General features: G+C 32.8%; 4 protein-coding genes and 2 pseudogenes across 6 annotated transcripts; 2 read left to right on the forward strand and 4 right to left on the reverse strand.

Moving 5' to 3' along the window:
• Positions 1-13009: 13009 nt before the first annotated feature.
• Positions 13010-16869, reverse strand: LOC11440108 (probable carboxylesterase SOBER1-like). The gene is made up of 7 exons (XM_003610452.4): positions 16738-16869; positions 16321-16630; positions 15365-15417; positions 14277-14400; positions 14073-14194; positions 13377-13484; positions 13010-13287 (listed from the first exon to the last, which is right to left on the reverse strand). Exons 2-7 carry the CDS (start codon positions 16469-16471, stop codon positions 13198-13200), a joined length of 648 nt encoding a protein of 215 aa, XP_003610500.1. The 5' UTR covers positions 16472-16630; positions 16738-16869; the 3' UTR covers positions 13010-13197.
• Positions 16870-21308: 4439 nt separating this feature from the next.
• Positions 21309-25574, forward strand: LOC11440109 (integrator complex subunit 3). Of its 3 annotated transcripts, none has more exons than XR_005645847.1 (3): positions 21309-22915; positions 24529-24729; positions 24883-25574. XR_005645847.1 is itself a non-coding variant. In XM_039833464.1 (2 exons), exons 1-2 carry the CDS (start codon positions 21502-21504, stop codon positions 24948-24950), a joined length of 1482 nt encoding a protein of 493 aa, XP_039689398.1. In that variant the 5' UTR covers positions 21309-21501; the 3' UTR covers positions 24951-25573. The 3 variants fall into 3 exon arrangements, 1 of the variants encoding a protein (XP_039689398.1); XR_003011668.2 differs by having other exon boundaries at positions 24529-24786; positions 24883-25573; XM_039833464.1 differs by lacking the exon at positions 24529-24729 and having other exon boundaries at positions 24883-25573.
• Positions 25575-31870: 6296 nt separating this feature from the next.
• On the reverse strand, positions 31871-33300 carry LOC11446425 (uncharacterized). Its single transcript, XM_003610457.4, has 2 exons — positions 32721-33300; positions 31871-32493 (listed from the first exon to the last, which is right to left on the reverse strand). The coding sequence occupies exons 1-2, from the start codon at positions 33118-33120 to the stop codon at positions 32030-32032; spliced, it is 864 nt and encodes a 287-aa protein (XP_003610505.3). The 5' UTR covers positions 33121-33300; the 3' UTR covers positions 31871-32029.
• A 2377-nt stretch (positions 33301-35677) lies between these two features.
• Positions 35678-36378, reverse strand: LOC11446427 (importin subunit alpha-2-like; annotated as a pseudogene).
• Positions 36379-39147: 2769 nt separating this feature from the next.
• On the reverse strand, positions 39148-40727 carry LOC11437894 (uncharacterized). Its single transcript, XM_003610460.4, has 2 exons — positions 40099-40727; positions 39148-39795 (listed from the first exon to the last, which is right to left on the reverse strand). The coding sequence occupies exons 1-2, from the start codon at positions 40550-40552 to the stop codon at positions 39332-39334; spliced, it is 918 nt and encodes a 305-aa protein (XP_003610508.1). The 5' UTR covers positions 40553-40727; the 3' UTR covers positions 39148-39331.
• Positions 40728-43220: 2493 nt separating this feature from the next.
• On the forward strand, positions 43221-47861 carry LOC11438638 (importin subunit alpha-2-like; annotated as a pseudogene).
• Positions 47862-52834: the final 4973 nt, after the last annotated feature.

Genomic DNA, 52834 nt, shown 5'->3' on the forward strand with positions numbered 1-52834 from the left:
CTAACAAAACAACAACATGTTAAACCCCTTTTTATAATCATACAACCCATTATTAGAGAAAGCTAGTCCCACCCTTACCTTAGATAGGTTGAATTCGGACTCTACAAGTTTGCTCCTCTTCTCTTCTCTTCTTTGACTTCTCACTTTCTCCCTTTTCTCCCAAAAAAAGCAGTTTGCACGTATTCTAATTTTCTAACTCTGACTCTCCTCTTTATATAAATCATTAACCTACTTATTTTTCCCTTATTTCCAATTTAGCCCCCCAAGCCTCAATATTTTCTAATTAATTATATTTCTCCACTAAATAATAAAATATGGGCTAATAATATATTTCTCCACTAAATAATAAAATAGGGGCTACTAATAAATATCATACACAACAAAAATATCACTTATCAAAATAAATCGATTAAATTATAAAAAGACTCTAAACTCTATCAAATAAATAAATAATAAAATAGGGCATTACAGTATCTCCACGAAAAGACAATACAAATAGCTAAATTTTGACTTCTAACAATTTTTTGTACCAATGTGATAGAAGAATGTTGTTCACACATAATGTTTGGCTGAAAAACATCAGTAATTTACCAATATAACCCCATTGGTAGTTAATTGTTGATGGATTTTTAACCGGCGGCAAATAACTGCCGACAAACATTTTCGTCTTTTACTTGTGCTTTTCAGCCAAACATAAAGTGTCAACAACAATCTTCAACGTGATATGAGGTAATCAAAAAGGTGGTTTTTTCGAGCAGCAATCATTCGAGATACGAAGTGGATTGTATGCAACTATTTTAACGCTCAAGTGAGTAAGAGAATAAGAGTGAGAGATATTGAAAGGAAACAAATTGTGTATTTTGTCTTATGATGAAAGGTGCCTTTTGTAGGCATAGATGTGGACTATGAAGTTGTGGGACAATTGATTAGAAGGTGTTACAGATGACTCGTGTCTGTTACATGTCATTTGGGTGTTACAAGACTGAATGATATTGTGCTCGTGATTTTCGGATATCAAACCATTAATTGATTTGAATCGTCAATCTTTGAAATTTCGATTTTTATTCGTGGGAAGGGAAAAAATGAGTAAAAACCCTTAAGACTCTGGATTCGGGGGTTGGTTACGCGAAGGGAAGGTGCTAGCACCCTAAGCGTCTATGGTATTCCATAGGAACCTCTTACCTAGATTATCTTGTGCTAAATTCATTTGCTTACTTGGAAAATTATTACCTAAAAATCTAAGTGAAAGAATGGAGGGAGAGGAAGTATGTTTTTGGTTATTTTTATTTGATTTCGAAGGATTGACTCCCTTGCCTACATACCCTTAAAGAAAGGGATCAAAACCAATGTAGTTCACCTCAAAAATTTCTTTGGTTGGTTAGGTTGATTTTAAGATTTTTGAAAATGGGTTTTAAGAAGAGAAAAAGGCCTCAAGGCATGATGATAGCGATTTTCGCAAGTGTACGAAATCGTGCAAGTAGTAAAATTAAAACGGTAAGAACGAGTGTCGAACTCGAGGATCGCGTTATACTGTCGAATAGTATTTATAACTTAATTGAACAAAAAGGTACTGAATTTGTTTGATTGCGATAATGAAAATTAAGTAAAGTAAAATTGGATTGAACTATAATAATAAGATTGTCAGGGATGAGTTTCACTAGATGACCATCTTGAGTTAACAACTTGAATATGACCATTGAATAGACTTGTCGTATCATTACCGAATTCTCTAATTTAGTCTTGCCCTAATTCCTTAGTGACAAAATCATTAATCCTAAAATAATCCCTAATTCCTTAGTGAATTTAAGATTAGAATTAAGCATGATTGAACAAGAATTCGTAATTGGTTTCAAGGGTTTCCATCTATTCCTAGATTACAAAGGCAAGAATTTCTCATCTCAAAGCGTTTATAAATTCAACTTCCGTTTCACAGTATAAACCGTAAATATATTTAAAGGCGGCCAAGCAATAAAAGCATTAAGAACATAGATAAGAAAAATGATTCAATAAACTTCATCAATAATCAAAATAAAGTCATATGACAAAAGTTGTCATCTAGATAATCTCATCCCTAATAATTGAGAATCTAGCTACTCATGATGTTTGTCAAAAGTTAAAAGAGAATTGAGAATTACACATTAAACTACCGTTGATTGATGATCAAAGCCAGTTAAATCACCCTCCAATTGGTCTCCCAATGGTGCAGCCGTAACCCTTGTGTTTTTGGTTCTCCTCTCGGTTTCCAACCCTCGTATTCTTCTTTTTCCTCTGGCTTTTATACCCGCTTTCTCAAATACCATGCTCCTCCAAGTGTGCATATTTTTTTAGGCTTTTTCTCTTGTTTCTCGTTGACCTTTCTTTGCTGCATCAGTTTGTGAAAGTGGGTCCTTGTACATTGAGTTATTTTTCTTTGTGGCAAATGCATACAATTTTGGGGTCAGGCGACAACATGAGTAAAAAGATAAGAAGGCCAATTACACATCATATGTGCTACCAATGCAAAACACAATTGACTTCAATACAAAGCTAGTAGAGAAAATGGTTATGCACTTGTTGAAAATTTTGTCTCGTGTTGAACATTGCTCATCGGTCTCTCATGCTTCAAAACTTCGATTACGTGCTTGAATTAACCATTCATGACTGTTCGAAACTAAGTTCACGTTATCAACTCAACCTGTCAAAAATAAATAGAGACACAAACTCCACGAATTTGTTAGGTTAGAGAGAATTAAAACAAGAATTACCAACACAGTTAGATATTTTCAAAATCCTCTTTTTTGCTCAATTTGACTATAAAAGCACTCTGAATTAATTCAACTTAACTGAAAATTACTTAAAATTGACCGTAAAAATACTAACTAATGAGACATTATCACATGAGATAAAGGAAACAAGTGAGGTTGATTGATTTTAAAGTTTAAAAATGGTTGAAGTTGAATTAAGATTGATTGAGAATTTGATTAAGAAAATAAAGGGAAAATGTTGTTAAGAAAATGATTTTTGAATTTGACATATTTAGGTTTTTTTGATAAAAAGGTTTTTTTCTAAACTAACGGTAAGCTAACGTAACGACGTACAAGAAATAAATGTGAAGTGTCGGTGCTTGTGTTGCCTACATTATTACATCAATTCCTAAATACAACCCTAAGGCCTTTATGCCAAAATAAAATGCAAGAAATAAATTTACATCAATTCCCTATTTATACACACTAAGTCAATGACAAAATAAAATGATGAGAAAATTAAATGTGCATGCTATGATTCAAAATAAAGATTAAATCGTTAGTAAGCATAAGAAAAATTGTGATGAATGAGACTTAAGAAGTAATAAGCAATAAATTAAGAATAGACATATGAAAATAACAAGTAACAATTAAAATCATCATATAAAGACACAATAAAGCAACAATTGAAAGCAAGTGAAGAAATGAACAAAAGATTAAAAGAAAGGCTTAATTGCACTTTTGGACCTCTATCTTTTCAAAAGTTGCGGTTATGGACCCCTAACTAATTTAAATACAAAACAGCCCCCTATGTTTTGATTCTTTGGCAGTTTTGGACCCCCAGTCCATTGTTGACTCGGTCAACGCTGACGTGGCACCCTAAGTGAGGTGCCACATGTCAATTTTATTTTTATTTTTTTGCCTTGGGGGTCCAAAACTGCTAAAGAATCAAAACATAAGGGGCTGTTTTGTATTTAAATTAGTTAGGGGTCCATAACCGCAACTTTCGGAAAGATAGGGGTCCAAAAGTGCAATTAAGCCTAAAAGAAACAAGTAGGATGAATTTTTGAAAATTAGAGAAAATTAAGATGATAAGAACAATATTTTTGGAATTTTTAAAAGCATTAAAATGTCAAAAAAAAGTGTAAAAAGTATTTAAAATGATAAAGAACAATTAAAAGAAAGAAATTGGCTCAGCATGATACAATCTGGACCGTTGGATGAATCCAAAGGTCCAGATCTAAATCCCAAGATCTCATCACAGCCACAGGATCTAAGATCCAACGGTTTAAAATAAAGAACACAGTGAACAACGGTAGGGATAACGCATACAACCTAAACACAGGTGCATCATCGGCCGTCAGATCAAAACTCTAACGGCCTAGCCTGAGGCTTAATGGTAAGAGAATTGTTGTTCCCACATTTGGTTTGGCTATGCCACACGAGTAATTTACCCAAATGCCCTTCGGCAGTTAACTGCCGAATTATGAAACCGGCTGCAGTTAACTGCCGAGGAAAACTTCGGTAGTAAACTACCGAAGAAACTGAAAACTTCGGCAGTTAACTGCCGAGGAAATCTCACACCTGAATTTTTTTTTTTTTTTTGACAAAATCCATAAATTGTCATTAATATCAATTTTTTTTTTTTTGACAAAAACCATAAATTGTCTTTAATAATATTTATTGATTTTGAATGTTTCAATCATTATTTTGGTACGTTTTAAACAATTGGAGTATTATACTTATGTCTATATATCTTAATAAGAATAACATTTAAATTAGTGTAAAAATTAAGCATTTGAATATTGTTTTGCACATTACTTAAATACAAATAACAATAAAAAAATCGTTAAAATAATTGTGCACAACGATTTTTTTTAAGGTATAATATGTTGTTATATTTTCTACATTAAAATAATTGTGTACAAAGATTTTTTATTTATTTAAGTAATTTGCAAAACAATATTCAAATACTTAATTTTTACACTTATTGAAATGTTTTTTGAGGACTTAAATGTTAAGCCTAAAACAAAGAAAAAGGAAATAAAAGAAGAAAATTTCGTGAAAGTTCTTTGGAAATAAAATAGGCAAAAAAAGAAGAAGATCAAATGAGTAATACAATTAAAATAATTGTGAATATTTCCGTAAAAAGGAAGTAAAATAAGAAAATTCCGAGAAAGTTCTTTGGAAATAAAATATTCACTATTGTTGAAGATCAAAGCAGTTATAACAAAAAAAAAAAGATTTAAAATAAATAAGGAAGGCAAATCAATAAAATTAAAAACGAATTATTAAGAAAAATCAATCAAAAATGATAAAGACCGCGGAATATTCTCAAAGAATAAAAAAAAAAAAAAAACAGATTTGAGGTTTCCTCGGCAATTAACTGCCGAAGTTTTCAGTTTCCTCACTACCGAAGTTTTCCTCGGCAGTTAACTGCAGCCGGTTTCATAATTCGGCAGTTAACTGCCGAAGGGCATTTGGGTAAATTACTCGTGTGGCATAGCCAAACCAAATGTGGGAACAGCAATTCTCTAATGGTAAACCGCATCATACAAGCACACAGGATACAGAGGGAGTATAAATTGATGGAGACAGCAAAAAACAAACACAATTCCAAATCACTTCTCTCTCTAAGTTTAACTTAGAGAGAGAAGCTCTCAACTCTTTCTAAAATCAGACCGCCGGAGAAGACAAAGAGAGGTGGCCGGAGCTCCTCCGGCGCGGTTGTCGGACATAGCGCCGTCGTGCCAGAGCTATTTTATGACTTGTTTTTTTTTGAATTTTTTTTACTCCAAACTGCTCCTCTTTCTCTTCTCTATACGAATCTACACTCAATTTTTTGAAAACAGCTCACATAAACCCTAGATCTAGAAAAAATCTTACTCAACAAAAACCCTTTGTAAACATTACTTCATCACCAAATACGAACACAGAACGGAATAGATCGAAGAAAACGCGTTACCTCAGTGTTCAGATCGGAGAAAAAGAGATTCGAAACGGAAAACTTCAAATTAGCTTCGATCTAGTTCGTTCCAAATCAGATCAGCTCGTTTCTTCTTTGTTCACGAACAGAATACTTCGATCTGGATCTTTTACGAACACTTCTTTATCTTACTGCTTGATTTTCGCTGCTTTTTGTGTTGTTGTTCTTGAGTCCGAAATCTTTTGATCTTATTAGAAAAGGTACGGTTCAAAATCGAAGTAAAAAAAATGTGTTGTTGTGGATGAATCGAGTGTTTATGTATAATTCATGATTTGGATGATTGTTGGTGATAGTATTGAAATTGTTTGATGGATTTGGTTTTGTGATTCTGGAAATTTTGTTTATGAGTTGTTGGTGATGAACTTCATGTGTTCATCTTTTTTTGTGGTTTTTTGATCTGAAATTATGGAGAGAATGAGTTTTTGGTGTTTGTGTAATGATAGCTGCTGATTGATGGGAATTTTCTCTTTGACGCATTCTGACTCTGATTGGCCACGTAAATGACTTTTAAAGCATTAAAATAAAATAAAATGCTAAAAACTAAAATAAAAGATGTAAAATTAAAGTAAAAGTAATAAAAAAAAAATAACACTAATAAAATAACACACTTAAAAAATTGTCCCATTCGGAAACCAAATGAGTTACTTCAAAGTAACTTGCCTGAAGACGCGACTTTTAAAATATGATTAGATCTTTTAAAATGACTTGACTGTTATAATTAAAAAGACTATAAAATACGTTATAAAAATGCAGATGAAGTGATTTTAATTGTTGTAAAACTGCAAGCGGGTACTTAAATGCAAGATAAAGGTTTTTAAATGATTAAAGACGAAAAACACGAGTTTTTAAATGGTATAAAAACGAATAAAAGAGAAAGTGAACTATTTTAAAATATGGACAAAAAAGATTTTAAACGGTCCAAATTTGGGGTATGACAGATACTTACTAGTCGTTGGGGGTGTTGATTTGGTTTAGAAGAGAAGTTGTGAAGAGAGAAATAAGTAAAGAGAGAAAGGGATGAGAAATATAGTAGATTTGATAGGTTGTTTGGTACAAGAGAGAAAAAAAAGAAATATAGAAGAAAGAAGTGTGTTTAATTTTTAAAAAGACCAAAATATCTTTATACTAAGAACTTTGTGACATTTAAAAGTAAGGGCAAACTTGGGATAACAAAGACTAAAAACTTCTCTCTCCTATTTCTTCACTACTTTGGGGAGAAGATAAAAGTGGTGGGTCCTACAGTTTTTTAATCTCTCGTCTCTATTTCTGTGCATTCCAAACAAGAGAAAAGTATCATCTCTTCCCTCTTTCTCTCTTCTCTCTTTCTGTCTTCCTTATTTCTCTTCAACCAAACATAGTGTAAGAGATTGAATGCCTCTAAACTTGGTCCAATAGCGTGTAAAATACTTGTGGAACGGGAACACTCTTTAAGCTAAAAAAAATTCAAGACATTTTTGTGGAAAAAATTGTTAAAAACTCTCATTTTAACATTTTTCTTAACACTCCTTTCTTGTTAGTTGAAACTCATGAATTACACTTTATCACGTAGAACTCATTTCTAAAATGTGATACCCTCAAACCCTCAGCAACCCTATAAAAACGGATTCCACTTGTGTACCATTAAGGTACCAATGGTATATATCATTGATCAATTATAGTGTGTCACCTACCAATGTTACTTTATTTGATATACTTTTTTAAAGGATGTGCCACGTGACACATTCTAATTGGGCAATGGAATATACCATTATGGTACGCAAGTGCTATCCATAAAAACATAGTTCAGTAAAAGAAATGAGTTCAAGCCATAAAATTCGCAGACTTATCAGTCTGTAACACTAACGCTGTGTTTGGTTGTGAGAGAAAGGGAAGAGAGAAAGATGTGAGAAATAGAGTAGATTTGAGGTATCGTTTGGTAAAGGAGAGAGAGAAGAGAAATAGAGAAGAGAGAAGAAGTGTTGATTATTTTTTAAAGTACAAGAATGTCCTTGAAAAAATCTTCTCATCAAATTATTCTTTTTTATTTTAATTCAATTAATTAATTGAAATGCCTCAATTATTAAAATAATTTTTTTTTGATGTAAGCGGTGTTGGGCTACATCACATATTAAAGGGCAGAAAAGTAAAATTACTAAAATGAGCAACTTACCAAAATGAGAGAAGAAAAAACATGTGGGCCCTACCACACATTTGTCTCTCTTCTCTCTTTCTTGCATGTGCCAAACAAGAGAATTTGCTAGTTTCTCTGCTATTTCTCTCTTTCATATTTCTCTCTTCAGCATTTCTCATCTACCAAACAAAGCATAAAACTAAATACTCATAGGAGATATTCATAAAGCTATACTGATAAAACAAACGAGTTACTGAATGCATATCTGATTTGATATAACAAGACATGGAATGGGAACTACAATTTCTTTAGTACATCACAGGAATGTGATTAATGCACAAAAAATAAAGGAATCATAAATGGAAAAAAGGTAAAGCAAAATTAACCCAAAATATAAGGTTCGGTAGCAGGAAAAAAAAATCCATCTGATTTTGTAATTTTTGTGTAGGAACTTGGAAATTGATTCACCGTCCCCAAATCCTTTCTCCAATAAAACTCAAAATCTTTCTCACTGACCCTATTTTCTCTTCGTTTTCAACTTCTTTACTTCCTTCACTAACATGGACAACACCAACAATATTACTACCACCACTACTCTCCGTTACCGATTCCAACTCGAAGCGATTTGACTCAGAAGCTCTATTGCTATTGTTAGAAGAACCTTTCTTATTTTTCTTCTCCTTCATTCTATTGGCATTTTGAGAGAGAAAATCTTCAAAATCATCGATGATTGATTCTATGAATGAGTTGGTGATTGGGTGAAGTGTTCCAACGAACCCAGTAACTCATATAGCAACGGAAACAGTTGCAATGGAAGAGAGGAAGATGTTCACCGTCGACGAAACTCTTAGTTTTCCGGCGAGAGTTTCCGTTAATCGAAGAAGAAGAGCATGAAATGAGGTAAGCTAAGACTTCTTTGTCCTCCGGTGAGAGAGCAACGGTGAGAGTGAGGATTGTTGCTGGAAGGAAGGATAGTTTGTTGTCTGATACTGTTGGCGGCGATGGATGAACCGTTCCCTTTCGGTACAGTTTTTTCATTTTTTATTTTGTTTTTATGTTTCGGAGTTTAGAGTGTTGAAGAAAATGAAGAGGAAGAGAAAATAAAAGGAAGAGAAGGTTGAGTTGAGTTGATTATTAGGTTTAGGGGGATGTTAGTCTGTGGTGCGGGCCTTGGTGAGATTCTGCACCTCAAAACTCAACTTGTGATTTGTGCAGTGATGGGTGGGTCCCACTTTGTCGTTTTTGTGGGGTTACAAACACATGTTACACGCGGACTCACATCAACGCGCCGCTACACACCCGCTCTCACTATAACGGTTGTGACTACCCCGGTTCGATTAGGGTTTTGTTTACGTGGGATGCATGCTAGGGTTGTCATTGTCCAGACAATACTTACTTTGATTGATAACGATCAATACTTAAGTATTAGGGTTAACTACTTTGATAACCATCAATACTTGTTATTGATGAGTTTTGGATGAAATTAAATTATATTCTAGTAATTTTATTTTAATTATTATATTTAATTTAGTAGCTTTATAATCATCATGCTTAATTAGCTCTCTTACAACTTGATTCTACCCAAAAATATTTCTTGGCTGAAATATGCAATCTGTCCCTGTAATTTGGACGTGTTTTGATTTTCGTCCTTGTAAAAAAAAAAATTTAAAAACATTTCTGCAAAAAAATTTTTGTTTAAAAAGGTCCCTGGCCCCACTTTTTTCCTGACATGGGATGGCTTTGGCACGTGGCAGTTGCTAACTGTGCAACTTTTGCCACGTGGCAGTCCACGTCATTAATTTTATTTTTTTTTTAAATCTGAAAATTATTTTTTAAAATTAAAAAATCATAAAAAAATTCCAATTTTTTTTTTTTGAAATATGAAGAAAAAAATTGGAAATTAGTGTTTTTAAAATCTAGAAATAAATTTTTGAAAAATTAAATTAAAAATTATTTAATTTTCAGTTTTTTTTTATGATTTTTAAATTTAAAGAAAATGAATTTCCAGAATTTTGAAAAAAAATATATTTTTTTAACTAAAAATTGAAAATTTAATTTTCAGATTTTTTTTATGATTTTTAATTTAAAAAAATGAATTTTCAGAATTTTGAAGAAAAACAAATTAATTAAAAATCAAAAAATTTAATTTTTCAGTTCTTTTTTCCGAATTTTTTATTTTTATATTTATTTTCAGATTTTTTAATTTAAAAAATGAATTTTTAGAATTTTGAAAAAAAAATAAACAAAAATTAATTATGTGGCATGCCACGTGGCAAAAGTTGCACAATCAGCAACTGCCACGTGGCCAAAACCATGCCACTTTAACTGAATAGTGGGGTCAGGGACCTTTTTAAAACAAAAAACATTTTACAAGGATGTTTTTAAATTTTCTTTTTTTTTACAAGGACGAAAATGAAAACGCGTCCAAATTACAGGGACGGATTGCATATTTAAGCCATATTTCTTTTACAATTTGCAAATTTAAAGTAGGTATTTTTTTTTATCTTAAAGTTACACCAATTTTTTTACTTCCAAATCGAAATTCACGTGACTATGAAAACTTTTCTGTGTGATATTTATAATTCTATTTCTATCATACAATTTGTCTAAGAAAACACTCTCATTATATTAATAGTAATTTTTGAAATATCAAAAAATTTGACGAAATCATCATGCCACTAAAATTTTCTTGAAATTATAAGATTTAGATTTTGTTAAAATTATTATGACAGACCGTGATTCCAGCAAACTTATGTCAATTATTCAAACATAATGTGTTTGGTTTGTAAATCAGTAAGTACTGGACGACAGAACAGTACAAGATAGAACAGTACAACACAAGGCAGAACAATGCAAAACAAATTTTTTATGGCATTGAGTAATTTTTTGTTTTATACGATTTTTGAGGGACAAAATGTTATTTTGGTATTTTAGACAACTTGTACGTGGGATAAAAAGTTGTGCTGTGGTTTGGTGAGGGACTAAAATATGAGTTTTTGTCCTGTCCCTTGCCTCCAGTTTATCATGTACCTGAAACAGTTTTACAAATCAAATACTGGACAACTAGAGTTGTTCTGTCCTGTTCTTCATTTTTTTAGCAAATCAAACGCATGTAAGATTAGCTTTCTCTTACTAATAAGTAATAGGGAAATGCTAACCGGTGCCTCGGGGCACTGGTTAAGGATAATAAAAAGGAAAATTATATGTTAATTATTGCATTAAAAATTGTTTAATTAATCCATAAGTAAGTCAACAAAACTTCCTTTTATGGTAAAAAAAAAAAAAAAATTTGTATGCTTAACTCGTGTCCCAGGAATACCGGTTAGCATGACCCTAAGTAATAATCATTAAAAAAACCGCATGATAATGATCATATATAAAATCCAGTTAAAAAGATTTCTCCTAATAATCATTCAATACCGAACACCGTCAAAAGAATTTGAAATGTGTCACCATTATCTAATGTTCCACTAAGAAATCAATTTTGCCAATGTTATGGTAAAAATAAGAGTTTAATCAAATGTAATGTAAATCCTATGCTGAAGGAGAAAAATGGTCATAGGATGCTTGTAAGTTGTAACATATGGCCATAATTGGTACATGTGAGGTACTTTATCTGTCTTCAAATCCCAAAGGTGAGCCCCCCCGCCCAAAACATACAATTGGGCAATTGGCCGGTGGCTATAATCAATGAAACTCAATTGGCTTTGCTCGAAACAAAAGAGAAGATGACATGCCAAAGAAGATAACAGAAACTCATTATGGACAACAACGTCTGTGTTTGAGTAAATATTTGGTAAATGTGATTCGGAAGTAAATAATTTTAGTTGTTTACATGATTTAAAAACAAGTTCAATGTAAAAGGTAGTAGTGTAAATTTTTCAACACAGTGCAAAAATAATTATTTTTATCACTATTTAATTGAAGTTTCAGTAAAATCACGTTTTATAACAGGCAAAGTCAATTAAGATACAATCAATATAACGTGAAACCAATAACATAATAAAAGTAGAATTTTTTTAATAAAAAAGGAAAATAGAGTAGTATTTTGAGTTCTATAGAAGGGTGTGAGAGAAGTGAAAATCAAATTATGGATGCTTACTCACCTATTATATATGAAATATTAGAAAACTTGGTCAGTTAATGTATAAAACTTGGTTATGGACGATTAATATCAAGGGGCTTAAAAATAGCGTGTGTTCAATAGTCTTGGTGCATATTTCAATTACTTTTGTGAGAGCTAAAAGTCGTTTTAGAAACATAATATTGATTTCAGTTAAACCTTGACTCCAGTGATTTTCGGAAGATGATTTGATCCAAACAACTACGATATATTAACAAAACTTGGTGTTGTTATATATGCACCAATTATAACATGAGACAAAGGTTAAATTTCTCAGTTAAATTCAAATTTAAAATAGTATTATTTGATGCACAGTCCATGTCTTGAATTGCATTTAGAGAACACTTAAAACAGCACAAAAGGAAATGCACAAAGTTTTCCACTATAATTAATTAATTAATTGGGACATGAATTGGTTCCATAGGAAAGAAGACGCAAAAAATGTGCTGCATAAGTGTAAATAACTACTATTGAAATGAAGAGATCATTTGGCATGGCCACCGTATTCGGTGAGTAAACATTATATTCTTCTTTCAGTGTGGGGTTGCCACTAGAGCTCAAAAGAGAAATTGGTATCAAGGATCACATTATTGCTGCCATTTTTACCACATGGCATCACATTTTTTGGTGAATTTGAGTGAGATGTTCGCCCCCAACTCACCTTTAAAGTTAGGAAAGTTCCAACTGCATATATTTATGCTAAATTTCAGCTCAAAAGTATCGATCCTTAGTCATGAGTGACCTTTACCTAAGAATCAATAAATAATAATTAAACAAAAAGCAGAAATCTCTAGGGGTAAAGTAAATTATTCCATATACCGATGCAGACAAAAAGCAAAGAGAAATGATATTTGTACAACCAATTTCTAACAACTTTTTGACAACTTTCTCTCTCATACTCACATTACATTCTTATTATCTCTCTACCTTTTACTCTCTCTATTGATTTTGACCAATCAAAATAGAGAAAAACGAAGTTGTCATGAAAGTTGTTTAGAAAAGGTGTACAAATATCACTACTCAAAAGCAAAACTATACCAAGGAGTAGTGTTTTTGAGACCAAGAAAAGAAAAAGAAAAGGAGGTGTATATTTTTTTCCCACAATGATATGAGATCAAGAATTTCAATCCTATTAAATATTGTGAACAACAAAGTGAAAATAGAGAAAGTCATACACAGAGGTCAGCGGAAGTACAACAAGTACAAGCATATATTCAAATTATTGAGTTGCAATGTAAGAGATACAGATTGAAAATTAGGAGGAACTCTGTAGGCGTGCTTTGATCCAAGACTCAAGATGCTTTAGCTCCTCATTGTTTATCGAGTGGGCAAGACCAGGATAAGCCTAATAATACCAAATGTCAATATTGATATGGACAGAATTGTAGGGGTCATTGAAAAAATAACCAAATTATAGGGAATTTGGAATTTCACCTTAAACTCGCAACTAACACCAATTTTTTCAAGGAAAGGAGGGGCTGCTTGTCCTGCCTCGAACAATACTGTTTTGTCAGACAGCCCATGGGACCATAGTATGGGTGTCTGTATAACATTGTGTACATACCAGGTCAACAAAAAATTTAGATGGCAACAACAAACCAGAAAATTCAATAAATCAAATACTATCATAACCAGCTATATAAATTAGTGTCTTGACAAATGGAAAATACCCTATCGAATAATTTATTCTAGTGCAAGGCTCATGGCTCATATCGAAAGTGATCCTAAATTGAAAATATTATCGACATAAACAATTAAAACTGATAAGTGTAATCTTTCCAAGGACAATTGTATACCGGCAACAGCAATAGGCCGACCCTGATGAAAGAAAACCAGTTGAACTGGAATGCTTTACTGTGGACGAAAATAGAAATCCAAACATTATTGAAGGCACACATATGGTTTTCTCTATTGGGTCGGTGTACTTTTGATGGGGTGGAACATATAGCAAATAAATATGCTGTTTCAAAAGACAGAGAAAAGACCAAACTAAATATTTCTTCCACATAAACATTTGATGCAGAGGCAATCAGAGAAAATGGATACGAGAAAGCTTAACAACGAAAAGAAAAATGAGAAGACATAAATTGAGATGAAACGTAATATAATAATATTTCTGAAGATAAGTACCCGCTTAGCTTCAGGTGTAATTTGTTCTATAACAGATGAATTAAACGGAACCCAACCACTGAAAACAGCACCTCCACCTAAAGTTTTAGGGTACAACAGAACACTAGCCAATGTCAAGGCACCTACAAAACAATGTCACCATTTATCAGCAGCTTGCTCATACATCCATTTTTCTATTAAGGACACGGGAAGTAAAAGAGAGACCTCCTTGACTGAACCCACAGATAAATATATTGTTAGGGTTTGTGCCAGCAGCTATTTCCTTGTCTATTGTAGCATGAACATTTTGAACGGCTTTGAGCAAACTACTCTCGTCGTTTGGAGAATTCTGAAAAATATAAGCAGAACGCTTTACAACATCAATTGATAAGATCAACATCATCATCCTGAAGAGGATAAAAGTAATTGCACAAGCCAAATTGCTCAACAGGTACAGTGAGTTTTAAAGTAAATATTTGAACTAAAAACAGAGAGAGGAACCCTTAAGCTTGTTATATGACATTTACAAGTAATGGTATATATGATGCTTGCAAATATTTATCCGAGAAAATTGATCATACCAATAAGCATCAAAGTTTTGGTCTAGGGGGCGCACCATCTATAAGAGAACGGTGCAAATTCTGAGATACCAATATTAAAATTCTAAAAAGTATATATAACAAAGGCGCAGTTATATTTCACATGAGAAAGATGAAAAGAATTGTAAGAAATCAGTTATAGTCAGTACAATGTGGAATTAGAAGCAAACAATTATTGAGGTTGTCACAGAAAAACACTCAGCAGATGTTACTGTTCTTAATAATTCTTAATAAGTTAGTTAACAGTTAAGAGGAGTCATCACTACTATGCGTTAAACAAACTTCCCATTGTCAAGCGGATGGTTGAACCATGTCCACACCCACGATAAATGTACAGGGTGTTGATTTAAAATGAATCACATTTACTGTCAGGTGGACATTTGAAACCTGCCAGTCTCCTTTTGACTTTTGTAACCCAAAATTAAACAATAATTCAACTGAAATTAATATACATGCTCCAATTTGTATTCTTACTACATTTTGCATGGCAGAAATGTGGAAAATGGAGATATGAAAGCCTCAAGCATACTAAAATAAGGATCACTATAGTTTTCTATTTTGTTCATTATATTCCCTTCATGATTAATTGTACAGTATTAATAGAGAGAGAGAGAGAGAGAGAGAGAGAGAGAGAGAGAGAGAGAAAGAGAGAGAGAGCACTTCTACAAGTAATAATAATCAACAATTAAAGAGAGAAAAGAAAGCTAGACTTACAGCAGTCACGGGAATCTCATGAATGTCAAACCATGAAGGCATTACAGAACCATCTACAAAGAATAAACAAAATCAAAATAATATCATTTTCTAAAGTCAGGAAGCTTATTGCACGCCGAATAGATTGCCCATAAATGGCATCTCAAGTGATGTTAATATCTCATTTGTAATTTGGTTACCAAGCAGAAAACTCAAGTATAGACATAGGTGGAATAGGAGGACAGATCATATATTAATAGGAAGCATTTTTAGCATAAATAAAACCAACTACCAAGGACCATCACTCAGAATCAGAAATTGTTTTAAAGATGCCTAATTAGTACCATGAGCATGTGTGTGGTACGCTAAGGATGAGTCTGGTGGAACTGGTTGTGTGAGTAAAGAGCGAAAAGTTGCAACATAATTTTGTAAAATTAGGTAAATATTTGGACATCTATTGTGGTTGAGAACTAGAGACTTGACTTGTAATCATATCATATAATCTCTATTCATATGATATGAAAGACGTAAGGTCATATTTTAATAAACAACTTAATTAAGTGCATATAGCATAAGCGCGTATCACATAAGTGTTTATATATAAGTTACTTTTGTAACAAAAGACAAAATAAAGTCAAACCATTACCATATAAGCTATATTAAGATGTTTTCATAAACTATCATGTATAGAGCCTAAGGAAATAAGCCGAAAACAATTTAAAACATGTCGTAACCTTTTTCCTTAAGCTCTACCAAACAGTCTCAAATGTGCTTTTGGCAGGAGATAAGTTCGATTAAGTCAATTCAAAAAGACCCTAGATAATTTTCCCAGAAGGGGATCCATAACAGAACAGCTTCAATTTTGTGACCGATCTAAGAACAATAAGTTAAATGAAACTAAACCTATGTAACAATGACACGGACACCTGACACGACACTGGAAGCTCAACATCCATAATAATTAAGAAAATACATACAGTTGCAGGTGACCGGAGCGTGAGGAGCAGAAGGAAAAAACCATTTGGTACTTCTGAATTGAGGAGAAGTGAATAAGGTTTTGATAGGTTCATTGGCAGGACCAGAATCACCAAGACCGTGCAACCACAGAACAAAACTTCGAGCCGCCATTGGTTTTTCTGTTACTACAGAAGAAGAATTATTATGAAACGTGGTTTTGGGGAACACAATTAGAAACGCAAATGCACTGCTTAATGTGATTGTTAACAGTAGAATTGGCTTAATGACGTTTATAACGTTCCAAGCCGTGGCGGAATTCCAAACAAGTCACTGAAACAATAAAGGAAAAGGAAAGTGCTTGTGAATTAGTTCTAAATTAGATTAGATAGATCTGAAGCAAATTGAAAAGACAAAAAAGAATGGTTAGATAAACTTACGGCGGGGGGGGGCCTGACGGAGCGTATAACGAATCTGGTTTTCCGGCAGGGTCTAAGGTTGTTGAAATTATGCTATTGGTTATAACTAAGAATATTTTCGTTTTGAAGGAATTAAAACTAAAATAAAAATATTTTTTTCACTGTTTCAAAAATAAATTTATTTTTCATGTTTATTGAAAAAATGTACTTAAATGTAACCTTTTTTTTTTTATCTCATGTAAAATAAAAATTTAAATGCATTTTTAAAAGTGTCTTTTTTTAGATGACTTAAAAGTGTCTTTATGTTTTTTTTACAAAAATAAACGATATTCATTCATTCAAATTGATAGAGTGCATCGATACAATACAAATCTAAAATCACTAAAAACAAAAAGGATAAATTTGTGATCAAATTCACATCATCCATGTTAATAGCATAAAACGGCAAAGTATTTATGCCTACAAATATGATTATATTCAAGTTACCGGAATACTCATACTCATGTCTCCGGATCTGCAACGTTGACGACGCTAAAATCATTGATTGGATCTGCGCTTGCTCAAAGCTAATCTTTCAAGCGGAATCAAATAAACACCGTACTAAGATGAGAAATAAAAAACACACTGCACAACGATGAGAAATCAAAACAAACAAAGTTGTGTAGAGACGACAAAATCACAATAAGAAACAAAAGAAAACTCGGAGGGATGATTTTTGGATCAAAGTTGACCCTTAATCACCCCTACGACAAGAAGGGGAAGATGAAGAAAGATGTGACAGTTAGGGTTTCAGAAGGATAGAAGAGAGAGAAAGAGAGAAAAGTGTCTTTATGTTGTAACAAAAATAAAGTGTCTTTATGAAAAAATTGGGATTTGGATCATCTACTTGGTTTTCTCTCTTGCCATTATCTCAGTCACTTATCTATGCTTTTCTCTCTCTTTTCAAAACTACAATTTTTATTTTTTATGAAGTCTCATACGAGGGATGACTAAATAATAAAAGCAAGAGAGAATCGAAAAAAAAAAAATTGTATGAAAATAAAGTGATCTCATATAAATTAAATTTATCTTAATTGAATGATTTTTTTAATTTTTTATAATTGAATGATATTTTAGGATAAACATAATCAATAAAGTGAAAGTAAGTTATATACTTATATGTGATTATATTTGAGATAAAATTATAATTAGATTCAACATCATAACATTCGTTGTTAAATAATCTCACATCAGTTCTCGTGAGTTTAGCTTGCTTGGTAAGAACAATACATAATGTATATAAGGTTAAGTTTTAAACCCCAAAAACCATAAAAATAAGGTTTAAATGTGTGTTTAGTCCCTGCACTTTCGTCCAGTTTTGGCATTGGTCCCTGTGTTTTTTTTTTTTGTTTGACATTGATCTCTGCACTTTGTAAAACTTTTGGCTTTAGTCCTTCCATTAACTTTCCGTTAAAAAAAACATAAAATTAATGGTGTGGCACGTGGGTCAATCATGACATGCCACGTGGCACATTAAAAGACAAAAAAAAAATCAATTTTTAATTATTATTTTATTCATTATTTTTTTACTTAAAAATATCATTAGTCCCTGCACTTTCGGTATTTTTTTATATTAGTCCTCCCACATGCCATACAGATAGTAATCCAAATACCCACATACAACACGAAGAGAATCTATATATATGGTCCCCCCCACATGCCATTAAAGAAAGAGTAGTGTTATTTGAACAATCAATTTTGTGACAACTTATTTGACAACCAAAATTTACAAAGAAAAAGTAGTATTAAAACCATAGCAATAGAGAGATATAGTAAAATATAATGTGAGTATGAGAGAGAAAGTTGTCATAAAATAGATGTTCAAATATCTTTTCTCTTAATGAAATGGAAAGTTACATAAAAGAATATAAATTGACGAGTAAATAGTCAATTTCCCCCATGAAATTGTAAGTTTAATCAATTACCCCCCTGAAATTAACAAAACTTCAATTACCCCCCCTGAAATTTCACAACGTTAGTCAATTTACCGAAGTTTGGGGGGTATTTGCAAAACGTCATGTTCACTAACAGAAAAATTTGACGAAGGGGGTAAATTGACTAACGTTGTGAAATTTCAGGGGTGTAATTGAAATTTTGTTAATTTCAGAAAGGTAATTAATGAAACTTACAATTTCAGGGGAGTTACTCATAAATTGACTTAGTTAACATATAATAATAGAATCTTTCAAAAAAAAAAATATATATATATAATAATAGAAGAGTCTTGCTATTTCTTACTAAGATTGTGTATTAGAAAAGCAAGAATCAACACGCGTTGCTTTTAAAACAAATCAACAACTTTTCAGTTTCACTTATATACACTTTTCCTTACCAAAAAAAAACTTATACACACTTTTCAGTTTCACTTATACACAATACAAGGAGGTGGTGGGTGAATTATAGTGCTAGAGAATAAACTAGTAAGAAATAGTGTTATCCATAATAGAAACAAGTTTAAAGTGCATTTTTCCCCTTTAACTTTCAAAAACTTGCAATTTTAGTCCTCTATATATAAAAACTACAATTTTAGTCCCCTTTGCAATAGTAGTGTTTTACGTCAATTTTGACTCGATCAATGCCTATATGGTAGGCCACGTGTGTAATTATTAAATTAAAAAAATTAAAAATGCCACATGATCATTTATAAATTAAATAAATAAAAAAGAAATTAAAAAATCAGAAGAAAAAAAATTAAAAGGAAGAGGCGAGACATTTCTTGGATTTGTTTATCATCATTCACACATCATCAAATTTCATCTTCTCAAATCCAATCAATCTTTATTTGTTTCTCAAACTTTAACCTCCTCTCTGATTTTTTTTTTCTTTCTTTTTCACCTCATTTTCACACTTTCACCCTCAAGTCTGCAGCAGCCCGATCTTATGGCAGCCACACCCTTTTCCATTTTTAGTACTACAACAACAACAAACTTTATGAAAAAACCCCAAAAAAGTCATCTTCAACCACAACCCAAACAAAATTCATACAACAAATCTTAAAATCCAACCCAACCCCAAAAGAATTCCCAAATTCGAAACAGATTGCACGGTCTACGTCGACGTCGCCTGTGGGGCCAACGGTGGAAAAGCTTCCGCGAGAAATTCAGAAGAAACGAAAGAGATGGAGTCGGTCTGTAACAGTCGTCGGTGGTGGCGTTGGGTTGGAACGGCGGTGACGGGATTATTGAGTTTGATTGGATGAGTTATGGGTTTTGAGGTTTTGAAGAAATTATGAAAGTTTGATGAATGATTTGGGTTCGATGATCTGCACCAACCATTGCGATATTGTTTAAGTCCATGCCTATAATTTATATAACAAAACAATGTATATGTTGATGATATGAAGGTTTAGATACTGTCAAATCCATAAGCATTTGATGATATGCTTTGATGAATGAAGGTTTTGGAATAGGAGAGATGAAGGAAATGTCACGCCTCTTCCATTTTCCTTTTCTTTTAATTTTTATTTTTATTTTTCTGATTTTTTTTAATTCTTTTTAATTTATAAATGATTATGTGGCATTTTTAATTTTTTTTAATTTAATAATTACACACGTGGCCTGCCATACAGGCGTTGATCGAGTCAAAATTGACATAAAGGACTACTATTGCAAATGAGCTTATTCTTGGGGGCCAAAATAGTAGTTTTTGTACACAGGGGATTAAAATTGCAAGTTTTTGAAAGTTAAGGGGAAAAAGTGCACTTTAACCTAAAAACAGACAAAATTCATAACAGAAACAAACAAACTTCATAAACAAGAAGAATCAGAAGAGTAAAACGAACCTTCAACAGAAAATGCAAACTCGAAGGTGGTGGTCGAAATCGTAAACAAATAAACTCGAAGGTGGTGGTCGGAATCGTGACCAAAATCGAAGAGAAAGAAGAAGATGGTGGTCGAAATTAGAACAGAATGGTCGTCGAAATTAAAATCAGCAGGTTAGGGTTGAAGTTGAAACTCCAATCCCATTTCTTCCGTCTTTCTCTTCCCCCGTGTTTTCTTTTTCTTTCTTTTCTCATCTTCTTATTTTAATAAATCAATTTATTAAAATATTAATTAAAATTAATTATTTTAATTTATTAATTAAAATTTTGTCTTTTATTGTGCCACGTGGCGTGTTATGATTGGCCCACGTGGCACACCGTTAGTTTTGTGTGTTTTTTTTAACGAAAATTTAACGGAAGGACTAAAGCCAAAAGTTTTACAAAGTGCAAGGACCAATGCCAAACAAAAAAACGTAGGGACCAATGCTAAAATTGGGCGAAAGTGCAGGGACCAAACACACATTTAAGCCTAAAAATAATCTCACATTAAATAACGTAAAGTTTTAACATAAATTTATAAGTGAATACAATCATCACCTTACAAATCAGTTTTTTAAGATTATTATCGGGAGATTAGTCACTTCAGTGTCTATGAAATAGGAAATGAGCCGTTACTTTAATCTTTGAATAGGAAATGAGTCGTTACTTTAATCCATAACGTAGATAAATTGCAAAGTAATTCCTAAATATAAACTTTTTTAATCAATTTAATCGCAGACTCTGTTAGGTTACTTTAATCATGAATTAAAATTGAAGAGCGCTAAACCCCATGGTTTTTCCGACCTTCGCTCAAAATTGAAGAACCCTAGACCCCAATCCACGAACCCTAAACCCCATCTCTCTCGTAATCTCGTTTCCTCTATTTGTTTTCGATTTCCATTTGGGAAGGTGAAGATTAGTTCACCATTTCACTTCTTTCCATCATCATGGTTCCGAACCTGACCCTGACTGCACCTCACGAAGCTGAAAACCAAATCGAAATCTCTCTCAAACAATCCCTCCAATCTCTTCAACCTTCCTTAAAACCACCCTTCTCCTTAACCATTCCAAATCCCGACGAATACATTCAACTCAACCACGCTATCCTTCACGCCATTCTCACCCAACCCCATTTCTCCAAAACCCATGTCAAACACTTACACGCCATAATCACCGACGGTTACGCCACCTTCCTCAACCTCCTCTTCAATATCGTCCACCACCTCTACCCCAAACTTCTTGGTTCGGTGAAACATCAACTTATTTGGGTCACCGATGAAATGATTCAAGTCTCGGGGATTGGCTATGATGCTTTATTGATATCCCTTTTGAGACAAATTGTTGGTGGTGATTTCAGTGATGATAATTTATGGCTTTGTGAGAAGTTGGTGACACTTTTATTAGATAAATGGGATTGTTTATTAGAAGAAATGCCACATGTTTTGTGTAGTGGTTTGTACGTGTTTCTTCGAGTTTTGGCTGATCATTGTAGGGTGAATGGTGAAAAGTTTGAGTCTTTGAAGCGTTTGGAGGTTCATTTCTGTGTGAAGATAGTGAGGGAAGAGTTTCATTTATGTATGAAAATTGGGAGGGATTTTATTCGGTTGTTGCAGGATTTGGTTCATGTTCCTGAGTTTAAGTCTATATGGAAGGATTTAATGCTGAATCCATCTAGTTTTAATACTTTAGGATTTAGTGGTGTTTCTCAGATTTATTTAACTAGGACTTCGAGTAGGTATGCTTTGCTTAGGATCACTCCTGCAATGGAGACACAATTGCGGTTTTTGCTTACTCACGTGAAATTGGGGAATCAAAAGAGGCATTTGATGTGGTTTGCAAGGAAATTTTTAAACGAGCCTGATAAAGAGACTGTTGTAGTTGATATAGTTAGGTTTATATGCTGTGCACACCATCCACCAAACGAGATTATTCAGTCTGATATAGTTCCAAGATGGGCTGTTATTGGTTGGCTTTTGACAACTTTTAGGAAGAAGAGTTGTGTTGAGGCCAATGCAAAACTGGCTTTGTTTTATGATTGGCTCTTTTTTGATGAAAAAGTTGATAATATTATGAACATAGAACCTGCTATTTTGTTGATGGTGCATTCTATTACCCAATATGTGGAGATGACCAACACTCTTCTTGAGTTTTTGTTACTTCTTGTTGACAACTATGATATGGAACATAAGGATATCATTGTTAAAGGTGTCTCATTGGCTTTTCGATTTCTTGAAAGCAAAGGTGTGATTCAGTCGCTTGATATTTTGACTTCTTGTCCTACATTGTCCCCTTCACTAAAAGAGGGCTTGAGTAGGCTATTATCATCTGGAAAGCCTGAAAGCTCCAAAGAATTTCTTCCAGGTATGTTCTAGTCTATCATGGACATGGTTACCTTCAAGTTTCTTAAATTTGTCTTTAATCTAAATTAAGGTAGCTAAGAACAAGGTTTTAATTAACGGTCGCGATCGCATATAGGATTTTGCGATTTCGATCGTTACGGGTGTTGCGATACAGATTACGGTTGTCGCATTGTGAATTAATCACAACATTGCACAACTCTTAAATAATGATAGTAACTTAAATAACTTAAACTAGAGAAAGATTTGGAGTTCTAAACTATATAAGGAAATAACTTATGTAATTTATGATCAAATATGTACTAAAAATATAATTTTCATCTATATCAATTGAAAAAATATTTGGATTCCATGTCTATTGTCATGAACAGAATTTTTTTGCGGCCGTAACGGTGTTTCATCGCGGCTGTAACGGTGTTTCGTCGTGATTTTTGTTCACTCAGTGAAAAACGGTAACGTCCACTACCTATACCTTTTTGTCGGGCCTTTTTCTCGGTAACGGACTGTTTTTTAGAACCTTGGCTAAGAATGTTATAGGAGTATGTAGGAAGCGGTTCACACATATCAAGCCCCCTTTCTTATATAGTTTCAATTGCGAATTATGATATAATTGACATTTTTTCCACTAGCAAATGTATATATAGCAATCTGTTTTGTTTGCATTTCCTTTGGTCTTTTGTTAAGAAATGGCTGTTTAGTTAGGACTTGGGAGTTTGCGTTTGCAAATGAAACAACCAAATGCATTTTTAAGTGTGGTAATCAGTTTCACGTGTGGTATGGCAGTCTAGTGTAATGATATTAGAGACCAAACAACAGCTACATAATTCATTACTATATAATTTTACGATACTATAATCAACAGTGTTTCGTGCAAGATTCGTCTCTGACCTTTGATCCAGATTATTGTTCCGCATCATAATCCCTGAAAATAGATTTCAGTTTTGTTTCATATTCTACTGGTTTGAATCTAGAAACGCTGCCACATCACCCTCCTCCCTATTCTCTTGCTTTGACGCATTCACTGGTTTTAATGCTCTCCAACTTCTTTGTAGTCTTCACTCTTCGGATTTTAAAGTTTATAATGCTGTAAGACGAGTAACCTGGATATAACCCAACATTATAAAGCTACTTTTTACAATTTTCTTTTACCTGTTTTTAAGTAAGTATCACAAGTTTGTCTTTTTGAATATCACTTAACTTCTTTAGCATGAAGTTTAGGCAACTTGGTTCATAAAGTTATCAGTATAAGACCTATTTGAGGTTGACTTTTAAACACCATTCTTTTTAATTTAGAAGTAATGGATATTTTTGAAATATAGGTTATGATGGTATGTCAAATGTGATGAATGATATAGATGACCATGCGACCTCTATATTCAATCAAAGGCTATCTAGAAACAATTTTGCCTTGTATATTCCCATGTTCGTAAAGATATTCTGTGTTGAAAGATCTTTTACTTGTACATGAATAATTTAGTTAAAAATGAGCAATAATAGATCTGATGATGCCTTTTAGAGCTTTTACAGAACTGCATCACCATTTCTTTTTTGTATTTTTATGAGATGGGTTACGTTTTGTTTTTTATTTGATTGGTTTATTCTTTATGCTGTTTTCAGTACTGAGTCAGCCAGGGCAACAAACGGTATAATATCCGCAAAGTTTATATATCAAACCATACTTACATCACCATTTTTCAATAAATAATGATCTTAAGGACAATGTGAAAAAGAAGCTGACTGCTATAAGATAAGAAAATGCTTCTTTGGAGAAAATACAGAATTGCTCTATGCCTTGGGAGTATTTTGATAGAACCAACTGTAAGTGTGTTCAAGAACCAACTGCGTTTCTGTAGATGAAGTGTTCCATGCCTAAAGGTTACTACTAATGGTTAAGCTGAACTACCTTATTGTCGTCAGACACAATTTTTTAAATGAATTTTAAAAAAACTTATAATTTTATTATTTCTATAGATTGTAACTTTGGGTTGAAAACTGGAGTTTTTGTGGAGGAATTGTTAATGGTCATTGGATATTCTTGATACTTGGGCACCAATGGGGCCAAAAGGGAAAGTTAAGGACGGAACTGGGAAAATACTTGCATGTGAACTCAAGGATAGGCCAGTTTTTGAAGCGGATGTGCAGTCTGCCACAGTTTATTTGTTGGCTAAAGAGAGGGAAAAGTGAGATGTTTTGGTTGAAATATCCTCCTGGTTTTGGTGATCATCGGTCGCTGTTAGTGACTCATTTTGGGAGTTGTAAACCTCCTGGGAAATTTGGGGATTACCCTGTTGAGAGATGCTTGAAGCAGATGGATTGAGCATTCAAAGCTGTTGAGGTATCATCTTCTAGCTGAGATGCTCTTTTCTTCTTATGCAGTTAACTAGTTGGAAAACTCGTCACATCTGTGTATGTTGATGGATTTGAATGAGTTGCATTAGTTGCAGAAATAGAAACTTTGACTCCTTATCATTATATTTATGGTAGAAATAGGAAAGCAAGATATGCATTTTGTTGGTTTGATATTCATTTGTAACCTCTCTCTCCCTCTCAGTCTTAAAGCTTCTGAACTTAAAGCTTTTAGAATTGTATTTTAACATAAATTCATATGAAGTAATGGAAAAGTTTCATGGTGGCCCAGCAAATAAAATCTATCATTGTCTATGGTTCGTTGTATTTTAAGTTTGTGGCTGTTTATATTTGGTTTCTGATTGCAGTTATGAAGTCAAAATCTTAATTTTATAATATACTGTACTGCAAGCATTTTGGAATTCTCTATGGTTTTTAACAAAATTTGGTAGCCAAATTTTGTGGAATGTTGGTTAACAAAATGTGGTAAAAAATGTAATTTTTTCGAGGAATCAAAATGATTTGCCTTCAAATATATTTTTAGACCAAAAAAAAAAAACTTTTGAAAAGTACATGACTTTAGTGGGTTTTTTTTTTTCTCGACCAATTGGAGGGAGTTTATAAATGAGTAGTGTTATTTGAACATCTATTTGCTTGACAACCAAATAGACAACCTTGTTTTTACAAAGAAAAATATGTATTGGCACGAAAATCAAAGTAATAGAGAGAGAAAATAAAAAATGTAATGTGAGTATGAGAGAGAAAGTTGTCACAAAAGTTGTACAAAATGGTTGTACAAATATCATTTCTCTTTACAAATGAGAGAATTTCACAATTCTCTGCGGCTGACTTTCGTCAGTGCCATTGCTCACACTCACTTGTGCCCAGTGTTCATGTTGTAAACCTCATAGACCACGTTCATTATGCATAATTCTGGTCCTCATACTTGACTGGTAGTACCAAATGTGATCAATTTGGATACTGCACAAATTGGAAGCTGGAAATTAAGAGAATGAAAATTTGGCATGTTAGACTGCTTTATGCAAACTGTGATAACTTTCTTCAGTTCTTGTCTAAGGTAGCCGCCGTTTTCTATGATAAACTCTGATAATTTTGAGACTATTATTTTTCCCATCCTATACCTTTCCTCGCACACCCTATTTTTTTCTTTTCAATTTTACCCCTGGTTCGGATTTCGTTTTTCAGATTGCATTGTTAGAATTTTGCAAATGTTTCCGGATTTGAAAATCTGGAATAATGTTTTACCAGAACTTTTGCAATTTTAATCTTCGAAATTCGTAAAAAAAAATAAAAAACAGAAATAAAAAGCCACAAACATAAAAACAACTCATTTTATTAATATATGAACAATACATTACAATAATTTTCAAGCTTTTTAAGCTTATTACATAAGATGCTAAATCTATTTCTACTCTTAGGGGGGGGGGGAAGAAGAAACCAATGCTGCATGATGGGACATACCAGTAGCTTTGGTGTTGGTGGGGAGACATAGGGGGCACAGGGGCCTCTAGGGAACAAGAGACCATGATGGTCAACATGATATATATTCCGGAAACATACGATGTTGGGGTGAACAAAGGGAAACTTGAGACTTTGAGTATGGTGAGGGTTGGTTCGGATTTTAGAATCCGACTTTATTCAACATTGGATTCTTTTGTGTGTCCCACATTGCACCGACAATTTTTGTGGTCCACAACGCCCACATACCTCTATAAATAGGGGTCCCTGTTTTCATTACAATTAAACTACATCAGACAAAAAAACATGGAATTCCCTGTCTTTGATCCGAACACCAAGCTAGCGGCAGTCTACTACAACGGTGGAACACCACCCCATCTGTTTAGGATTCGAGACGATGTCACCCTCTCCGGGTTAAAGGATGAGCTGAATCAAATCAACTCAACCACAAAGACACGAGGAGGGTGGTCGGAGTTGAATATCGATGTCCATTGTCCAACTCAGTCGGATCTCTTCGCTTCAGCCGGATGAACCTCAAGAACGACGACGACCTGCGAACCATGTTCTCTGTCTTTGGTCAGCACAGTACAAGAGGACCGATCGAGTTGGACGCTTCGTTGGTTAGATCTGCTGAACAAATTCTGAAAAGTTTGCACCGGGCCAGGAACTACGAAGAGATTCGGGCTCTGCTGGAGGGACTAGAGGAGGAAGAAATTAGTTTAGATGATCCGTGATAATGTGCTATCTTTTACTTAGGCTGTGTTTGGTAACACAAAAAAACTAGCTTATAGCTTGTTGTACTAGCTTATAAGCTTGTTTTGATAAAATGAGATGTGTTTGGTAAAAAACTTTTCTCACTAGCTTATAGCGTTTTTTAAGAAGCTAATCCAATTAGCTTTTTAGCTTATAGCTTGTACTTTTTATACTTTCTTCCCATTTTAACCGTTTCGTAATTTTATTTTATTTTATTATAATAAAAAAAAACTACCCACTATCTTCTTAAACTAACCACGTTTACCATGTATGGCTTTTTAAATTTTATTGTCCACTTTTTTGTTTTTTTTTACTTTTCTCATAATTCATATAATATATAATTTTATATAAAATTTATAATAAATAGTGAAGCAAGTTTAGTTAAATAAAATTCATAAAATAAAATAAAATTGTTAAATAAAAAAATTCGATTGAATTCATAAATACATTTATTATTTTGGAGATGAAAATAATTTTAAATATATTTAAATATTTAAAAATAAATGCGTTAAGTAATAAAAATTATATATATGATATTAAAAAAAATTAAACAAGCATGTCCTTTTATGTCATTTTATATTTATAGTCACTTTAACAGCTAATTTTATCAAACACTTTTAATTTTAATCAGCAAACTTTTCAACTATAAGCTAGCTTTTCAGCTATCAGCTAGCTTATAGTTTTTTTTTTACCAAACACACCCTTAATCGCGTGTTTTATGTTGTTTTAATTGTGTGTTAGTTATGTGTTGTTGAATTAAGTTGTTGCATTATGTTTTGAATAATATATATTATTTAAATTTTCATTATGTTTTAATTTACGTCAAAAATGTTCGTTTAATCGATAAAATAATCAAAGATAACCTTTTTGGATTACGAAATCCGATGGATTGACCTAGGGCGTAAGTGTGTTCCAGAAAACGAAATCCAGAATACCTCAGCATAGGATTCTTTTGTATGGACCACATTGCACCATGAGTTTATGTTGTCCACAACATCCAAGGACCTCTATAAATACATCCTCTCCAGTTTTCAGCTTCAATACCATCAAAACACACAAACACACCAAAGAAAACCATGCAAATTTTTGTCATTAAGCTGATGATCTTTCTCATGCGGTCGCAAATAGATGAGTTAACTCTCTATTTGACTGCATGATGAAGATCCTCAACATGCTGTCAAAAATACAAACAAGCACACCAAAGAGACCATGCAAATTTTTGTCATTGTGCTGAGGATCTTTCTCATGCTGTTTTAAATATATAGATCTCTTTATAACGGCATGATAAAGATCCTCAGCATGCTGTCAAAAATATATAGATACTCCTTGATGTCTCCTTGATAGACTATAACTCAAAAATATCAAGAGGTTGCTATGAGTTAGATCTTGCTGCCTGCAAGATGAATATGTCATTTGACAAGGCAGCAGGATCTAAGTCAAAGAAATCCTCTTGAAAACATCTTCCCAAAAGATTCATCATTTATGTTATTATGATTTTTTTTAATTGTTTATTTGTCTCATGTTGCTTCAATTTATGTTATGTACCTTTGTTCTATTTTTTTTCAAGGCATTTGCAACGAAAATGATCCAAACAAAAGGGTCTGATGTAGTTCGGACTTTAAAATCCGGAATAGCTTCATGCATTCCGGATTATAAAATTCAGAAATCCTCAGTAACATTTTGGCCGGTGACGTTTCACCAAAGGTTATGCCGGTTAGTGGAGTTTTAATACGTTTTTTGGACGGTTTTGAATGAAAAATAAGTTTTCTTGACTTCCAAATTACCTATGACTTGTTTTAGGCTATAAAAAGACTTGGATCTTCAACATTTTCCTTCATTCTTCTTCACCCTCCTTTCTTACATTTTCTTCAAATTTTTTTAGTTTTTTAGGTAGATTTAAGGAGTGTTAGTGGTGTCATGGTCATTGTTGACCGCTCATACTGTTAGAATAAGCCCTAATAACCAATCTATATTGATTGGGTTTGGCTTTGTATCATGATATTGATATATATATATATATATATATAATAACAAGGCATTTCTTTATTGATTTTGTTTTGTTTCAAAATAATAAAGTCCCTAGAATAGTTAGTCCGTTTAATGGAACATTAAGTATAACTTAATTGTGAGACCCCATTAAACATAAGGAAACTACTCTCAAAGTATCCGTAGTCAAGCTTTATTGAGAAGTGGGATATCATTAAAGCATAGAGACTATTATGTAGGTAGACTGATGATCACATCTCACAGATCATGGATAAAGAGTTATCAAGTCTTCACATAGATATAAATATTAGGAGTAATATTTATATTGGATTGATCCGCCATGAGAATACTACATAGTAAAAGTTATGAAAAGTGTCATAAGATATTCTCATAGTGATAGTGGTGTATTCCACCCTTCGACCTGAAACCACTATGTACCCTAGATGTTGGAGTCGAGTGCTTTGTCACCATTCAAACGTTGTCCGTAACAGGATGACTATAAAGTTGGTTGATGGGTACTCCATGAATCATGTTGAGGGACATGAGTGACCTAGATGGAATTTGCCCCTCCTACATAACAGGAGAAATGTCTACGGGCCCAATATTGAACTAGACAAGGATGACACGGTCTATGCCTTGTGTTCAATATAGACATGAGGGCAAAAGGGTAATTATACACATGATCATTATCACAGAAAGGTTTCGTCAGATCACATGACATTCTCGTCACTTGGGTAGCAGTGATGTGTTGCTTGATACCGCTCACTGTTTATAATATTAAATATGTGATTTAATATTATTGCCAACGTTACGGGAACCTATAGGGTCACACACAAAGGACAGATAGATGAGAGAAATAAATAAGTAAGACTTATTTATAAAATAATAAGTGAGACCTATTTATAAAATAATAAGTGAGACTTATTATTAATTAAATAATTAAATATGATTTTATTATTTAATTTACGAAAAATAAGAGAAACGCGGTTCACCGTAAGGTACGGTGTATTTAAGTGTTGTCTTGTTGTCCACACAAGTGATTCTATAAATAGAACCCTTGTGTTGAAGCATTACTTACTTTTTGTGAGTGCTTAACCTAATTCACAAAAGTTGTGAAACTCAGCCGCCGCTCTCTAAACCTTGTTCTCTCTGAATCTTCGTTGGAATTGGCTAGCACCAGTCATCGGAGAAGTTCTGTTCGTGTGGACTGAGTAGAGGCATCGCTGCTTTGCTTTGCTCGTGATCAGAAAGATTTCTGCTACAAAGGTTCTGCTCTTCAAGAGGTAAACACATGAATCTTAAAGTGTTTAAGTTTTTATTTGATTTGTGATTAATGATTTAATCAAGATCCGTTTCAATGGGATTTCTTCCGTAAAGAGGATTTAAATTTTGAAAAACCCCTCTTAAAATCCCTTCACATACGACCCCTGCAATTGCATTGCACCTTATGCAGGGGTCGTATAACGGTCAACATAGATCCTTGACATCAAAGAAAGACACAAAATATTTATATCGTAGTTGTCCGGATTACATATTCCATAAACACTAACAATCTGGTCCAGATTACGTAATCTGGACCAGGGGTATTTATGGAATTTTTACAAGGCGCGCGAGAAGACAACAGGGTGGAAAAGTAATAGTCTAATTTTGGTCCTCATGCAGTCATGCTTGACTGGTGGGGGACAGCCACCCCTTTGGACCAGTGTTTATAATTCAAGATCCATTCACGAGTATGGTTGGAGAGTCCTATTTTGAGTTTTTTAGTTGCTATAAATTACTATATAATTAAAACTAAAAAGTATATTCTGGTGGAAAGTTCATGCATGAAGTTCTAGTTTATAATATAAAAAGGACGGGAGATGGTATTTTATTTTATTTTTATGATTGGCGTTCACGTCTACATTTGTAATTGGACCCCAATTCAGTACTTTCTGATTCCAACATTTACTAGTACCGAATTTCATTCAATCGGTCAAATTCATTAACAAGTTACTCCACTTATTGCTATCTCAATGAGCAATTTTTATTTGTCATATTCTACAATCTGATTTACTTTATTGTTTTGAACGGCCTTATTTCTTCTACCCATTTGTCCAGCCATGATGAAATAAACATTTTTCGTTGATACTTGAGCTGCTGCGAAATGTATGAACTGAAAGGTAAGTTTGAGGATCTCTCAAACATATTCCCAAACATGCTTCATGCTCATGCTTGAATTGCATTGGTAAGTTGTAGTCAGACAACCAGATGACTGTGCTACATACATACACTACTGCTATAAATAATGAAGGCCCTGTGGATTCATTGCCACTTATCATTTGCTTTAATAGTGAATAATATTAGGTAGACGAACAAGCAAATGCATATTTTAAAGTAATTTTCATTAATTATTTTGTATAAACAAATAAAAATGCTTCCAATAATCCCAACTCAAAAGGCAAAATTGCCCCCATAACACATCACTAGGAAAACTGTGCAGAAACACCTCTGTGCCCTGTGCTAAGGGGTTTTACACAGTCACCTAAAGAAGGAAAAACTGTGTATGTGCATATGGTTATTCAACATTAAATTTAGCAGCCAAATGGCCAACTCTAACAGCAATTTTACTCCCATAATAAACATCCTTGCAATTGTATGCTTTCAAGGGTCTTGCTTCAAATGTAATGGACTTGTTAGTTGCAACCTCATTAGTTGTTCTCTTGTAAGTATTGAACCACTTAGCTTGCATGTAGCTATTTCTTCTCCATGGAGGTACATGCATATCCATTGTTTTCATAGAATCCTTAATAGCACTGCACATTATCCTCACAACCCTTTTCAGCTCTTCCACTTTACCAACAAATACTAAAGGGAAAACATCAAGTAATGAAGTATATTGATTTGTGGGTCGAGCTATTTCAAATTCAGCCATAAGGGATGTTTCAACAATGTAACGATTTCCACCATAATTCACATCAATGTACTCATAGTCACCCGATGGAAATTTTCTATTTCTTTCCCACTTAGATTTGCAAAGCCCTGTACACAAAAAGTACAACAAAAAAAACATTAAAACAAATTCCACAATTTGAATTGAAAGAAATTCAATCAGTATTAAAACTTAATCAAATTTTTTAATTTAAACCTGTTTTTAAATTTGATTTAATCTTAATTTAAATTTAAATCAAATTTAATCTTCTAATTAAATCAATATTAACAAATGAATGAATGAATTAAGCAAAGGTAAACAGTAAGTAAATAATTACCAGCATCAAATCCTCTTTCCCGCAAGCGTGACATCACCATGCGTTTGAATCCAGGCGAAGATTTGTCACCACCAACAACTTCAATTGCAAGTTCAGCCTCTCTTCTAATCTTCTCTTTCACAGTATCATTAAAAATCTCTTTCAGTATCTCCCTCTTCTCCTCGTAATCATACCACTCAAAATCACGATCCTCCTTATCAAAAGCAACCGCATCTTCTTCTGCTCTCACAGAATTCTTCTCCAAGAACGATTTCACAAGATCTGATAAATCGGTTGAACTTTCAGGTGAGTGTTCGCTTCCACTACTTTCACATAGCCTCACACGCGCCACCTCATCACTCTCAAACGCCGCCGCTACCCTCTCAAACCTCACCGGAATAATCCTTCCCATTTCTAACATGGTGCTTGAATGAATAAAGTTATACTATATCTATATTTATATATCTCTCAATGGCATGCAAATGAATGAATTAAGTGATAGTTAATAAAGGATTATATAAGTATATGTTGTTGAAATGGTGAAATAGTGTTAACATAAATTAATACTAAGGACGAATTAGAAAGAAAGAGAGAAGATGACAATGAGATGGAGTAAGAATGATGCTACAGGGAAACGGCGTCTTATTTATACATAAAATCTCACTTACACATTTGTCTTGTAGCAGCATGAATGTAGTCACTATTATAACATTTTTGGCCGAATATAGTTCCCTAAAGCGTCTAGATTCACTTTTACAATATTGAATGTGAAATTTATTAATCTTCCACAAAATGAGAATATACACGTGTAACAATTACTCTATTAGTATTAGTAATTACTAGTATATTAAAAGCACAAGATGAGAATATACCAAAAAAATTACTCATTTGATCTCATTTATAAATAAAAATTCGTAGCTACATTCAATTACTAATATATTTGACCAGTGCTCTCTCCATTTTTAAATATTAGTAAAATTGATTTTTCAGGTTCATTCATTTAATGATGTATGTGGTTCATATTATGAACCACATACATTATTAAATGAATGAATCTAAAAGTAAATTTTGCTTATATTTAAAGATGGAGGGAGTATTATATATCAAATACAATAATTATTAAATAAATTTAAAATGTATTTCATTTGTTCCAAAATATAAGCAAAAATAGGTTAACATAAAATTAATGTATTTAGTACAAATTTTATACTAAATACATTAATTATTTTAATCAATTTTTCTTATATTTTAAAAGAGAGAGTAATTGTTAATCATAATTTTGATTCGAGGAGTACAAAATTAGGCTTGACCAAAAAAAAAAGTTACAAAATGATAATGATCCATCATGTGTATGTGATCATTTTTCAAGAAAAATAAATAATCATGTGATCATAGTACGGTGTTTTTTTTTTTTTTTTTTACTAATTTGACGCATACAAGTTGAAGTAATAGAAAGAAAAAAAAAAACCGTAAAAAAAAAAGCTAAATAACACCGGGTGCATGTTTGAGGTTTTGTAATAAATTGATCATTTAAGTTATTTTGGTCATAAGTAAAGTTTGAGGTTTGTAATAGATTGATTATTTTAGTCACACATAAAACATTTAAGTTTGTAAAAATGTTTGATTTAGTCATTCTGACACATCATCGTTTTTGTAATGTTTAATTAACAAAAGGACTAAATTGAAAACATTTACAAACTTAAACACTTATGTGTGACTAAAATAACTTAAAAGACAAATATGTTGCAAACCTCAAACTTAAAGGCTTACGTGTTACCAAAATAACTTAAAGAACTAATCTATTACAAACCTCAAATTTAAAGGATCCCTGATGTAATTTAACCTAAAAAAAAGTTGAAGTAACAAGTTTATATAACATAAGAATATATATATATATATATATATATATATATATATATATATATATATATATATATATATATATATATATATATATCAATTAATCCTAAAACATGACTAAATTTATCTCATAATTTAAACCAAAAATGCAGCAATTTTAAATTTCTTGATGGGTAGGTTTACCATTTTATTATGTTTTTAATTATCCGATTCAAGATACTAGTCTTTGCCGTGCGTGTAAAGAATCAGTGGCGAAGCCTTGTTAGCTAGGGATCGAGTGCGCCACAACCCACCCCACCAAAATAATTTAATTTCTTTTATAGGAGAAATTATTAAAATATCATTGGGTGGGATGGCTTTCAAAAATTGAAAAGCCAATGAGATGCCTTGAACAATGATATCCTTATGTTCCATACCATAGTTGTGAACAGGAAGTAACAAAAACTCAAGAAGAGTGTAGCGCACACCATCCTCCAAATGAGATTATTCTGTCTGATGTGGTTCCTAGATGGGCTGTTATTGGTTGGCTTTTGACAACTTTTAGGAGGAAGAATTACGTTGACGCCAATGCGGAACTGGCTTAGTTTTATGATTGGCTCTTTTTTGATGAAAATGTGGACAATAAGATGAAGATAGAGCCTGCTATTTTGTTGACGGTGCATTCTATTTCCCAGTATTTTGACATGTCACATGACCAACAGTACTCTTCTTGAGTTTTTGTAACTTCTTGTGGACAACTATGATATGGAACATAAGGATATCATTGTCAAAAGGCATCTCATTGGCCTTTTGATTTCTTGAAAGCAAAGGTGTGATTCAGTCGCATAATGTTTTGACTTCTTCTCCTACATTGTCTCCTTCTCTAAAAGAGGGATTGAGTAGGCTATTATCATCTGGAAAGCTTGAAAGTTCTAAAGGATTTCTTCCAGGTATGTTCTAGTCTATCATGCTTACCTTCAAGTTTCTTAAATTTATCTTTAATCTAAGAGTTCACATGATTAACAACTTAACAACTTTATATAAGATAAAATGATGATATTTTAGGGTTTTAAATCCAAAAAGGCGCATTTAATGAACCGGGACGCGGACCCACCCGGAGAAAACATATATGAGAAACCAAAGATCGGAATCGGAAGATTCACATGATTCCACCACTCCCACGATTTTTCAAGGCGATCCGGACAACTCCCCACCAAATTCTGATTCCAGTCGTACACGAGCACGCCAAGGGGTGGCAAGACTGTAGTAGCGTACGATCTTACGTTTCGAATTGGGATCTAGTCTACCATGGCCTAGAGGTAGTGTCTCATCTACATCTTCCAACCAATATGTCTCGAGAATTTTAACAGCCTTCTCATAAATTTCTTTGTTGTCATGACTCTGCAAGTTTTCGATTTTTCCAATCCCTCAGCATCATCTATCATCTGAGCATACAAGTTGACATCTCCCGTGTTACAAAAGCTTTTCTCCGCTTCTCCAACCTTTAGAAAATTCTCAAGACCATCTAAACAGACAGAAACAATTTTTGGATCAGGGCAAACAAGCAAATCACACAGAGGCTTAATGCAACCATGGCTCACCAAGTACCTTGCAATAACAGCAACATTGGGAAATTTAATATGTAAACTCTCAATAATAGTATAAAGCAGAGCCAAAAAATAACCGTTAAAAATAACTTCACATACTTGATTTGCTCATGAGTACCATCAGATGTAGCATTACGGAGTGCACATGCAGCTTCTTTTTTAATCGCAAGCTCGGCATTTTGAAGAAGATTGACTAGGGGAGCAATCAGACCAGCTTCGATAACAGCCTGCATTATACATAAAAGGTTGAGTTCACAACGCTTTTTCGGTAAATAAGGCAACTAAAAATCACATACTTAGCACTTGGCAGTAAAATGCAAGCAAAACTAAGACCCAACCTAAAACAGAAAATATAATATCAATAGTCAAGCACCACAATACATCCCCTTCAATGATGTATTTACTACAAAATGGAAAATAAAGGTATACATCACCATCCAACTATTACTCTGATTGGTGTGTAACCTGATAACTAAATATATCATCAACAAGACTATAAGTTAATATTGCACCACGTCTCCATGTTAAAGAACATGTAGCTTCAACTTATATGCATCGAACTTGAAGAAAAGCATAAGCAATACAGAAACTAACATTGCACATTATTATACATGATCGATATGTAACATTATTTGAGTATAAAAAAGATGGGATTTATTAGCTTACTTGTATCCGCTCCCTGTTTCCAACTACAATGTTTGATATAATCCAGCAAGCGTCCTTCTTAATACTTTCCTTGTGGTTTTGGATCAACAGGCTCAAAAGGAATGGGAGTAAACCATGATTGATAATAGCCTGACAAATAGAGTCCTACCAAATCAAGTAATTCTCACAGGTGACACATATTGAGATGACAAAAAGACAAGGGGTGAGAAGAGACTAGGCTTAAATGCTCTTTTGGTCCCTTAACTTGATTTCAAGTATCGGTTTGGTCCCATAAGTAATAAAAAGTCTGTTTAGGTCCCTTAACTTTATTAAAAGTATCAGTTTGGTCCTTTCTGTTAATTTAATTCAAAAAACGTTGAATATCACTTGACTTCTTTAGCATCATTAGATGAGGTTGATACAGATATCAGTATAGAGACTTGAGCTGAGGTTGACTTTCAAACACCATTCTTTTTAATTTAGTGGTATTGGGCATGTAAAATGTGATAGATAGCCTTCTTTAGGGGAACTCGTCAGCAAAAGTTCCGCCAAAAACAAATATCCTGCAAAGTTTATATATCAAACCAATGCATACATCACCATTATCATCCTGGTTTTGGTGATCATCAGTGACTCGTTTTGTCGGTTGTAAACCTTGTGTAAAGTGTGGGGATTATCTTGTTGAGAGATGTTTGAAGCAGATGGATACAACTTTCAATTTTGGTGATAATCATATATTGCAGATTTATGGATTCACTCAATAGTCATTGGTTAGTAGACAAGTATGGAGTGGGACTAGCAATCCTCTTGAGGTCAAAGATGAACTTGGTTTGCTTTCTTCTTCTTATGCAGTTTATTAGTCGGAAAACTCTTCACATCTGCGTATGTTGATGGATTAGAATGTGTAAGCATATTTAGTTGCAGAAATAGAAATTTCGACTCCTTATCATTATTTGTGGTAGAAAGTACACTGAGAAACAGGAAAGCCGGATATGCATTTTCTTGGTTTGATATATTCTTCTGTTACCTCTCCCTCTCAGTCTTAAAGCTTCTGAACTTAAGTTTGTAGAATTGTATGTAATTTTACACAAATTCGTGTGAAGTAATGGAAAGGTTTCACAGTGGCTTTGCATATAAAATATATCATTGTCTATTGTTCATTGTATTTTATGCTTGTAGCTGTTTATTTTGACTGCTGATGGCAGTTATGAAGTTAGAACCTTAATATAGTATACTGAACTCCAATCATTTTGGAATTCTCAATGGTTTTTAACAAAATGTAGTAGCCTAGTAGGTAAATTTTGTGGAATGTTAGTTAAATATCAAAACAAGATTTGGTGAGGATTATAACAGTAGCTGTTGTGCTTGATGATTTTCGATTACCTGCTTATGCCCACCATGTTACATAACATATTGACCATGTTGTTATCAACTACCAGTCTTGCATAGTCCATTGATTCAGGCATTGGATTTCAATATCTCTTGGTTGAGAATTTGTCTAATGGAACTTTCCTCACAATTGAGCTGCAATATAATATGGTCTATGTGAAGTAGATGAGGTGGTCACTGGTCAGAAATAAATCAATAGATATTTGCACAAACTCAGCTGCAATATTAATATGGTCTACGTTCTTTCTATGAATGTTCAACATGATCATTTGTATGAGTAAGACTATATCCTCCTAATACTCTTACTATTATATTTTGTTAAAAAGGTATTAAATGAAAAAGTTTGAAAGCAAAAGTTACTTAATTTACCTTCATTATTGAATAATAATAACTAAGATGCTTATCAACGATATCAATAGAAGGGTGACATTTTAGTTAGACTGGAGGAATATATACCAAATTAGGTTGTAACCTTCATATAGTTGTTAAGCAACTTTCAAGGGTGACATTTATGGTTTTGGTATTGCTCTTGTTGAGCTTCTTCCTAGTTGGAGGCCAGTTTCTTACTACTTTCTGAAGACCTGTCATTGGTTATTAGATGTTTGGATCCTCTGCAAATAAGGGTAGGAGGATAGAAAAGATTGAGTTGAAATAGAGAGTTGATGAAGAGAGAACGAAGAATCAAAGATGGCGAAGATGCAATTTTGGTATGTTATACTCTACAATATGATATCTCTATTTGTTTTGAACAAGCCATATCTCTTCTTTTTGGTCTTAACCCTTCTATTCTAATAATTTGGAGTTTGGTTCGAAGGTAAGTAATATTTGTCATAGGATTGTTTCAGCCGAGATTTAAATTCAAATTCTTCCGAACAATTCGTTCATTATAGGTGGAATGAGACTTATCACTACCATTCATAGAGAATAACATTATGTAGAGGAACAACCAAATATCTACGGAGTAGTAATTTTCACAAATAATTATCTTGAATAAATAGATAAATTAAAATGCTTCCAATAGTCCAAAATCAAAAGGCAAAAATTACCCCTTAACACAGCTCTAGGAAAACTGTGCTAAAGCACCTCTGTGCCCTGTGCTAAGGGGTTTTACACAGTCACCTAAAGAAGGAAAAACTGTGTATGTGCATATGGTTATTCAACATTAAATTTAGCAGCCAAATGGCCAACTCTAACAGCAATTTTACTCCCATAATAAACATCCTTGCAATTGTATGCTTTCAAGGGTCTTGCTTCAAATGTAATGGACTTGTTAGTTGCAACCTCATTAGTTGTTCTCTTGTAAGTATTGAACCACTTAGCTTGCATGTAGCTATTTCTTCTCCATGGAGGTACATGCATATCCATTGTTTTCATAGAATCCTTAATAGCACTGCACATTATCCTCACAACCCTTTTCAGCTCTTCCACTTTACCAACAAATACTAAAGGGAAAACATCAAGTAATGAAGTATATTGATTTGTGGGTCGAGCTATTTCAAATTCAGCCATAAGGGATGTTTCAACAATGTAACGATTTCCACCATAATTCACATCAATGTACTCATAGTCACCCGATGGAAATTTTCTATTTCTTTCCCACTTAGATTTGCAAAGCCCTGTACACAAAAAAGTACCCGAAAAGAACATCAAGACAAATCCCATGACTTGAATCAAAATAACTTCAATAATAACTAGCATAAGCAATTTTAGTATAGTTTTTTTTCTTATATACACATTAAATAAAATTTAACCTAATCTTAATTTATGTTTTAAATTAGATCAAATACATATGCACATTAAATCAATCTTACCAAATCAATACTAATTCAAATTTGAGCAAAAAACAATTAAGCAAATGCAAAACCTCACATTTGAATGAATTAAGCAAAAGTAAATAGTAGAGTAGCAAAAATTCTTACCAGCATCAAAACCACTCTCCCGCAAGCGTGACATGATTATGCGTTTGAATCCAGACGAAGACTTATCACCGCCAACAACTTGAATGGCAAGTTCAACCTCTCTTCTAATTTTTTCCTTCACAAAATCATAATCACCACCAAAAATCTCTTTCAATATATCCTTTTTCTCCTCATAATCATACCACTCAAAATCACGATCATCATTATTATCAAAATCAAACGCATCTTCTTTTCCTTGTACTGCTCCCACAGAATTCTTCTCCATGAACGATTTCACAGAATTCTTCTCCATGAACGATTTCACAAGATCTGATAAATCATCAGTGAAACTTTCAGGCCAGTGTTCGCTTCCACTGCTTTCACATAGCCTCCCACGCGCCGCCTCATCACTCTTAAACGCCGCCGTTACCTTCTCAATCCTCACCGGAATAACACTTCCCATAATTTCAAACATTGTTCCTTTTTCAATTCCCTTCTCTCAAATGAATAATGTATATGTCGTTGAAAAGGTGAAATGATGTTTATATAATAATAATTAAGAACGAATTAGAAATTAGAAAGAAAATGACAAGAAGATGAAGTAAGAATGATACGAGAGAAGAGAAACGGTGTCAGATTTATTTATAGGAAATAAAATCTCACTTTTACGTTTGTCTTGTAGGATAAGGTTGGTTGCAGCATGAATGTGGTCAATATTACGATATTTTTTTTTATGAACACATGGCGAACAAAAACGTCTAGGTTCATTTTCCACGTATTGAATATCTGGTTATTCCCAAAAGCACGCGCGGTTAAACTGTCCAACGTAACATACTGTCATCCTAATCCAAATCTTAATAACCTTCATAAATGGTAGATTTTCTTAATTAAAAATAGTAAATTCAATTAGTCTATTACTACTATTAAAAGTAGTATATTAAAAGCACAAATTGAGAATATACCCCAAAAAAAAAAGGCACAAAAAGAGAATGATCCATCGTGTGATCATTTTCAGTTAAAAAACAAAAATTCATGTGATCATTTGAAGACCCCCATCTTGAACGTTGAACCATATATATTTTTCATGTTTTCTTTTGGACAATAGCATGACTAAGTTTTTTCTTTTATAATACTCCCTTCGTCCCTTAATAAGTGACACAGTTGACCCAATTACGTATACCAATGCGTAATTTTGAGTTTAAATATCTTGAATAATATATTGGAAAAAATTATGAAAATTTGATATTTTGAAAATACTCATCGAGACGAATCTAACGACATCTTATATGATATTATTTATCTTTGTATATTAGTAAAAAAATATGGTCAAAATAAGTTAGGTCAAAATTGCACATTTTCAAACAGGTCATTTATTGCGGGACGGAGGGAGTAGTATTTTATTAATTAAAATGTGTTTGATATAATCATGTATCTCAACCAAAACCTAAAAACTACTCCCTCCGTCCCTAATTATAAGACCCTTTTGCTAAAATCACGGGAATTAAAAAAGCGGATATTTGTATTAAAGTTGTTTGTAATCACTATTGTTTTTACAATTTTATCCTTAAGAGAGAGAGTTGGTTTATGTTTTCCATATGCTACTTATTGCTGATTGAAGAAAAAGATGTATAATAAATAGGGGCATGTATGTAAAGAAATAATTAATGTAGTTGGAAATAACAAAGGGGTCTTATAAAAAGGGACAAAAAAAATTCTCAAAAGGATCTTATAATTAGAGACGGAGGGAGTAATTGATAATGTAAATGCCTTAAGTGACTCATGAACGGTCTTATTTGATTGTCTTCTAACAAACTTTACCCTTGACTTTACCAAATAAGACATAAACACAATTCTACAACGTGGAATGATGTTGCCAAATTCAGTAGCATCAATAAGATGACTAAGTTAATCATTTTTATTTTTAAATCTTATAATTTAAACAATCATTCTTGAAAGATAAACGAAAGTATGTTTTTTTTACGAAAGTATTATTCCATAATTAATTATGAAAAAAATTATCTCAAAATAAATTAATCAAGATATATTTTCAAAGTCTCCTAAAAAAAAGTGAGACAAGTCTTACAATTTCATCAAATAAGATGTAACTAAACTTTTGTACAATTTTTTTTAACTAAATTTATTAATCTAATGATAAAAAAACAAACTTATTCATAGTGTAAGACTGATTTATTTTTGCATATTAGACATTATATATTTTATTTTTATAATATTATCATAACAACTTTTAACTCGATTAAATATTATAAGAACTATTTTTTATTGCGCTACTGTGTGTAGATTATAAGGACCATATCTATGTATGGTTTTGGTTTTTTGTTAAAGTATTCATTTATTTTCAATGATACCAAGAACTTCAATGATACCAAAAACATAGTTCGTTATCAATTTAATTTTTTTTAGGAAATTAAAAATTTAAAAATATTAATAAAGTAGTTTATACATTGATATTACATATTGTTTTTTTTTTTTGTAAAAATATAATTATTATTTTTTAACTTTTGTTTATAAAAATAATTTTATTTCCTAAAATAAAGGACAAGTTTGTTTAAGGGAATTTAAAAAAAAAAAAAAAGCCACATCAGAAATTGTATTCTATTTATTTATATAAAAATTCCATTTGAAAAAATGTATGACCTTTATTAAGATGAGCACTAACGTGCATGTCTCAACTTTTATTGATAATTATAATAGAATCCATAAAAGTTTATTTGATTAGTTTATAAATTAAGTTATTTGATTGGTATAAATGAAAAAATTGTAAAATTAAAAGAAAAATGTTACACCAAAACTTAATATATTTTATACAAAAGTATATATATTTTAATGTTTTTATTATTTAATTAAATAAATACTGATTAAATTATAAATAATTTATAAAATAATCTATATAAAATGGTCGAATTTCTTGTATAAAAAAAAAAAATGGTAAACTTTGAAAGATAGATAACAGCCACACAAAATATCAGTGTCCCCCCTATGTATTGTGGAGTCCATCTTTGCTCCGTTTGCCTTTGCTCAATTTATCCCATTTACCATCATGGATGTGTGACATATGGCAAAATAGTATCAAACGGTTGAAATTAAAAAGACAATAATAAACAAATACACATGTGATCATCCAATCCCCAAATTCCAAAACTATCCTCATCCCCTCACTCTCTCACTTCATCTTCAACAATGAAATCCATCGGACAGTGTATATACCACTAAATCTCAACAAATCTTCATGCAAATTTCTTGTAAAAAACCAAACACAAGCCAAACAAATTTGAATAATCATACAAACTTTAAACTACTTTTATATCACCGATTAATTTACAAAACCATATAGAACTCCAACACATTTCTTCATAATCTCACTTTCACAATTCACATTATTCAATTCAAATTACTCTATTTAAATAACTGGTAACAGAACATAACCACCGCAATCACATTGTAACAGCGGCGGTGACGATGATCTCTTCATAATCTTCGATGAACCGCTCATTCCAGAGGATGTTTTGCGATCCTGGCGAGATTTCGACGCGGAGGAGGATTTTTCGGCGGTGGGTTTGTGGCTTTTTCCGGTTGATTTAATTGTTGAAGGTGGTGAAGTGAGAGAATGAGGGTGTGACGGTAGTTTTGGAATTTAGGGATTTGAGGATCACATGTGTGTTTGTTTATTATTGTCCTTTTAATTTCAACCGTTGGATACTATTTTGCCACATGTCAGACATCCATATTGGTAAATGAGATAAATTGAGTAAAGACAAATGTGAGATTCGGGTCAACCCGATCCATTGTTCCAGATTACAAATTACAACCACAGACTTCACACGCAACAGCCCCACACCCAAACCTATTTAATCTCAGCTTCACTCTCAGAGTCCCTTCCTTAGTTCATTTCTAATTCGTAGAGTAGGGTTTTGTATTTTCAATTCCGAAATAATCATCGTTTTCAACCTCAACGGTAGTTCTCTACTCCTCTTCACTATTCCTCCATTGTCGAGAAAAAAAAGTAACCATCAATCACCGTTACTCTGTGGTTGGTTCCATCGTGTTTCCGCGATCACGTGTCTGATTTGAGTTTTGTTTTGTGATGTTAGGTTTAGAGAATCTTCAATGGTTGCTACGGTCTGGTCCGATGATAACAACCAACAACTGGAAGCAACTACTCAATTTCGGATGCTTCTTTGCAATTGTAACTATTGATTTTCTTTCATGTTTTTAATGCGTTGCTGTCATTCTAACTCTAAGTGTTAAAGATGTTTATTGTGTATGTAGATCCTGGCCCTCCGATTGACCAAGTTATTCAATCTGGTGTTGTTTCTCGTTTTGTTCAATTTCTATTAAGGGACAATTTTCCTCGACTTCAAGTTTGTTTCAAACCTGTCTTTTTTTTTTTTTTTTTTTTTTTTATCTTTTCTAAATTTATGTAGTTGAAATTTTGTTGTTTTGATTGGTTTTTTGTGCAACTTTGTTTGTTTAGTTTGAAGCTGCTTGGGCACTCACAAACATAGCATCCGGAACTTCTGAGAACATTAAGGTGGTAATTGATCACGGGACAATACCAATGTTTGTCAGGCTCTTAGTTCACCCAACGAAGATGTTCAGGAGCAGGTATATTTATTAATTATTATACTAAAATGTTATTGCATTAGAACTGGGATTGTCCTCTTTTTTGCTATACACTAAAACTCTGAAATTGTAGGCTGCGTGGGCATTGGGAAACGTTGCCGGTGAGTCCCCTTGGTGCCGTGATCTTGTTCTCAGTCATGGTGCCCTGATTCCACTGTTATCCCAGTTGAATGAGCAAGCAAGGCTTTCTATGCTGAGAATTGCCACATGGACCTTGTCAAACTTTTGCAGGGGAAAGCCACAACCCCTATTTGAGCAGGTAATTGTTGTTTTTGTTAAATTAAAAACTAAACCTGCAAGAAGACCTTTATTTGTGTATTAATACTAGATTATTTTTTATGTACAGGTGAGGCCAGCACTTCCCACTCTCGAGCGTTTGATTTTTTCCAATGATGAAGAAGTCCTGTCAGATGCATGCTGGGCACTCTCATAATATTTCTGATGGAATGAATGACAAAATCCAAGCAGTGATCAACGCAGGTGTATGTGGCAGACTGGTGGAGCTCCTTCTGTAAGCACCAATTCTTCTATCCCTGTTCAACCAATTTTCTATTGCAATTATTGATTATTTTGCCTCTAAATGTATGTGAATGTTTTGAAGGCACCCATCTCCTTCAGTGCTGTTTCCTGCACTTCGTGCCGTGGCATGCATTGTAACTGGAGATGATATGCATAATCAGGTAATGTCATTATGTATTGTGAATTGTTATAATTAGTTGCTACCTAATTATATCTAATTTAAACTTTTATTGAAAAAAGGTGCTGAATTGGTGTTGTGTAGTTATTTTGAATATGTAATTAAAATTTGAAATGTTGTAACCTGAAATTATTGATAGGTAAGTTTTGTAACTCTAATTTTTTTTTTTTTTGAACAAGTTTTGTAACTCTAATTTTATTAAGAGAAAACACCAAAATACTATAGTATGTGGTTGTTGAAGCTTGATTGACAATTTTCAAAAATTAGCCTAGGAATCAATTTTGTTTTTAGAGGGGGTGGGGGAGTTTTGTTTTGGGAAGAACGAAAAGTTATACTTGCTTATTACCATGAATCTAGTCTCTTCTCACTGCTTGTATTATGTCATCTCATGTGCCACCTGTGAGAATAACTTGATTTTGTGGGACTCTTTTTGTCAGGCTATTATCAATCATGGTTCACTCCCGTGCATTTTGAGCCTGTTGACAAATAATCACACGAATATCATCAAGAAAGAAGCTTGTCGTACTATATCATGCATTACAGCTGGACACAGAGAGCAAATACAGGCAATCTAATAAATCCCATCTTTTTTAAACTCAAATGATGTTGAATATCACATTTAATAAAATGCAATGTTAATTTCTTTATTGCTTATGTTGTTCTTCATGTTTGATGTTTGGGCATTACATGCATATAAATTGAAGCTTACATGTTGTTTAACATGGAGATGTGGTGCAATAATAACCATTGTAGTCTTGTTGATGATATATTCAGTTCACAGGTTACACCAATCAGAGTATTAGTTGGGTTGTTCGGTGACCGTAAACCCTTATTTTCCATTTTGTTGTTAATACATCACCTAAGGGAATGTATTGTGATGCTTGACTATTGACATTATGTTTTCTGTTCTAGGTTGGGTCTTGATTTTTGTTTTCATTTTACTGCCTTGTATGGGATTTTATGTTGCTTTCTTTACCAAAATGCACTCTGAACTCTACCTTTTATGTATGATGCAGGCTGTTATTGAAGCTAGTCTGATTGCCCCCCTAGTCAATCTTCTTCAAAATGCCGAGTTTGACATTGCAAAAGAAGCTGCATGGGCACTCTTTAATGTTACATCTGGTGGTACCCATGAGCAAATCAAGTATGTGAAGCTATTTTAAATTTTTATTTTCTGGCTCTTCGTGCTGGCCACATTGAGAGTTTACGTATTAACTTGCCATATGTTGTTGATATTACAAGGTACTTGGAGAGCCAAGGTTGCATTAAGCCTCTGTGTGATTTGCTTGCTATCCATGATCCAAGAATTGTTACTGTTTGTCTAGAAGGTCTTGAGAATTTTCTGAAGGTTGGAGAAGCCGATAAAAGCTATGGAAACACGGGAGATGTCAACTTGTATGTTCAGATGATACCTGACGCTGACGGTTGGGTAGAGATTGAAAACTTGCAGAGTCATGACAACAATGAAATTCGTGAGAAGGCTGTTAAAATTCTTGAAACATATTGGTTTAAAGATGAAGACGAGACAGTACCTCCAAGTTGAAGACTTCTTTTGAGTGGGTAATACGCCTTAGTTTATATCCAACTACGTAATTTAATTTTTTTCGTTATGTTGGCTAAACTAATTGTTTTCAATAATTGCAGGATCTTGGTTAGCTTCAGTAGGGTTGACTCTTTGGGGTCAAGTTTGGGGTGGGGGTGGGGGTCGGGGTCAGTCCTTGTACTTCATGGTATCTGGTGTCAGTGTGGTCTAGTGTCTGTTATGAAGTGCTGGGGTGGATAAGCCTAAACTGCCATGTCCAAATTAAAAGGTGGCAATGGCGGTGGGATGGGTTCAGTTAGCAGCATTGGAGAAACTGAGAAAGTATGCTGCAGCAGCAAGGACCCATGACAACCGGCAAGGATGACTCACTTTTATGTTGCCATGTGACTATATGGTAGATGAGGGGATGACATATCTTGAAGATGAGATTGATATGTCGCCGTTTGTGTAGATTTAGTTTACGTCGTTAATAAGGCAGGTATCACTTATGCGGCTCACCTTTGAGTTTATGTTTAGAGTTAGCTCCGTGAAATTTGAAAAACTAGTGGGATTGTAATCTTTGATTTAGGGTCCATTTGGGTTAGGCTTATTTTGAGTGTATGCAAACGAATAAATAAATTTTTATGTTAATTTATAAGTTCTCACTAACGGAGATTGTATCTTTATAAACTGTTTTTTCATAAACTATATTTACAAACTTATGAATAATACATAAAAGCTTGTTTATTTGCATAAACTTAAAATAAGTCTAATCCAAACGAGCCCTTACTAACATTCTGGCAAGCTGATCTATGTTTTCCTGTAACTTTATTATGAGATGTTTTCTTATGCGTCACATCTACCATCTATCCTCGTGAGATTATTGAATCACCAGACAAGGATGTAAAGAGTGGGGGAATTCAATTGAGGCCCCATCTTCACAAATTGGGAATGTTGTCAATCTTAGATAATGAGAAATTGTGATCTGTTCAAATTTTACTAAGCTATGGTGCTATAACACCATTATAATTGAAATTTGACAACATTTTATACTAAATAACATATTGTGGAATAATAAAAAAAAATTAAAACTAAATAACGCATAGTGGAACAATAGATATTTTTTAAAACTCAGTGTTTAGCGCTGCTTAGAAGTCAACACAATGATTTTTTGTGTACACAGAGGAAACGAACTGAGCCCCATTTGCCAAGATGCTGAGAAAAGATAAGGATGCTCAATTTAATAATGTCATTTTTTAAGTTTAATTCAATAAAACAAGCGTCTTAAGGGAAAAAAAAAAAAAATAGTGCGTTTGGTTTGGTGGCGGCGAGAATTGATTTTGATAGAATTGAGTTTGAGAGAATTGATTTTTGTTAAAAGTGAGTTAAATGTAAATTGATTTATGTTTAGATACACTTATTTAAAAGATATTCTTTTTTTTTTTTTTGGTAGATAAAAGGGATTCTTATGAGTTGATATTGTTTGGATAATATGAATCAAAATTGATTTTGAATATGTAATGACCAAACTATCATTTTAATTGTATTTAAAAGTAAATATATCATTCTCGTTAGATAATTATTTTAGCTTATCATAAATGGATTTTATTGCTTCAAAAATTCATTTAAAATCATATTAATTTATAAAAGTTATTTTTAATTTTTTTTATCAATTGGATGATTCTTAATAGAATATAAGCATCAAAAGAATGCAATTAAAAGAGATACAGTATATGCTCCTTAAAAAAAAATGCAGTATATGTAAAAAAATCACTTGTAAAATAACACCCCCATTAACAAATCCTTCAAAAATAAAAACTGCAATTAACAAAAAAAAAACATTCACCCAACCCAATAGTAAAAAAAATTATTACTTTTTCTACTCTACGCGCGCTCTATTATTTTTCAAAATTGCCCTTCAAATTTTATAATCCGAAAAAAATTAGGATTCTAAAATCCGAAATATATCTATCTAAAAATGAAGACGGTAACATCGCTAGCATCCATTCAAATAATTAAAATCAATTTTTTAGGTACAAATTAGTCATGAAAATTTTACGTTTTAATTTTTTATTATTTTTTTCTTTTCAATCTCTTTCTCTCACTTTTCAATTTTTTATTACTTTCTTTTCTCTTTACACTTTAATTTTTCTTTTTCTCTCTTTCAATTTAACATTTCAAACAATGTCCAACATTTTATCAAGATTTACGGTGGATATATTTGGTTTTGAATTTTAGATGAGTTTATTTTTTAAAATTATTTTGATTAAAAATGAGTTGAAAGTAAATTGATTTATATTCTTATATGTTTATGTAAAATTGAGTTGTATAGTAAATTTTGAGTGTTAAAACCAATTCTAGAATAAAAATCTTCAATTTCTAACCTTAAGTAAAATCAATTATAAAGACAAAATCAATTCTACGAAAAAATGTCAAAATTAATTCTATACACTTCTAGAATCAATTTTGACCCTCTAAAAATTAAAACAAGCATACACTATAATAACATACCGTAGACATTGTGCATTGATTTAAGTTTATATCATTGTAGCTTGCTTTCCCTCTTGCGTTAGTTGAAGTCCTTCCTCAACACGGCTCCAGTTATAATCCCTTGTTGGTCAGGTTTTTATTGTTTATCTTTTATCACTTGTGTCTAAGAGAGAGGTGATAGATGCAATTTATTCTATGTCAACATATAAAGCTCTGGATCCGAATGGCTTCCAACTTATTTTCTTTGTACTTCTTACTTGGAAGAGACAATTATTGTTCCAATTCCTAAAACCGATGAACCTCAAATTTTGGTGGAATTTAGGACGATTAGCCTTACAAAGGTTTTGGTTCAAAGAATTAGGCCCCGATTAGAGAATCTTATTGCTCCTCTTTAAAGCAACTTTATTCCAAACAGAGGTACCGCTGATAGTGACTTGATTGCATAAAAAAGTGTTCATTTTATGAATACCATAAAATGTAAGTATGATTTTCTTACGTGCAAAAGGCTTACGAAAGTGTGGATTGGAACTTTTTGAAGGTCACTTTGTCAAAATTCAGTTTTCCTCCTAAGATTATAAATTTTATCATAAGTTGCAGAATTTCCTCCTCCTTATCTCTAAAATGGAATAATGAGCAGCTTGATAAATTTATTCCTAATCATTGGTTGAGGCAAGGAGACCCTATGTTTCCTTACTTGTTTTTGCTTTGCATGAAGAAATCAACATTGCTTATTCATGAAAAGGTGGATGTAAATCAATAGCTTCCTATTATGATTGCTAATAACTAGATTATCCACCCGTGCGTAGCACGGGTCATAAAATGTTAAAGCATATACAGTTGTTTGTAAAAATATATCAAAATTTTTCCGTAAGGTACGTTGATTGATTTAAATACGATAAAATGGTTATGTATATTATAGGGATCGTTTGGAAATGTAATATCATTGGCAACAAAAAGAAAACACGCATATACAAAATGTTTTCAATAACAATTCAACCTTAGGGTATGGTATGTGCTTTAGAGATTCACTGGGGCAACTTTTACTTGGTAAATCAGATTACTTGCGAATTTCCGCTATTGTTCTTGAAGTGGGAACCATTGGATTGCTAGAAGCTATGAAGATGGCAATTTTCAATGGTATGCATGAAGTTATATTTGAAACGGACAATAGATCTTTAGAAAATGCACTATACACTACTAATACTCCCTTCAATGAATTTAAAAACCTTGTGATTCAATGTAAAAATATCGTTAACTAATCACAATTTTATGGTGCCGTTTTTTAACATACAAGTAAATAAGGTTGTTTCATAATATTGCTAGAGCTGCCTTATCTCATCTTCTCCTTTATATTTTTTTATCCCTCGCTCGCTTTGTAAAACTTACAAATAAAATATCATTTTTCATCCCTCACTCACCTCGTAAATTACAATGTTTTAAACCTCTTATTAAAAATATTTGAAATAAATTGATGATGCACGATTAGGATTACTCTTTCTTTTTACATAAATCAATTTGATAAGATAAATCAACATTGGGCTGGATCCTTTAATATATCCTCATAGAAAATAGTTCATAAACGTAGATAATACTATAGCAATTAATTGATCTCTTACTTCTGTACCTAGCTTCCAAGATATGATAAGCATGCCCAATAAAATGATATCTATGATTTACTTATTATTTGAAACAATTAGTGTGCATGAATTGTTTTCACAATATTCAGCTTATAAGCTTGTGATTCAGTGATTGAGTAAAAAAAGAAAACCTTGTAAGCTTGATTATGTAACATTACACGTTGCGCACTAAACGTATGGGAAGGGGGAAAAGCTTTGTGATTATAAGAGTATGTAATGAAATGTATGGACACACCAGCTAACAGAATATGGACATATAGATAGCAACCAAACCATGTTGCTGCCATGAGGTTTGATATTTTGTGTCGTTGAATCCTTAAGCTATATGGTATAGCTTTTTCTGGGGTTAGAGAATTTTCAAATTCTCCTAACATTTGCATAAAAGCATATATATTAATGTTGTATGAATTTTAAACTACATGTGCATGGAACATCTTTGGGGAGAAAGCACAACAGGGTCTATATAAAATGTTGCGATAATGCCTTAACCATATAGCAACAACAGGGAGAAACTACAAAATGTTTGATAATGCCTTAAGAATCATAAATATTCCTACAATATCAGTTGATCTTAATATCAAAATGCAGATGTTTCTGAAACTATAATACATCTACATAATCAGAAAAGATGGTTTTTGCTATTAACCCAAAAAGGTGCACCCCATAATACAAAGCTTGAATAGATAGTTAATGAAGCCAGCAAAAGGTACCAATAAACTTGCAGATGTTCCACAAAAACAACCTGAAAAAAATATATAGAGTTGGACGTTCAATATATATGTCGTATGATAGTTACGCACAAAAATTGATCGACTTATATAGATTGCTAATAATGGGCGTTTTCTCATCTTTTCTTTGTCGACAATTGCGTACTTTTTACCATAGCTAAAGTTTCTCAAGTTAGGTTTAGTTAATGAGGATCTTTAAGCCTTTTGTAAGGCATAAGGTATTAAAATTAAGGGTAGTGATATTTGTACATCCAATTAATGATAACTTTGGTGACAACCTTGCTTTTATCTCTTTTTATTGGTAAAAAATAATGGAGAGAGAAAAAGGAAGAGAGAGGATAAGAATGTCATGTAAATACGAGAGAGAAAGTTGTCCAAAAGTTGTCACAAATATCATTTCTCTAAAATTAATGTGCATATATCCAAGTTTCCTCCTAAAAAAAAGTTGGCTCGCTCAAAAGTGGAGAAATTTGAAGGTATGATAAACTTTTAAGAAAACTTACTCCATTGGTCAGTATCTTGGTTTTGTTTTACTTGTGGGTAGGGTTACCAACACAAATTTTTCCTATATCTTAGATAAGATCAAATCGAGACTGGAAGCTTGAAAAGGTAGACTATTAAGTAGATTAGGTAGAGTGATTTTGGCTAAATAAGTTCTTTATTCTATGCCTATTTATATTATGCATAATCGTTGGTTGGTGGATGATATATGCAATAAGATTGACTCTAGTATCATACAATTTATTTGGGATGGCAATACTTAATATTAGATAGAGTAGAATACTATTACTCAATCCCCTTAAAGAGGTGGCCTTGCTATCATAATTCAGATAAACTATGGGTCCAATTGATCACAAAGAAATATATTAATGACTCTTACATACTTCAGGTAAAGCATGGTTGGTCAAGAGAACTCATATTCTTGGTGATCTATAGTTAAAGGCAGCTAATATTCAAAGTTCATAGTCAAAGTAGCTAATATTCTCATTATAAGATTCATTACGCACGTGGGTAAAGGTAACATTTTTATTTGGTATGATAA

This window comes from Medicago truncatula, chromosome 4 (genome assembly GCF_003473485.1).
Source record: "Medicago truncatula cultivar Jemalong A17 chromosome 4, MtrunA17r5.0-ANR, whole genome shotgun sequence".
In the NCBI taxonomy this organism is placed as follows: Eukaryota; Viridiplantae; Streptophyta; class Magnoliopsida; order Fabales; family Fabaceae; genus Medicago; species Medicago truncatula.

Coding starts and splice junctions, on each gene's coding strand:
- LOC11440109 (XM_039833464.1), top strand. CDS start 21,502: ATGGTTCCGAACCTGACCCTGACTGCACCTCACGAAGCTGAAAACCAA. Junction 22,916..24,882: donor CTCCAAAGAATTTCTTCCAG/GTATGTTCTAGT, acceptor TTATTTCTATAG/ATTGTAACTTTGGGTTGAAA.
- LOC11440108 (XM_003610452.4), bottom strand. CDS start 16,471: ATGGCGGCTCGAAGTTTTGTTCTGTGGTTGCACGGTCTTGGTGATTCT. Junction 14,401..15,364: donor ATGAGATTCCCGTGACTGCT/GTAAGTCTAGCT, acceptor TATATTTTTCAG/AATTCTCCAAACGACGAGAG. Junction 14,195..14,276: donor CTGTGGGTTCAGTCAAGGAG/GTCTCTCTTTTA, acceptor ATTGTTTTGTAG/GTGCCTTGACATTGGCTAGT.
- LOC11437894 (XM_003610460.4), bottom strand. CDS start 40,552: ATGTTTGAAATTATGGGAAGTGTTATTCCGGTGAGGATTGAGAAGGTA. Junction 39,796..40,098: donor GGAGAGTGGTTTTGATGCTG/GTAAGAATTTTT, acceptor TTTTGTGTACAG/GGCTTTGCAAATCTAAGTGG.
- LOC11446425 (XM_003610457.4), bottom strand. CDS start 33,120: ATGTTAGAAATGGGAAGGATTATTCCGGTGAGGTTTGAGAGGGTAGCG. Junction 32,494..32,720: donor GGAAAGAGGATTTGATGCTG/GTAATTATTTAC, acceptor TTTTGTGTACAG/GGCTTTGCAAATCTAAGTGG.